General features: G+C 32.5%; 1 protein-coding gene across 3 annotated transcripts; it reads right to left on the reverse strand.

Annotated features, from left to right (window-relative positions):
- Positions 1-2,075: 2,075 nt before the first annotated feature.
- Positions 2,076-28,314, reverse strand: LOC143063028 (fibrinogen C domain-containing protein 1-B-like). Of its 3 annotated transcripts, none has more exons than XM_076234942.1 (6): positions 28,160-28,247; positions 7,681-7,764; positions 7,061-7,197; positions 5,097-5,193; positions 4,257-4,421; positions 2,076-2,344 (listed from the first exon to the last, which is right to left on the reverse strand). In XM_076234942.1, exons 1-6 carry the CDS (start codon positions 28,230-28,232, stop codon positions 2,109-2,111), a joined length of 792 nt encoding a protein of 263 aa, XP_076091057.1. In that variant the 5' UTR covers positions 28,233-28,247; the 3' UTR covers positions 2,076-2,108. The 3 variants fall into 3 exon arrangements, with proteins under 3 accessions (XP_076091057.1, XP_076091056.1, XP_076091055.1); XM_076234941.1 differs by lacking the exon at positions 28,160-28,247 and adding an exon at positions 8,051-8,205; XM_076234940.1 differs by lacking the exons at positions 2,076-2,344; positions 4,257-4,421; positions 5,097-5,193; positions 7,061-7,197; positions 7,681-7,764 and adding exons at positions 22,806-23,084; positions 24,442-24,606; positions 25,131-25,227; positions 27,119-27,255; positions 27,755-27,838 and having other exon boundaries at positions 28,160-28,314.
- Positions 28,315-68,703: the final 40,389 nt, after the last annotated feature.

Raw genomic sequence — 68,703 nt, forward strand, 5'->3', positions numbered from 1 at the left:
CTTGTTCTGTCTTCTAATATTCATGGAAAAGTTCCAATTCAAGACAATTTTCTCATAAAATGCGTTTTTGAGACTCAATTAACTCAGAGTATTTTATTTTATTTTTTTGTTTTATTTCACTTAAATAGCATGAAATTTCAACAAATGAGAGTATTGACAAGTTCAGCGGTGCATGTAATACTACCATTGGTTTCCCAATGACGAAGTCTTTGTTGAATTTACACTTTTTTAAAAATTGTGCAGAATTTATCTTTGGTTCAAATGAAGATAACTTGACATGAGTAAAGATTTAGCCTGTCCAGAACTATAAACAAAATTTTATCTAACATTTCATTGCATACAGGAAAATAACCATCAGTGGAAATTAATTTACCAATCAAATTTTCCCCTTTTTTACCTCTGTACAAGCTGAAGTAATCGTGTAACCTCAAGTTCTCAAAATATTCTACAGAGAAAAAAAATGAAAAAAATGGTGATTTGAAACACCTAAAATATGTGTTTATGACCCAGAAATTTTTCACTGTCAAATTCAACAAAATATTTTTTCTACCCTTTTTTAGTGTGACGTACTATGATTTGGTGGTATTACACCTTTAAGGTAGCACAATACAAAGATTTTATAACTCCAATTCCCAAGTTTTAAAATGCTGTAACTTTCATAATAATGCTTGAAAATTTATAAAAGTGGTAGTTTTGGATAGCTAACAGATTACTCTTTCAAATTAATGCAATGTTAGTATTATGCAACAATTATGTAACCAATTATAATATTAACTGTGTCTAAAATATTTTTCACCAAATTTTCACTTTCAAATGAAATTAGCTTCTTCATATGTATCCCTAGAGGGTCGATTTTATTATATGTTGTTCTTATGGCCATTATCTACAAAAGGGTGTCTCAAATTTCAGATAGAATGTATAGAACAAATTTTACACCTAATTAAACATTATCTTCTTTTATGTGGTTAGGATGTTTACACTAATTAGAGATTTATGAGAGAATGGAATACCATAGGGACGTGTTGAGACACCCTTTTGAAGCCCATGATATGTTGATTAAGATTTCGTTAAAATTTACTGTATAGTTAAAAAGATGATAGAGCTAAATTCATTCAAGTGAACTTACCCACATTTTGCCACTAATTACATAATAATTGATTACATAATGATTGCATAATAAAAATATTGCATTCATTTAAAAGATTTATCTTTTATCTATCTATATATACCTCTTTTGTTATTTTCTATGCATTCATAAGAAAGTTACAGCATTTCAAAGGTTAGTGATTGGAAGTAAAAAAATCTTTGTGTTGTGCTACCTTAAGTTGATCGAAAATTGTTCATTAAATCCTTTTTTTTACTATGTTAAAGTAAGCGATGTACATGAGCATGCTCTCTGTTTTTGAAGATGTTTCAGTGCAGTTCCAATAAAAGGTACAAATTTTACACGTCAACCAATGCGCATTTCGAAATTAACATCTCCAGGCATTAGAATGAATACATAGTGTAAATCCCCCCCTCGAAAATAAATATGTATGGTTAATTCAGGAGAATGTAGCACAAATAAATCATTTCATTTCAATCTGTAGTATATAATTATAGTGCTCAATGTGTGTTTGCTGGTAAATAGTTGGTTAAAATGTAGCACGACTGTATGAGAATGAACCATTATTAAGCTTTGTAGGGTTAACAATTATAGCTAGTTTGGAATAACAAGCTGAAAAGTTGCTCAAAAAGGGAAACAAAAATCAAATTTAGATGACGAAAAACACGGAAACAAATGAAAATCTGGAAAATATGTATTACCAAATCTTTGAACAATTCGTGCTACAACCGAAACCTGAGATCTGTAACTAACCAGCTACTAAAGTTCAAAGTGGCATATATATCTAGGCCTCGCAAACTTCAACAATCATATTCCTTTTAAATCTTAAGCCGATAATATAAGTTTAAATTCAAAAATATTGAAGAACTTCGGAAATCATGTCAGGGACCAGAACAAAACAGAAGAATCTCTGTGTAAAGTTAGCATTTTTGTCGCACGATTTAAGCCATCTTTCAAGAGAACAAAAGAATTTAAAGTATTCATTTTTATTTAATTAATTTTTTTAAGCTCGTCGAATCATCATACGTGTCGCCTTCAATGAGGTGTATCCTTTCCAATGCGTCCAGTTGACACCAATTTTATTGGTACCCTTGAGGTACTTCCCGTTTAAATTTGACGCATAACATCCACTATACCACCATCCTCCTTTAAACATATCAGAACAGTTATAGGGATAAACATCATTATCTCTATCCCTTGTCGAAAATCTGTATCCATTATGAGCGCCTAATGAATTCCCTGAAAAAGATAAAATCAAAGTTAACATATTAATACATAAATATAAAAATAAGTAGATATGGTATGATTGCCAATCAGACAAATGCGTTTTTATAAGCCTTAAATCTTGATCTTGAATTATTAATATTATTATAATTATTATTTTTGATTTCAATATGTAAACATTAGAACAGAAAATGTGTATACCGAAGATTTAAAAGAGGCACTAGCTACGAGATATAAATAAAATAGACTATGATTTCGTTTGGTTCAATCATTAACAAAAGTGGAATAATGAAATAATAAGTCGTTTTTAGAAGCCAATGTATTACAATTTTGTCAAAATAAGCAAAGAAACATCGCTGATGAATTACTGCTGATGAACTATTCTTTTGCAAGTGAATAATTCGTCCTCAACTTATCCGTATTCATCTGACATTCAATTTAACTCATTAGCTAGAGATTGATTACGCATGCATAAGTCGTGTTCAGCCAGTAACAAGACCTTGAAAGTGAAACAGGGGTGAACCATTTGATTGACTGATTCGATCCATTAAAAATCATCCTTACACAGGTAAACACTTTAACTAACTAATTTTTTCAAACAACAACATGAAATCAAAGTCTTAGAGAACTATCAAAATATAATTCCACGACGTCGCAATCTATTGAAATTCATGTTTATATCGGGTTTGTATTCGAGGTCATCCGAGAGTTAATTAAATGTCGTCAAGACTAAAATACACACGAACTACTGATATGTACTAACGAGTTCATGTCCTCAGATTTGTTGTAATTTGGATATACGTTTTAGTTTGTTATAAATAAAATATTAAAATTTGCTAGTGCCCTTTAACAAACGAAGAAGGGTCTTCAAGGCCATTCTCATTCTGTTACTTGGTCTTTTTTAATTAATACGCGTTAAACTTGACACAATTGAGAAATCAGTGTTTTTTCTTTGGTGGTGGTGGTGTATGGTTTTAATTATTCTGATTTTTTTCCCGTGTCATCTAACCATCAATTTATGATAGTTTTATTAAAGTTCGGAATCGACATAGTTGTAGGGGAAAAAATATCCCCACTTAACCACTTCTGAGTTAACTGGTTATTTCGTTATCTTACTAGTTTTGAAACTGCTTCTGTTGGGTTAACGTATCTCACTTTCTATGCTACGTACACGCACACTTCATTTACTGTGTAGTGCCACTGAGGCAATTTAAAATTTAGAATTCTGAAAACTTCTCCAGTAGGGTTGTAAGATAAACACGACTGAATCGACACATCTCAGAAGTGCAATTTGTTGTGGAAAAAAAACCGACACATCACAACTTTCATCATCACGACTCAAGATCATTCATGTAACTTTGTCTAAACTTTCGAGAAATAGTTTTTTTGCAGTCTTAAATCTGTAAATTTGCAGATTGGTTTTCCTATTTTCTTTCATTTCATTTGGCCTTAGTGTGGAGTTGAAAGGAGGAAACCTAACAAATAACTTAAAGTTTTGTGTTATTAATACAGATATAATTTGTATTTTATAAAATTTTCATTGTTATACATGTAGTTATTCAAATTGAGAATGGAAATGGGGAATGTGTCAAAGAGACAACAACCCGACCAAAGAGCAGATAACAGCCGACGGCCACCAATGGGTATTCAATGCAGCGAGAAAATCCCGCACTGAAGACGTGCTTCAGCTGGCCCCTAAACAAAAATGTATCATACTAGGTCAGTGATAATGTACGTAATACTAAATTCCCAAATATATCAGGGAAACTTAAATTAAAAAGCATACAAGACTAACAAAGACCAGAGACTCCTCACTTTGGACAAGGGCAAACATGCGGTGGGGTTAAACAGACAGGTTTTTTAAGATCTCAACCCTCCCCTATGCCTCTAGCCATTAATCTATTTGAATTAGCACGAATTACATTACCTGCATTTCCCGTGTAATCAGCTACCTCCAGCTTGTACCCTGACATCTCGTTCTTAACAACAAATGTATTGTAGATGGCATATCGATGGTTATTATCAAAGTCCCACATATCTATCCTCAATTTGTAATATCCTTGTTCTGTCAGTTTGTTCAAATATTCATTCCCTAAAATTTTTAATTGCACAATTTACCGTCACATTTGCCATTATAAAAAAAAATCATATGTGTCAGTTAAACGTTGTTTTTTATTTAAATGCACGTATTTCATCAACTATTAATAACAACATTGCGAAAAGTAAAATCACAAAAATAACTCCGAGGATTATTTAAAAGGAAAATCCCTAATCAAATTGCAAAATCAAAAGCTCAAGCACATCAAACGGATAGATAATAACTGTCATATTCATGACTTGGTACAGTACTTTTCTAATGTAGAAAATGGCGGATTAAATTTTTGAATAAACCACAAACACATCTTCAATACGCTATCATAAAAAAAAAGATACTGTTAGAAATGTAAGAAGCTTTGAATATAATAACACGTTGAAGCACTAATATTTTTACCTCTATCAGACTAAATGCATAATTTGCGCAATGTTTTGTTCATTTTTGATTTTCAATTTTTTTTTCAGTCGTTGTTTCTGATTTGGCTTGCTAACTTTTTTTAAATCTTAGCGCCACTGATGAGTCACATGTTGATAAAACGTCAATCGGTGTTCTAAAATATGAGACTACAATCTTTGATATGGTTTAACTAAGATTTGTTTTAACTGTATCACAATTTATATGTCATATTTTTTCTCTGTCAAATAGACTGTCATTAGTTTATTTAACTCTTACCCAACCAGAAATCTTCTTTTAAATTCCCAAAACCATTTTTATACGACTCCCAGTCTCTGTAAAAGCCAACAAAACCATTTGTTCTCCGTTGGAATAACTGTGAAAGAAAATGCTTTTTAAACATCATTTCAGAGATAAAAGTTGACCTCGTTTTATGTACTTTTATTCTCAGGAGATTAATCCGATACTTTTTATATCTCTTGTGTGTGTTACAATAAATTATTTTATTACTATTATATCTCAACATAGCATGAAATTATCATACTCGTAGTGTGTTTGTGTTGATGATTTTATTTGTTAAATATATAGTACTCCTTTAACGAATAAACGTATTTAATTATCGAAAAAAATAAGCGTTGTCGTTTATCATACCGGTATAATGAAATTAGATAATTTTTCTGAGATAACTTTATTTTCATTTTGTTTTGTATAGTATATTATTACATTGATCGAAATCTAAAGGGAGAACTTGATTCTAAAACCACAAAAAAAATCTTGTTTTTTATTGGATGTCTTAAGATTTGTTGTGTTTTCTTTTGAATCTGTAGGTGTTTTATGATATGATCTTATGCAGTCTTTCATTGATTGGGTTGCTGCCTTCTTGACTTTTATAATTTATTCAAATTCATAACATGAACTTATTTGTGTATTTTCAATTTTTTTTTGAATGACATTTCTAGAACGCACAACTTGCAGTATATAGATATAGGAAGATGCATGGTATGAGTGCAAATGAGACAACTCTCCATTCAAGTCACAATTTTTTTTTAAGTAAAACATTATAGGTCAAAGTACGGTTTTCAACACAGAGCCTTTGCTCACATTGCACAGCAAACTATAAAGGGCCCAAGAAATTACAAGCGTAAAAACATTCAAACGAGAAAACCAACGGTCTAATCTATGTAAAAAAAAAAAACGAGACACGAGAAACACTTTAGAACCACTTCAACAAACGACAACTACTGAACATCAGATTCCTAACTTAGGACAGTCAGGTGCAAACAATTGCAGCGGGTTTAAACGTTTTAAGGTGGTATGGGTGTCTTCCTCCATCTTGGATTGTAAAATACAGAGAACCAAAGGTCCAGATTTTCTATCAAGTTAGCAAAATTTGATGCAGGAATGCAGATAGTTAATGGGAATTTTCAATTAAAAGAACCAATTTATAAGAATATAACTTATAAATATTAATGTTTTTGCAAATGTTGATTATTTTTGGTTGTTTTAAAAAATAATTGAATTGGCATTTTAAGGGGAGGTAACTCTAAAACAGTGCATTTTCTGACGGATTCTACATGAAATTTTCCTATTTTGTATTTTAGCCGGAAAAAACGTACGGTGACCCTATCTTTTCTTTTGATATTCTCAAAGCATTGTCTGAAAGCTATCTTTTCCTTAATTATTTAACAATTCTATCATTTTGTTTAGTTTCTAATCACAAAATGGTGTTTTTTCCTGTATAATCCATACAAAATGTGTCATTTTGTCACATCCTGTAGCTTGAGAAAATGCGCGGTGACCTATCATTTTTATTATATTTTTCAACATATATCAACAGATACTACGTTTTGGCAAAGTATGAACAAATTCTATCATTTTTATTTTAGACTCCCATACCACCTTAATGGTACAATACCTTCACCCTTATTTTAAACAATAGTATAACATCACAACATAGAAAGACACACCATAAAATATCAACTCAAACAAATGACATATTAAGGTAGCACAATACAAAGATTTTATAACTTCAACTCCCAAGTTTTAAAATGCTGTAACTTTCTTAATAATGCTTGAAAATTTATAAAAGTAGTAGTTTTGGATAGCTAACAGATTACTCTTTTATTATTTTCTATGCATTCATAAGAAAGTTACAGCATTTCAAAGGTTAGTGATTGGAAGTAAAAAAATCTTTGTATTGTGCTACCTTAATACAAGTAAATATACACTAATATCATACGTACCGTCCAACCACCTCCGAAACTCTTCATATCACAAAAGACATTGAAACCGGAAGATCCATCCGGGTATATTTTATAGACTCCACTTTTCTTTTCTGATTTTCTCAATTCACCACAGTCAGAAGGCCGGGCGCCTATACCTATATAGTATATTAAAATAAAGAATAATGACGATATTACGCTCAAATATGTCCTATTTTATGTGTTTTATAATTTCGAAACGACGGTTTCAATCCTCTTTAGCAAAGTTGAACCTACATGCAGTTGGTTATACTTTCTTTTGGTTATATAATATAGTTATGCGTCCCTGATCAATCTAAAAATTTAATTTAGGTCCTGATGATGGTAAATTCAGAAAGCACTTTAGACGCAATGTAAAATGTGTTTAGTTCATTTTCAAATGTTCAGTAATTTTGTTTTTAACAGCTTGTCAAAACTGTTCATTTAAAGTAAACTATTTTTAAAAGTCGGAGGACATTTATTGATCCGTAAACTTCAGTTAATCTTCTTTTTAATAATGCCTTTATAGTTCAAGCTACAAAATAATTTATGTTTTATAAAATTTGACAGAACAAACCCCAAAAAACACGTGTGCAAGATTTGTTTTATTTGTAGTACTTAACCTTTGGTAGGAGACACTAAGCACTGATTCGTAGTTTCTGTGATAAGATTAGTCACTTTGTCGGCTAGGTCACTGACACATTTCTCTACAATAAATATTTAAAGAAATCATATTGTAATTTGATTTAAAACAGATATGTTAGAAATAAAATCGAATAGTTCGCACAGTATCGATGTAAAGTTGCAACAATCTGTTCTAGGTGCAGAATTGTTTTATCTAAATTGTCACGGAAGCAACTATTTTAAACGTGGTCTTTTAAAAGCGTGTAAGCATTTAATATATCTATGTGGAAAAAACTTAAACTGTATTTGATTTTTTTTTCTTGATCAGTATGCCCATCCCATCAAAGATTATATAGTGAATTTTCCTACCTTTATTTATTTCCTTGCCATAGCTTTGCACAAAAGCGAGAACAACGACCGTTAACAATAAGTCCATATGCATTGTATTCCGATATTGATTGCAAAATTTAACAAATTCATGTGAATATCACTACTATTATTTTGACTACATATGCTACCATGTAATTATATTATAGACTTTTACAAATGTTGGTGCGTGATATATGTAATACGAGAGGCATTGTTTTCCATGATCATTATATCGACTTAAATCTGTCTTTCCCAAAACAGGTTTGGCATTCTTAAAAATTCTTACATGTTCTACATGTCATTGACTCTACATAGGACTAGTTTAATTTTATATATGTACCAATGAAAAAAGAGGACTTTGGAAATGAAAATTCTAACTTAAGATCTGAAAACAAAATAACCTTCCACCAAACAAGTTGTTTTATATAAATTGGGCTTGTACTATATTTTCCTTCGGGTTAATATGATCCGTTAATCCTCTTTCGACTCTATCCTAAATTGAGGTAAATTGTATGGCCTTACAAACACTGTTTTGATCCCTAACATCACTGAAGAAACATTAATTGTCAAAATCCGGATATGGTGTACTAATTTTTGCAACTTTTGTTTGCGGTATACCATTCCGAAAGTGTATTGTTCTCTGTTTTATATCAAATTAATATTAAAATCTATCTTGTCACATCTTGTGATCCGTCTGTTTGGAAATCACACATTGCAGTCAGCAGGGTTTACAATCTTATTAAAAATAAGTTCTCATCACTTGCTCCTCGATTTTTCATATGTCGCCGTGTGAGCAAAAAAAAATCGAAGAGCAAGTAATGAGAACTTATTTTAATAAGATTGTAGGGTTTAAGAACATCAGTTGTTCGATCCGTTAGTCAAATGCGTTTTGTTAAAATATACTTTATCACATTTTTGTTCATTTTGAAAATGTTGTTTGTGCTGTAGTTAAACTAGAAAGACCCAGCGCTCTCTTTATGTATATGTGAGGAAACTGGCATATCTTGAATCCTACAATCACATAGACAATTCCTTTGCAACTATCTAGGAAATATAAGAACGAAATTCTTTCAATTTCTATTAGGCTCCACAGCAGCAAAAACGGTCAATACATCTTAAACCATAATGTCCTTATATGAAATCAAAATAATAATAAATACAAAAATTCCACACAATCATCTGGGCTGCTAAGCAAATTTCGACCACCCATTGGTTTGCATAGTTGTTTTGTTCTCAACTAGGAAAAGGGATTTGTTCCAGAATCTGTTGTAGGCGAGTGATATATTTTTAATGCAACTACCTAGCATACAGCTAAATTATATATTACTGGAAAGCTGAGAATGTGTACTTTCTAAATATCCCAGTCGTCAAAAGAAATTATGGTGCATTTTTTTTTAAATCGGGGTTAAAGGTCATGTGTGCAATTTCAATTCACGGATACCCCCAGTAGAAACATCGAATCAAAACAAATGCAAAAACGAAACAATACTATAAGAATACTGTATTACTGTTGGAAAAATATATTTCTGTTATAGTATTAATTTATTTTGGTCGATTTTAACGGTAACGTATGTTACGTAACGTTTTCTCTCGGAGTCTTTGAAAATCAACCATTAAGTCACACAAATGTATCAGTAGTCGCCCTTACATAATTTAAATCTTATAAGACCTCAATATCAACTTATTGCACGTATTTACAAACATATATCTGCAAATTTGATATAAATAATCCGAAACAAAATATTTGAAGCAAGGGGAAAATATATCATATATGACGTATTTTCAATTTCATAGAAAAGTCCAATGATGAACTATAATACATTAAAATGGAGGAAACGTATGTTCTCCTGTTAGTTTGAAAGCATGTCAACCGCGTCAACATCAGACAACCATAATTATGACAGATTTTTTTTTATTATTGTAGTGCAAAATGTTGAGTCTTGATCATACCGCCATTTCGTTTACATCATTAAATCAGATACAATGTATGATAAGAGTACTAACTAACATTACTCAAATTAGTAAAGTGCTACTAGTATATTTATATCAACAAATAAACAATTTTGATATAAAACATCAAAAGGAAAATATGATCACTCATTGCAGTTCAAACTGTGTTTGATTTTACTTTGGTCGGCCGCCGTGTATCTTGAGATATATCAAACAACACTTTACAAAGTACTTTGTATTTTTTGTTACGCTGGTGATGACGTTCAGCTACTTTGGCACTAATATACTTACTTTTTTTTATATAATTTGTTTCACCGCTTCAAACGAAGGACAAGGTTATCCTAATATTGAACCTTTTATTTGTCTTTCTTATGTTAATATTCCGTTATCATAATTATAATTAAATGATCGAAACGTCGGACCAATGGGATGTCAAACCATTTAGGTGTCGGAATATTGCGATATCGGAATTATCATAGCTTCATTTTCACTTGTTATCTTATCATTCTTATCGGTCAACATATTCTTACAAATGTCATGGAGTCATTTTAGACCTCATTTTATATTTTGGTGAAAATTTAGTTTTCAGCAAAAAGGCATAAGTTTAAAATATTTTATTTATCTAAAGTCCATTTCGAAGCTACAGTATTAATTAAAAGTATTTTTGTTTTATATTCGTTCATTATTCGTGAAGGAAATCATTTTTATATTCTCGATATATCTAAGATAAGAATTTCAAATTTAACAGATATTTATTTTGGCATTTTGTCACTTTAGATTTTCTCTTTGTTAGGCATTATTTTTATCAATTTAAGATGTTTAGCGACAAGCTAAGTAGACACAATTAGACAATCATGTTTTTTACTAATTCTATTGTCCGGTAAATACAAACAAGTTGTTGTGTAAACAACATATGTCTAGGTAACCTGATCAATAAGGGGTGCCATGTCCTGTCCAGCAAAGACCTTTCCACGCCCCTTTTTACCCCAAAATATCAGGGTAACTAAGATAGCTTGATTGTTTAACGAATCTGATGCGACGAACCTGAAACAGTAACGCAAAATCGAACAGGTGAATTTCGGTTCCAAAAGTGGCATTATCGAATGCGCTTTAGAAGATATAAGTTCTACAGCCAAATTCACTGTGTTTGTTTTAACTGTTTTCAGGTGAGTCAAGTATTTTCATTTATTATTTTATTTAATTGCATCATGAAACTTCGTCAAGTTTCATTTCCATCTTATTTAGTAAAGTTGGAGTTAATTATCTACAAGTTCTGCAAGGAAAGAAATTAAGACTAAATTGTTGTTTCTCGATCAGTGTAAATAGATGTATATAATTATGTTAGAAAAAAAGGTTGGTTTATTCTTCACAAACTTTCTATACTCCAGGGTATATTTTAAACGCGTTATAGAATTAAGTTTTACGCTCGCATGTTGGAAATGATAATTTTAACATATCGCTTGTTCATACTTAATACGAATTCAGGTCAGTTCCGCAAGGATAAGATATTGATTATTTTAATAAAAACGCGTTTATATGTGTAATTTTCACATGTGTAGTTTAATTTAATAAGAAATTATTCATCGTAAACTATTCTTGTCGTTTAGTCCTATATTATTACGAGTCATGAATTTTTGATACAAAGCAAGCATGTATATTTTAAAAGTGTGTTTCCCCAATTCATAATAAATTGTTTCATATTTATATTATTTGAATATTCACATTTAGTTTTGTAATGCTAAGTTTGTCTCGATTTCGAATATTTCTCAACAAATGCTCATTGTCGGAATTGATTATTTTTGGGTTGATAGGTTAATAGTTTTGGTTTTTTAAAGCGCCATTTATGCTCTACCATGTTTATATTTCGAAAGATACCAGATCTCAATATGTTCTTACATGCCCCTTGTCAAAATATAATATATTCAATATTTTATGTTGTTCAGCATGTGCTTTATGCTCTGTTAGGTTCAAATAGTCGGTCTCGCATTATGCTCATATATTTAAGATTAAGTCCGCATCTTGCTCATATATTTGAATGCTAAATAAGCTTTTATTTAAAAGAAATATTATAAGCATACGTGTTCGTCAGTTTAAATGCATATGTTCATGCATTTACATAAAGTTTGTATACTATAGATATTATTTGATCATTTATATTGGAAAATTATATGATACACATGTTTCTATTATTTGTATTATATACTATTATATTGTTGTTAATTATATAGATTATCGAATGCGCTTTAGAAGATATAAGTTCTACAACCAAATTCACTGTGTTTGTTTTAACTGTTTTCAGGTCCTTACCCATACTCATAAGTCCGTAAGGTGTGATGTTGGTTAAGTCCATTCATAACAAACAAACGACAGCCCATACAACCCAGCATCCGACAAACCCGATAACAGTCAGAAACCCAAGTCTGATACAAAGACCACTTACTTGGCATGGGCATATATCAGTACAACAGAGGTTTTGCTCAAAGCTGACACAATTAAGATCTGATACAAATTGATTTTAAAATTGAGAATGGACATGAGGAATGTGTCAAAGAGACAACAACCCGATCAAAAAGCAGACAACGGCCGAAGACCACCAATGGGTCATCAATGCAGTGAGAAACTTCCACACCCGGAGGCCTTCTTCAGCCGGCCCCTAAACAAAAATGTATACTAGTTTGAAGTGATAATGGACGTCATACTTAACTCCAAAATATACACAAGAAATTAAAATAAAAAATCATACAAGACTAACAAAGGCCAGAGCCTCCTGACTTGGGACAGGCGCAAAAATGAAGCGGAGTTAAACATGTTTTTTGATATCTCAACCCTCCCCCTATACCTATACCTTTGCGTGAACAGATCAAATATTGTAGAAAGTCGGATGACATCATACCAGTAAATATAATTGGCATCGGAACGATGTTGCCTTTTAACCAACCAAAGTCATATGGAGAACTTTTATTGTGTCTGTAGTTAGGACGACATTGTCTTGGATAAGGTTTGACCCCCAAAAGAAGAAATAATACCATGTAGAGCGTATACCCCATCTTCAATTTTTCTAATCTTATGATCAGCCAAACTTGTTAATAGTTATTAAAGGTGTGTCCATATATACGGTGCTTTTGTAATGATAAACCTAAATGAAAAGGAGTAAAATAAAATGTATTTTTATAGATAATGTATATTCTGCTAAAGCCATACATCTAAGAACTTTGTAAATAGGTATGTCGTACTCAGTATTAACTGCCGCGTATACGCCATCATCCAAAGACAATACAGAAATGTTTTTAAAGCGGGTGGCATAGTTTCAATTGAATGATCCAGTGAAATGTCTTTAGATAATGGATATTCATCTGATTGGATAACAACTTTACCTATCTGCTTCCGTAAAATACTAGTAACTGCATAAAGTTTTTGCAAACAATTTTGCAGTCACTGCTCTGATCTTTTTAGATTTGACAGACTGTATATAATAGTCATTTTAAACGGTTAATTTTCTGTCTTTTAAGGCATCTTACAACTTTATAGAACTACTGTATACAAAATTGAACGTACATTGGGCTTGTTGAGACTGCGTACATGTAACTATAAATTGACCAAAATATATTTTTAGTGTTTGCTGATCAGAAGCTGATATGTTGTGTAATTTTCTCGGTGGCAATACTCGGGCAGAAATTAAATCCGGTTTAATTATTAAATAAAGTTGTTAACAAGAATACTTTCTTGTGTATAGTCAAGTCATCTTTAAACGTCGAAACGTTGGGAAAGCTGTTTCATGTTCAGAATTAAATAGCTCTTTACCTTCTGATTTCAAATTTTGTAGTTAATATTTAGTGATGCAAGCTCGATAGTATAAAGCTTTACTAGTAAAATTTTCATGAGTTATTTTGTAAATCAGATAATTGTAGGAGATATGTGTAGAAACACTCAATACAGCTTGAGTTTGCTCCTTAGAGGGTACCGTATGAAGTTGTGCAACTTGCTTATAGGAATTATATTTTTGCAAAATATACAAAATGACAATTCAGAATGAGTTGTAGATCTACTGCCTCGTTGATATATGAGAAGAGACTGGTTCAGTAAAATTTGTAATTGTAGTATATTTAATGTTTTCATTTTTTTTCTCATCCTTCTGTAAACTTCGTCTTTCCTTTTTTCCAATGCGGCAATACAACTGTATCTACATTTAAGTATTGAACTATATAGTTTCTATGTAGTAAATACCTGACAGACTATGCATCTGTGCCAATCAACGGATAGTTTTTGCATTTTAGCATAGGAAGGATTTCATTTTAACTGGACTGTGAAAATTCGACACGACTCGGAAGATTTTCTACAATTTTCCGATACGACTCCTTATTTAGAAAGGGGTGAATTCGACAGAACTAAAAAATTATGTTTTAGTTTGATTTGATCTTAATTTCGGACGATTTTAAATCTATTTAGGCTACACTGAAGTTAAAGATAGAAAACCGTATAAATATGATTTATCGTACTCTACTAGCACTATTAAAGGGTTGGTCTTTTGTGTACCCAAGACAGGAGAAGGAAGTCAACTTCGGAGGGCTGTGATTGGATGTATGGGTACAATATATATTTTTTTAATTTATCCATGAATAACTGCAGTGTGTAAATTTACAATATAAATTTTAAAACCTATTGAAATATTTTCTAGAAAATTATTCGAAAAGGCTTCCAAAATTTCGGTGGGCATGGATAACATAAACAAGATCCGTTGAAAATTGGTCATGATACTATTTGGCTTCAATTTTTAAAATAGATTAATAAAGTACTAACATCACACATAACTGTTTTATCCAGGTTTTTAGTCAAAAACCGATAACGACGTAGATAAGGAATTCCGGGAACTATAGTAATCTTACCCAACATTATGAAATAACAGAAATTCGTGATTTTAAGAAATGTTGAGATGAAGTCTTGGTCTTGAATGAAAAAACAATAACTGACGAGTAATTTGGTGTGTTTTAAAACGATTAGAGTCAAAAACATTTCATAAAAATTGAATTGTAGATCCGAAAAGGTCAGGATTATGAAAATGTTCGTATAAAATGTCAAATATTTAGAAGGAACGCAAATGTATGCGGACGTACAGTTGTAAATATTGTTTATCAATATTCTAAGAATCTAATTCATTTAATTATTATGCCTAAAAGAAGAGATACGACTAATTTTATTTGCTTGAAAAACATGCCGTAATTCTGTAATTTCTGAAATAAACGTCAATTTTACAAAAACTGCACCGTACGATTTTGTGACGACCGGGCAAAAATCAAAGTTAAATCATTATTTTTTCATTTAAAAAAGAAATTAGCCGTATGTTAGGTGGGTGCATTAAACACCTCTAACTAGACGTCTTTTTTCACATATTACACTCGCCTATTGGAGATGAATTGAAAAAAAATATACGCAGATCTTGCTTTAAAATGTGTGGTACTAGTACATGTATAAAGATTTCATTTCAACAATGCTAAATGTACATAATGAAGGTCACTGTCTAAACAATTTGAAGATGCAAACTTGATCAAAACACGCCTAACGGAAATTGTTTGAACTTGCATAAACTATGTTTCAGATTCAGATTAAGATGAGAAATAATACAAGAAAATTAAGAATGGAAATGGGGCATATGTCAAACAGACAACAACTCAAAGTCACTAATGGGTCTTCATCACAGAAATGCAACTCAAAACCTTTATAAATGAACTAAAGTTAAAATAAAAGATAAACAAAGGCCAGAGGCTCCTGACTTGCAAAAGGCGCAAAAATGCGGCGGGGTTAAACATGTATAGTGATATCTCAACCCTCTTCCCCTAATACCATTAGCCAATGTGAAATAAACAAACACACGGGAGTCTGATGCCAAAAAAATAACAAAAGAAAAAAAAACAATATGGAAATGGTGCACAAATTAACAAAGGACTACTAGCAGTTACTTACATGCCAGCTCCAGACATTATATAAACTAATCAAGTATTATGTCTTCAAAACATAAAAATCAAGCATAATCTCTCCAGTTATTGGTTGAGTATCATAGTACCATCATGCAATATGTGAGAATTATACTACTCGTATCATGCCAACAACTGATTTGAGAATAAATGTGTTTCTTAACTATGCAAAGATCCTATGAGTGAATCAGACTTGGGGTAATTGTAATTGTAATCATTAATCAGCTGTAATTGATTACAATTTTTCAAGTAATCAGTGTAATCATTAATCAGCCAAAAATCTGATTACATGTAATTTAATTTAATCAATTACTTTTCAAAATACCCTGTAATCATGATTACTTTTTGATTACATTCTGATTACAATAACAAAAATCTAAAATCGTGTTTTTGGTTATTAAATGAACCTCTGTGTTATTCATATTTGATAAATTTTTAACATACTAAAATGGTTTGGTTACTCTACTTCAGTAAAAAATAAACTGTTACAGAATTGAAAAGTCATCATTAGCCTAAGCAGAGACATATAATACAATTATATACCTTTTATCTTATAAGTAAAAGATATTGTACATACATGTATATTCATCGTTTTATAATGATCTTCATATTAATATTTGATAATAACTGTTATATATTCAAGTAATACTTTTCTTTAACCCTGAATTATAATCTTTTGTTAATTTTTGTGATTTTTGTCAACTTTTAATTGACAGGTAGGAGACTAATTAACTTAAGGTTTGTTTTTATTGCAATTACCAATTGAGTATAGCTGTAGGGAAATATATATATGATAAAAGATAAATCAGGCATGAAAATTTATCTAATTAAAAGTTGGACAAATATGTTGTTTAAAATTTAAAAAAAATTATTTGGACTGGACATGTAAAATGCAATGATTTTTAGTACTTACATATTGTTTACAATTTGATTAAACATTTCTATTAAAATTTAACATAGTTTTAAAGTTTTGGTAACTGTATTTCATCCATATTTAAACTTCCATAAACTGCGACTTGGAATACATATGAAAGAGGTCAGAAGACAAATAAAAAACTCTTGATTATGATATATCTTTATTAAATTTAATTCAAAATAATTCAGAGATCATTGGTGATAAAGTGTAATGTATATATATATGTAGTGAAATTTGGTGTTTATTTAAATAGATGAAGTTTAATTTGAAGTTATTATTTTATAATTGAACCAAATAAAATACTTTCTCAAAAATGCTATAGTTTTGAACTTTTATTCATTCACATCATTCAAAATGTTTTGTTTTTAAATTCATTGTAATCAGATGTAGTCATGATTACTTTGCCAATGTAATCATTAATTTAATCAGATACTTTCAGAAATGATGTAATCATTAATTTAATTTAATCGTACAAATGACAAAGTAATTGTAATTTAATCAATTACATTGAAAGTAATCGGACCCATCTCTGGAGTGAATCAATATCAATACCTAAATAGGCTATATTTAATGACCCGACAACAGTATCGTAACTTCTGAATTAGTTTGTTTAAAGGTTTGGTTACTTTTGAGGTGCAGGTGAATGCCGAAATTGTTTTGCTATGTATAAAATATTACCATAAAAGATTGGATGTGAAATACCTAGGATGTCACAAAAATACTGAACTCAGAAAAAAATTCAAAACGAAAAGTCCCTAATCAAACGGCAAAATCAAATGATAAAACACATCAAACGGATCGAAAACAACTGACATATTCCTGACTTGGTACAAAATATTACCATAAAGGATGGGATGTGAAATAGCTAAGATACCTTGTACCGATGATACAATTTAGTAAATATTTTGACTAGTTTGTGGTATCGACAACGCTGGTGTAATAATTTTTCAGTTATATACAGATTAAATAATATGTATTTGTAGAGTACTACATTGTATACACAGGTCCTTTGAACACCAACTTTACTTCGGTAAATCCGGTTAAGCGCTTAATAAATAGAAAAATAACCCCATAAATTGGTAGACAAAATTGTTCTACTGACAAAACTTAATTAAACATTTAACCCTGATTTCAGGAAAGACTAAATAAAATAGCTACTCATACGCACGTCTTAGCTATAGCCACTGATTTATTTGGTATCAAGGATTGGAAAGACGGTCAACATTATTCTAGTTTTTGTTAAGGTTTTATGGGAATTGATAATAAACAAAAAAAGTATAGAATGAACATCAAAATTTAATAAATGACAGAAAATATATTACAACATTTACATATCTAAATATTATTTAAACAAGTTAGAGGATAATTTTGTTCACCCACTTGACCTAAATAAGCTTAATACTGGTTTTAAGGAAACATATAATTTGAACTTTTTCTATTGAGCGTTTTCTAAACTTAGGACCTGTAGTGCTCTTGGTCCGTATGGACTACAAACTACACGCTCACCATGCAAATATTTAAATGATCTTTTGTCGAAAAGCAATGGCGGCCATCTTGCAATGGCGGCCATCTTGGTAGGTTCGCGGGGATATTTGATAAAACAATCGCTTCATATGTCACATTTCATGTACGTGCTCATGTTTTTTTAACATCAACATTAAACATTATTTATAATAACATTTCACGATACTTTTGTTATGTATGTTTATGTATGTTTGATATTTTGGCTCTCAATAATGACAACTTCGGTATGTATACTAAAGAAATTTATCCTGTTGAACTTACTTTAAATAAGATAAAACTCTCGATCTTGATATCTATATCATTAACGGAGAGCTTTACACTAAAATTTATAATAAAAGAGATGATTTTTCATTTCCTATCGTCAATTATCTATTTTTAGATGGTGACGTTCCATTGTCACCATCTTACGTTGTTTATATATCTCAACCTGTACGATTCGCTCGTGTATGTAACAATGTTTTAGATTTTAACGAGAGAAATTTATGTATTACTGAAAAAATATTACACCAGGGTTTTCGGTATCACAAACTAGTCAAAACATTTACTAAATTTTATCATCGGTATACATTTTATGTAAAGACATCATGTATAGCTAAACATGCAGACTTACTATACGTTCAGGTATTTAAAATCCAATTTTTTGTGGAAATATTCTTTTTAAAGCACGAAAATTTCAGTATTCACCTCAGAAGCTAACAAAACCTTTGAAAAGACTTCTTAACAAGGGATATAGGTACGATACTGTTGTTAGGTCATTAAAGATTGCATATTTTGGCGTTAATATTGATTTATTTATGGGGTCTTTGCATTGAAACTAAACACATTATTTTTTTTGAAACAGTTGTTGGCATGACACGGGTTATGTTCTGATGTTATGATGGTATGATTCTAAACCCCTAACGGGAAGGATTGTGCCCGATATTCATATGATGAAGACATAATCTTTCAATCAGTTTAATTGAAGTCTGGAGCTGGCATGTCAGTGAACTGCTAGTAGTCTGTTGTTATTTATGTATTATTTTTTTTGGTTACATCTTGTGACATCAGACTGGGACTTCTCCTGAACTGAATTTTAATGTGCGTATTGTTATGCGTTTACTTTTCTACATTGGCTAGAGGTATAAGGGGAGGGTTGAGATCTTATAAACATGTTTAACCCCGCCGTATTTTTGCGCCTGTCCCAAGTCAGGAGCCTCTGGCCTTTGTTAGTCTTGTATTATTTTTAATTTTAGTTTCTTGTGTATAATTTGGAGTTTAGTATGGCGTTCATTATCACTAAACTAGTATATATATTTGTTTAGGGGTCAGCTGAAGGACGGCTCCGGGTGCGGGAATTTCTCGCTGCATTGAAGACCTGTTGGTGACCTTCTGTTGTTGTCTATTCTATGGTCGGATTATTGTCTCTTTGGAACATTCTCCATTTCCATTCTCAATTCTATTGATTCACGGATCTGGTCATTACGATGTGTTTTTTGGACTTTAGCAGGAGTCCGATTGTGGACTTTAGCGGACAGTTTAAAGGACGTTTTAAAGAAGCGGACTTTAACGGTACCACAAAGCCGCATTGACTTTAAATTTAAGACACAAGGTACTATGTCGTTATCTTCATTTAACCGCCTCACAGCTTCCCATCACCGTTATCACTTTTACTCCAAAACACAACCTTCAATCTTCACTTCAAAAGAACAGTTGATAGTATGTCATGTATTTTTGTACAATACTATAAAGAAACAATCTGTTTCCATAAAGGAGTAGGCCCAGTATGACCCCTTTTTGGCCCCAAAGAATAGCAGTTTTAGAAATTGTTAAAATGTAAACTTTTAGTTATTTATTAGAAAGTAGAATGCTTCTGCTACATACATTTGTAACTATTGGATGTTTTGACAATACAATGCACAAACATCGAGTACAAGCATGCTAAGTTACTAAAATTTTCACAATTTTAGCATTTTAGTTTAAAAAAAAATTACGGTTTCCGTCTTAATTGAAAGTGGCCGCATTTGTGTTCATTCTTAATATTTAAATGTAAGTTGTTCTTGATGATACTACATACCATATATAAAGGTTGAGGATGAACACGGATGCGGCCACTCTCTTTTTTGACAAAACAAATCTGAAAAGTGATATTTGATAGATTTTTCATATTTAAGCTTGAATCGGGGAAATTTTAATGACTAAATCAGTTAAAATCTTTCACATAAACTAATTGAATCAACTGCAATAGACACTTTAAAAGTGTTTGGAAAATGTGACAAATATTTCGTCAGATGAACCTGAAATTTGAGGCCGGACCTACTCCTTTGTAATAAAAAAGAAAAGACTGAAAAACTATTTTCTTTGAAAAACCCATTGGTACAAAAACTAGGGATGCCCAAAAGAGGGTATCGCACAATCGTATGTCGTGCTCACTCAAGCAACACAAAACTGTTCCCTTTTTGAGCACTTGATAACATCTCCTCCCTCGGCCCCTTTTGGTGGGTTTGTGCTGTTCAGACTTCTGTTTTCTATGTCGTTTTGTGTAATGTTTTTCGTCTTTTGGTCTTGTTATGGTGTTGTCATTTTATTTTCGACTGAAAAGTTTTACGTTTAAACCCGATGCATTTGTATGCACATGTTCTAATTCAGGAGCCTTTTGTTTAGTGATTGTCGTTTGTTGGTGTAGTTAACAGGTGATACCCGTTTCTCATTTTATTTATAATAGACCTTTGGGGCCTTTTATATATCAATCTTTATAACGGATATAGTTTTAACCTATCGACGACCTTCTATTTTTTGAGTGAATATCTTAGATCATCCTTCGTATTACCAAATTCTGTATAGATCTGATGAGTTAAGCCCTTTTCATCTTATTTTTATATTTTTCTCTTATGTAGTACTGTTACACCATTGTCCATGGAATGGGGATGCTGGCGCCTTCCAAATCATTTAAATTCACCATATTTTGTATTTGTCTGTCCCAAATACGGAGCCTGTAATTGATAGTCGTTTGTTACTGTATATGATATTTGTTTTATGGTTCATTATTTTGTAATTAAATCAGGCCGTTAGAAACTTTCGTTTGAATTGTTTCAAAAATGTCATATCGGGGAGTTTCATCACCGCCAATGCGGTATTGGTTTAACATTTTGTTGAAGGCGTACGTTGACCTAAACTTTTTAATATCTGTCACATTTGGTCTCATGTGGAGAGTTGTTTCTGTCTCATTGGCAATCATACCACATTTTTTTTGTATGCAAGTGAATTTTTGAATATTTGTCAATACCACGATCCGTGGCATTCGGCAACAAACTTACAGGGCTTAGTTTAACATGCATGTATGCATAGGTCAGTAATGTCGATAACATTATAATTATAAGAAATTCGACTCGTATAAAATTCCTGAGGGGAAAAAGTGAAATCACAAAAATACTGAACTCCGAGGAAGATTCAAAACGGAAAGTCCCTAATCAAATGGCAAAATCAAAAGATCAAACACATCAAACGAATGGATAACAACTGTCATATTTCTGACTTGGTTTAGGTGTAATACCACCAAATCATGGTACGTCACATTCGGTTGTATACGAAAGTACGTCGAAAAAAATATTCCCTTGATTTTGACAGTTGTAGGTAATTAATCATTCTTTTTTTTTTTGCAGTAAAAACATTTCTGTGTCATTAACATATGAAAATAATGGTGTTTGAAATACCCAAGACATATTCTTGGGTATTTCAAAACACCATTATTTTTCATTTGGGAATTCTATAGAAAATTTTGTAATCTTGAGGTTACATGGTGACTGAACCTTGTACACATATAAAATAAGGGGAGAATTTGATTGGTTTACTTCCAATAATGGTTATTTTTTTATATGCAATGAAATGTTATGTGAATGTTTTTCTATAGTACTGGACAGGATCAAACTTTACTCATGCCAAGCATTTCTTTATTTGAAACAAAGATGAATTCTGCATATTTTTTGGAAAAATGCAAATTTAACAAAGACTAAAAGGGGGAAATCAATGGTGGTATTACACCTACAAGCCCTTTCCCATGTAGGATTGAACCTTGTTTTATAGCTAGCTAAACCTCTCACTTGTCTGACAGTCGCATCATCAAAAGAGGACGAAAACAAGCAGCAAGATAAATGAAAACCATTCAAAAAATAAAAGCCGTAGAAGTCGAAAAATATCTATATCAAAAGTGTTGGACAGTACGTGCTCCAAACAAATAGGGTTTGTAGTTAGATACTCAATGAAAATATACTGCAGCGTCCATATTAAAAGGTCGAAAGAACATGAAGAACTTTGAAAAACATGTTTGTATAGTGAAAGAACAAGATAACCCTTGTGTGAAGCTATCATTCTTGAAGAGAATAAAGTAAGCAATTATTATAGTAAAAAACTTAAATTAAGGTTCATTTGTATTAGTTTTTATTGATTATTTTTTTCTATGCCCTCCGAATCATCATACGTGTTGCCTTCAATGAATAGCTATATCCCTTCCAATGACTCCAATTGACACCAACACCATAAGCACTTTTTCCCTTTAGGTACTTTCCGTTAAGATTTGCGCTATGACACCTACTATACCACCATCCTCCCTTATACAGCTCAGCACAGTTACCACCATAAGCATCATTATCTCTATCCCTTGTAGTAAATTTATATCCATTTTGACCGCCGAATGAATCACCTACATAAAATAAAATGTTTATGCTTTAATCTTGTATGTAACACTACAGGGTGATAACTCTATAAAAGTCAGCTGAATGTTTTAATTATGTTCTATTGATAAGGAAATGTTAATCTTCTAAACTATTTAAATTAGTAGTTGTCATACTGCAATATATCCCATGAAATTTCTCCGATAAAGTTGGTCAAAGTAAATATTTTGTTAGATTTTATGAAAATTAAACGAGCCAACTTAATTTTAGTCAAGGTGTTTGGTACCATCTTAGCTAGCTAGTTAGTGTCTGAAAAATATTTTTCAAACAAATATATTATGTATTAATACAAACCTGTACCGTATTCCTGCCGAACATTTCTTACTGACAATATGACGTTAAGGTCGTTACAGTTAAAAATTGTAGTGTACACTATAAGTACAATTATTATCACTATTATCCTCTTTTGAACATATACAAGATTACAATATGTGAGTAATAGAAAAGAATTGCTGTTTAAATGTTAATAACGAAGAAAAGAAAAAGAAAAAAAAACTAAGAAGGACATTGAATGCCATAATGTAGTTAGTTTAATACATTAAAATGTTAGATAAGAGCAAATTGGGACATTCGAGAAAGTAGTGGTTAAATGTAGGGAATGATTATTTAAATTTGGGTAAGGTAGGGGTATCGTCTATTTTTCATTCCAAAAATGTTGTTCGTATCACGCAATTAGCATCATTTTTTTTTGTCGAACGATTCCCCCTCCCCCCAATTTTAAAAAGTGAATACTCCCAAACAAAAGTATTGTTTTTCCTTCTCCTTGCTGAATATATTTCTTTCCTACTAAGTTGAAAATATTCTTTTTAAAAATAACACAAACCCCTCTTCCCCCTCAGACTTAAATGCTCATTCCCTAAGTTTACTGCTTGAAAGCCGTAAAAGTGGCCTTTACATATCTCAGTTGGTATAATAGGTACATGCATTATAGTATACATAATTTATTTATAAAACTGCTAAAGCAATCCCCCTTCAGCAGGTTTGTGCGAAAGGACGATTGTAATTTACACTACACAGATTTCCGGGTCACCATCATGTTTCATCAAATTCATAAAATGGCTTCCAACAGACATGCGCAATTTAAAGCAACATTATGCCAACAAGGAATATTAAGTAATTTATTTGAAACTTGTGTGTACCATACATTTTGACATACATTATACAATTGTCGGTTGAGAAAACTGCAATTTTAGGAATTATTTTCACCATTTAGTATTGTATATAAATTATAAATTATTTTATATTGTTAATTATACTTGTAGTATCTATAACGTTGTAATACAAATATCTATATTATTCTACTACACTCATCATGAAGTTAATTACCTGCGTTTCCTGTGTAACCAGTTATCTCCAGCTTGTATCCTGACTTTTCATTCTTAACAACAAATGTATTGTAGATGGCATATCGGTGTTTATTATCAAAGTCCCACATATCTATCCTCAATTTGTAATATCCTTGTTCTGTCAATTTGTTCAAATATTCATTCCCTAAAATTTAAATTGCACAATTGACCGTCACATTTGCCATTATTAAAAAATCATATGTGTCAGTTAGATTAATTTAAAAAAAAAAAAGGCATGTTTTTCTAAAATTATTAATGACAATAGTGCAACAGTGTGAATATACCACGTACACTTCCTTAATACGCATATCTAAAAAAAAAAATTTTAAATACAGTTATAGAAGTGTTAGAAATTTAAAATATTCTAACCATTCGAGGCACTAAGGTGTTTACCTCTAAATGTATAAATTGCAACAGTCGGCGAAAGTTAAGCTTATTTTTGGTTTTCAATTTTGTTTCATTGTTGTTACTGATTTGGCTTGCTAACATTTTTTTTTTTAATTTTAGCTCCACTTATTGGGTCTCATGTTCACAAAACGTGCATTTGGTGTTCTAAAATACGAGCCTGGAACCTTTGAAGCGGTTTAAGATTTGTTTTGATTGTCCGAAAATTTATATGTTATATTTTATTCTGTCAAATAGACTGTCATTAATTTATATTAAGCTTACCCAACCAGAAATCTTCTTTTAAATTCCCAAAGCCATTTTTATACGACTGCCAGTCTCTGTAAAAGCCAACAAAACCATTTGTTCTTCGCTGGAATAACTGTGGAAGAAAATGCCTTTTAGATATCATTTCAACAATGAACGACATTGTCTTCGTTAAATGAATAGAGAGAATGTCTATTACTCAGGGGATACTTGTTACATCTACTGTGTGTTCAACAATAAATTATGCTACTACTTTCATGTCTAAAAAAAGCTAATCAAACTCGTAGTGTGTTTGTGTGATGAAATTATGTTCTACACACAAAACACTCTTTTTACAAACCAAGGGCTTAAAATATAGTTACAGGGAAGATAACGACGTTGCTAACGTATACGCAACATGACTTTTTTTGCGATATCAACCTTTTTTGAGAACATGCATTTCTAGGCTAATTTTTATCATTAGATTAAAAACGATTGCATTGACCCCCCTTTACAAAATAACATTTGACTAGGTGGAAACTTTTTTGTATACAAGTCATCGAAAAATATCACCATCGGATCAAAGCTGTATCGTACACTGTTCGCGGAAAATGGTTGTTGTTTATCATAAGGGCAACAGTAGTATACCGCTGTTCAATAGTCAAAATCAATTAAGCGAAAACAAATCTGGGTTACAAACTAAAACCGAGGGAAACAACGGAACAATAGAAACACTGAACTGTAACAGAAACAAACGCCAACATTGATAGAAACAAACTGTAGATAACAATTGCCATATATCATACTGATATAATTAATTTAATGATTTTCTGAAATAATTTTCATTTTCTTTTGTATCCTTTCTAAACCATTCATCAAAACTTGAGAGAGGGACGGAAGATACCAGAGGGACAGTCAAACTCATCTATCGAAAATAAACAGACAACGCCATGGCTAAAAATTAAAAGATAAACAAACAAACAATAGGAGAAGAAGAAGGGCTGTGTTCTCAAAACACCAGATATCTTTCTCTTATCCTCGCCAATGAATATCATAGGCTTAGTTCATAAATTTATGGTCTGTTTCCTTTGAATATGTGGATGTTTGTGACATGATCCTGAGCAGTTCTTATTAATTGGGTTGCTGTCTTCTTTCTATCTTTCTTCGCGATTCTATGGCAATGTTGTCTCATATCAAAATGAATCATGTTATCACCGTACATTTGTACTTATACCGGGTTTTTTTTATTATACATCTCTTGTTTAAATAAGATAAAATTATTTAAGAAATAATTCATGGGGGCTTGAATATATCGTGATTTTACCACGGGTTGGCCCTTTATGACAAATATTTTACCCCTGAGCGATAGCGAGGGGTAAAATATCGGCATAAAGGGACAACCCGTGGTAAAATCTAGATATATTCAAGCCCCCATGAATTATTTCGATTCTGAAAGGACACATACGGCAATTCTTTTGGATCGAAGCGCTCTAGGTGTAGGCAAATATTTGCCGTTCCCATAAATAAACGCACTAATAAACTAGCGTAAAAGAACGGAGCAAACTGCATTAGTGACATGCTTAAACTATTTAAAATAATGTATTTAGACAGTTTTGGATGAATTTGAATGATAATTTATTTATATGTCTTATATGATGTACAATAAAGGGCTTTTGCCACATTTTAGCATCATTTGTGTATGTTTCCTTGTGATGATTTTCGGATTCACAAGCGTGTATTTTCCCGTAAAATGCTTACATTCTAACGTCATTGTTCTATGACGTCGGGTATCTCATTCATAAAAAAGCATATGACGTGGGAGTACAATCGGAACAGCACTGGCAATATATTCATATTTTACCACGGGTGTGTACTCAAAGCGTTTGAAGGACGTCATGTTAGAATATAGTTTATAATTTTTTTGAATTAATTACATAAACATAAACATAATCAATATATTTTCAATTTTAAAACGGCATTTCTTATACGGCACAAGTTTCTATATATATATATATATATTTACGAACCGTCCAACCACCCCCGAAACTCTTCATATCACAAAAGACATTGAAACCGGAAGTTCCATCTGGGTATATTTTATATACTCCACTTTTATTTTCTGACTTTCTCAATTCACCACAGTCGGAAGGTCGAGCGCCAAAACCTATTTAGTATATAAAAATTAAAAAAATAAAGATGATAGTACTCTCAAATATGTCATATTTTATCTATTTCATTATCAAGAAACAAAGGTTTCAATCCGCTCTAGCAAAGTTGAACTTGAATGCAGTTGGTTATTCTTCTTACTTCCTTATTGGTCATATAATATAGTTACGCTTCGCTGACAAAACAAATCTTTAAGTTCGCCGGTTCCTGATGATTGTAAAAAAAAACCAAACCAAAACGCTATTTAGAGGCACGAAATGTATTATGCTTTTAGTTCATTTTCAAATGACAAATAATTTTGTTTTTAACAGCTTGCCAAAACTGTTGATTTAAAGTAAAACATTTTTGAAGACGGAGAACATTTTTTATCCGTAAAGTTCAATTTATCTTTTTTTTTAATTACCTATAGTTCAAGCAAGAATATTTATTTATAATGTTTGACAGAACCAACCCAAATAAACACGTGTGCAAGATTCGTTTAAATTGTAGTACATTACCTGTGGAAGAAGACACTAAGCATTGATTCGTAGTTTCTGTGATAAGATTAGCAACTTTATCGGCTACGTCCCTGACACATTTCTCTATAATAAACATATGATGACATCTTATTTCAATTTCAACAAAATAGATATGTTAGAAATAAACTCGAAAACTTTAAACAATATCGATGTAAAGCTGCAAAACAATGTTTTCGTTGCAGAAAATTTTCAATAAAATTGTCATAGAAAAAAATAATTTAAACGTGTTTTTTAGAATGTGTAATGTTTTTTTACATCATATACCAATATGGAATAATAACTTGGTACTTTTTTAAATCGTGTTTTCTTTGTAAATATGTTCATTGATTTCAAATCAATTATATATTTGATCATAAAATCAAACATTATAGTGCAATTTCCTACCTTTGTTTATTTCCTTGCCATAGCTTTGTACAAAAGAGAGAAGAAAGGCAATTAACAATAAGTCCATATGCATTGTATTCCGATATTGATTGCAAAACTTAACAAATACATGTGACTATCACTACTACTATTTTAACTACATATACTGACATGTAATTATATTATAGACTTTTACAAATGTTGCTGCGTGATGTATGTAATACGAGAGGCATCGCTTTCCTGATCAATAAATCGACTAAAATCAGTCTTTCCCAAAACAGGTTTGGCATTCTAAACATTCTTATATGTTTTACATGTCATTGACTCTTCATAGAACTAGGTTAATAAAATTAACGGTACTAATTTTCTTGCACCAGATGCGCATTTCGACAATACATGTCTCTTCATTCGATACATGTACCAATGAAAAAAGAGGAGTTTGGAAATGAAAATTCTGACTAAAAATCCGAAAACAAAATAACCTTCTACAAAATTGGTTGTAATGTATATTCGTATTTTCGCACTTCCAATGTAAGTAAAAATAAGTACGAAAGGAAAATAAGACATGTAGCACCGTTAAATAAAGGTAATAGTAGTATACCGCTGTTCAAAACTCATAAATCTATGGACAAAAAACAAAATCGGGGTAACAAACTAAAACCGAGGAAAACGCATTAAATATTAGAGGAGAACAACGACACAACATCAAAGTAGACAATTCATCTAAGGTCCACAACACAATTTTCTGCTAATGTAAAAGTCCAATAACTTTCCATGTAAGTCCACAAAATAAGCTTTGTTAAGGTCCACACAATTATCTATTTAATAAATAAAAAAATGCGCCTTTTATTAATCCGGTAATGTAATAATAAGCATGGTCTTTTGTTATTGAAATTCAATTCTTATCAGTTTGAATTATGTTTGATAAATGATAAGATTAAAGTCGATTTTAACCGCATAAATTAGATCTGTGTGTTGTAATTTTCTGTGAATTAAACAGGCAACCTTTATGAAAGCTTGTGCTCTTTTTGAATTCTTTAGCGACTATTTGTACATCGACTAGGAAGACATGGCGTCCTCTGTATGTATATGTTAGGGACACTGGCTTATCCCGAAACCTATATTTAACCTTTAAAATTTCTTTGAAAATATCTATAAAACATAAGAACGAAATCTTTTCAGTTTCGTGTAGGCTCCACAGCAGCCAAAATGGTCCATAAATTTCGAACATAGATTTTAACCCATACAGTTTGTTGTAAATGTGTATATTGGTTATTTCCAAGTAAAGGAATATTGTTATTATTGTATTAAGAGAGTTTATATAAGTTGGCAGAATTTATTTCTAGTGTTTAGTATATTGAATGAGTAATTAACGTACGTTTTACTTTATGTTATCAGCTGTATCGATAACGTCGATTATAGCGCAACTTTGTCATGTATTGTTCAGAACGTAACCGTTGGGTCAATATTTTAAGCATGAACCCAAAAGTGTTCATTTGTGAGCTCTTAACTGGAAGAATTAATATGTTTATTTATAAGAGTGTATGATTATAAGTATTTAGAGTCGAGGACTTCTATATTTATGTCAGCGTTTGACGTTATGTTTTTCTTCCTGCTTAGAATATTTAATTCCGGTAATTTGAAATAAATACCAGTGCAATGTCACGTTCGTCAGTCTTTGCTGTGTTTGCATTTGGCTGCAGCAAGGTTCAGCCCGTGGGTTCCTAGAGGTAAGAAGGAGCGCATTTAGCTATATGCCTCGAATATTTAATTCCGGTAATTTGAAATAAATACCAGTGCAATGTCACGTTTGTCAGTCTTTGTCGTGTTTACATTTGGCTGCAGCAAGGCTCAGCCCGTGGGTTCCTAGAGGTAAGAAGCAGCACATTTAGCTATTTGCCTCGAAAAAAAGTAAAAACACAAAAATACTGAACTCCGAGGAAAACTCAAAAAGGAAAATCAAAAATCAAAAGGCAAAATCAAAAGTCCAAACACATCAAACGAATGGATAACAACTGTCATATTCCTGACTTGGTACAGGCATTTTCTAATGTAGAAAATGGTGGATTGAACCTGGTTTTATAGCTAGCTAAACCTCTCACTTGTATGACAGTCGCATCAAATTCCATTACATTGTCAACGATGCATGAACAAAACAAACATACTCAAAGAGTAAAAATGTCAAAAATAGGGGTACAACAGTCAATATTGTTTTATCATCTTAATATCACTACATAAACAACAAATGTAACAAATTAGCACAAAAAGCATACATCAAATTTAACATTCTCATTTTGCTTTTCTTATACGGCTGAATTTATCTATGTAAAGTCTACCCATAAATGAAAGAAGGTTTTCATTACTGGTGTAAAATTGCGCGTTTGAAATTCGCACAGGTAGACATAAAAATAATTTTGTCGTATGACGGCATACATAAATGCAGACTCACGTAAAGTAGATATAACAAAAAACAGACTTACAGTAAAAATAATAAATCAAATAATGGTGTCGAAGTTAATATTATATGATAATAAGCATTTTGAGTCGAGAACTTCTATATTTATTTCAGCGTTTGACGTTATGTTTTTCTTCCTGCTTAGAATATTTAATTCCGGTAATTTGAAATAAATACCAGTGCAATGTCACGTTCGTCAGTCTTTGCTGTGTTTACATTTGGCTGCAGCAAGGCTCAGCCCGTGGGTTCCTAGAGGTAAGAAGCAGTGCATTTAGCTATATGCCTCGAAGTTTATATTATATGTAAGGGTCGTAGTTTAGAGGTAAGAAGCAGCGCAGATAGCTGTATGCCTTGCATTTATTTACCGTGTTTGTCATTGTAGAATATATGGTAATCCCGTTTGGTCCGTACGAAAATACAAGTAGAACTATTATTTTAGTAGCTCCGCCCCGTATGTAAATTATATATTATTGTTGGAATATTGTACTTGTATGGAAATATATCGGCTGGACTAGAAGTTTAATAAAAGTATCATTTTAACTGATTGATTATTTATTCACGCGACCAATGATGAGAGAGAACAGACAACAGATTTGACGGCCGTATTTATTTATTATCCCGTGTATTTACTTGTCTTATGAGATATTCGCATTTGCTGGCATTATAACTATATAAAAACATAGCAAGAAGCAGTAATTACGACACAGTTCTTCTTTGAAATCGAAATAATGATAAATGCAAAAATGTCACAAAATTTAAAATCATTTGTGGAGCTAAGCAGATTTCGACTAAGTATTGGTTTTCATGTTTGTCTGATTTTCAACAATGAAAAAGGATTTTTTTTTTTTCGGAATGTGTTAGATACGAATTGAAAAAAATATACGCAGATGTTGGTCTGTAATGCATTTTACCGCTGATGAATTCTAGTATTTAAGCTTTTATTTCCTTAATGATAAATGTACATGTTGTAGATCAATGTCTAAGCAATTTTAAAAAAAGGTGCAAACTTTGTCAAGACACTCTAACAGAAATTGGCTGAACTTGCATAAACTATGTTTCAGATTTAGATGAGAAATAATACAAGAGATTAGAGAATAGAAATTGGGAATGTGTCAGAGAGACAACAACCCGACTAAAGAACAGAAACAGCTCAAGGCCACTAATGGGTCTTCAACACAGCGAGAAAATCCTGCACTCGGTGGCTGACTTTAGCTGGCTACTAAACAAAATGTTTACAAATTAAGAGAAAAAGATTAACGTCACATCAAATTCAAACCCTATATAAATGAACTAATTAGTTAAAAAAAATTAAGAGACAGACAAAAGCCAGATACTCATGACTTGGGACAGGCGCAAAAATACAGCGGGGTTAATCAGGTTTAGTGATAGCCCCCTAATACCATTAGCAAATGTGGAATAAACAAACACCCCCCAATGTGAACAGTTAAATTCAGTTTTAAAAAAGTCTAAATCCGTTGTCAGAGTAAGTAACAAATGAAACAAAGGAAAATGAAAATGATACACAAATTAACAAAGAACCACTAACAGTTACATACATGCCAGCATCATACCTTATTTAAACTAATTAAATATAGAAATCAAGCACAATCCCTTCAGTTATTGGTTTAGTATCATACCATCATATTATATGTGAGAATTACATTCCCCGTATCATATGAGCTAACCACTGATTTGAGAATAAATGTGGGTTTTTTTTCTATGCAAAGACCCTATGAGTGATCAATAACCCGGATTTGTTTTTTGTTTTTTTTTTCTCTCTATCGATTTATGAATTTTGAACAGCGGTATACTACTGTTGCCTTTTTTTTTATCAATACCAAAATATGATAAACATTACGAATCAACAACAGAAAATGCCGAAATTGTTTTGCTATGTATAAAATATTACCATAAAAGATTGGATGTGAAATATCGCAGATATGCATGTTGATGTATAAATTATTTACGAATAGTATCCTTGTACCGATGATAAATTTAGCAAATATTTTGACTAGTTTGTGATATCGAAAACGCTGGTTTAATAACTTTTCATTAATACATAGTTTAAATAATATGTATTTGTGGAGAACTATACACAGGACTTTTGTACACCAATTTTACTTCGGTTAATCGGTAAGTAAGCCAAAAAATGATCCGAGTAACCTGGTAGACGATACGGTTCTACAAACAACACTTAATTAAACATTTTAACACGATTTCATTTCGTCAGGAAAGTCCAAACAAAACGGCTACTCTCACGCGTGTCTTAGCTCTACCAATTGATTTGTTTGGGATCAATGATGGGGAAAGATGGTCCACATTATTCTAGTTTTTTTTTAGGTTTAATGGGAATTAATAATAAACAAAATAGTATGTAATGAATATTAAATTTTGAAAAATGACAGGAAATGTATAAGAACATTTACATAATTATCTAAATATTATTTAAACCAGAGAATAATGTGAACTAAAGCTTGTATTACTCACTTGTCCTAAATAATCTCATTGTTGGTTTTAAGGAAACATATATTCAAACATTTTCTATTGAAGGGTTTTATAAACTTTGAACCTGTAGTGCTGTTGGACCGTATGGACTACAATCTTAATGCCAGCCCTATTGAAGCTTCGTGAAACTATTTGAATAATATTTGCAGAAAAGTCGTTTGTTGCAGCAATGACGTTCATCTTGGAAGGCTCGCAGGGATATTTGATAGAAAATCGATTCATATGTCGAATATCATGGTCGTGCTCATGTATTTTAAGGTGAATTAAGAATTATTAATAACATGTCACGAAACGTTTGCTATGTACAATTATGTATGTTTGATTCGCGGTTCTGGTCATTAGAATAAAAAGATAAAATTAATGGAACGAAATTTCCTACAGATACTCTAATCTGATTATTTATCAAACGTAGAATTAAAACTAATAAAAAAAAAATTACCCAGAACAAAACACCATGCTTGTTTTTTTTATTGTACTACCGTAATAAAAAAAAAGACAAATCGATGTTTTATTAATAAAAAAACGGTGTGGACTTTAACGGTGTTTTTGTGGACTTTAATGGTGTTTTTAAGAATTTTAACTGTGTTTTTGAGTATTTTAACGGTGTTTTTATGGACTTTAGCGGAGCTTGTTATTGTAGACTTTAGCGGAACTTGTTTTTGTGGATTTTAACAGTGTTTTAGTGGACTTGAGGGAATGTCCGTTTGTGGACTTTAGCGAATGTCCGTTTGTGGACTTGAGCGTCAATATGTACATAAGCAGAAATGTGTTGTGGACTTTAGAATAATTGCGGACTTTAACGATGCCACAAAGTCGCATTAACTTGAAATTTAAGACACAAAGTACTATGTCTTTACATTCATTTAACCACTACACAGCTTCCCATTATCGGTATCACCCTTAGTCCAAAACGCACGCTTTAATCCTCACTACATTACACCGTAATATAGTATGTCATGTAGCTTTTTAAGTAATTTAAAGAAACAATCTATGTCCGTAAATTTGTCATAAAAGAGAAAAAACTTTGAAACCTATATTCGTCGAAAAACCCATTGGTGCAAAAACTAGAAATTACCAACAGAGGGTATCGCACAATCACATCTCGTGCGCACTGAAATCAATACCACAGTGTTCCCTTTTAGAGTCCTTGATATCACCCTCCCTCGCCCCTCTTTTGGTGGCTTCGTGTTGTTCATTTTTTGTTTTCTATGTTAATAACATTGTTTTGTGTAATGTTTTTCGTCTTTTGGTCTGGTTATAGTGTTGTCATTTTATTTTCGACTTAAAAGTTTTACGTTTAAAAACGAAGTATTTGTATGCACATGTTCTAATTCAGGAACCTGTTGATCAGTGATTGTCGTTTGTTGGTGTTTTTTCAGGTGATACTCGTTTCTTATTTTATATATATTAGACCGCTGGGGCCCTTTATATATCAATCTTTATAACGGATATAGTTTTAACATATTGAGGACTCTCTTTTTTGCGTGAAATTTGTTTAATAATTCTAGAAAATCATCCTTCGTATTACCAAATTCTGTATAAACGAACAGCTTTGTATCGATCTTATAAGTTAAGCCCTTTTCATGTAATTTTTATTTTTTCTTCTTATGTAGTACTGTTACATCATTTTCACAGGCTAGGGGAGGGCTGGAGCGCCTTCAAAATCGTTTAAATTCACCACATTTTGTATGTGTCTGTCCAAATAAAGAGCCTGTAATTGGTAGTCGTTTGTTGCTGTATATCATATTTTTTTTTCGGTTTATTGTTTTGTAAATAAATCAAGGCGTTAGAGACTTTCGTTTGAATTGTTTTAAAAAAAATCATATCGGGGAGTTTTATCCCCGACAATGCGGTAATGGTTTAACATTTTATTGCAGGCGTACGTTAACCTTAAGTTGTTAATATCTGTCTTATTTGGTCTCATGCGGAGAGTTGTTTCTGTCTCATTGGCAATCATACCACATTTTTTTTTGTATGCAAGTGAATTTTTGATTATTTGTCAAAATTACGATTCGGCAACAAACTTATAAGGTTAAGTTTAACATTCATGTATACATTGGTTCAGTAATGTCGATAACATTATAATTACAAGAAACTCGACTCGTATAAAATCATGAGGGGAAAAGTAAAATCACAAAAATACTGAACTCCGAGGAAAATTCAAAAGGGAAAGTCCCTTATCAAATGCATATGGCAAAATCAAAAGCTCAAACACTTCAAACGAATGGATAACAACTGTCATATTCCTGACTTGGTACAGGCCTTTTCCCACGTAAGAAATGGTGAATTGAACCTGGTTTTATAGGTAGCTAAACCAGTCACGTGTATGACAGTCGCATCATCGAAAGAGGACGAAAACAAACAGCAAGATAAATGAAAACCATTCAAAAAATAAAAAGCCGTAGAAGTCGAAAAATATCCATAACAAAAATGTTGCACAGTACGTGCTCCAAACAAATAGGGTTCGTAGTAAGATGCTCAATAGAGATATACTGCAGCATTCATATTTAAAGGTCGAAAGAACATGAAGAACTTTGAAAAACATGTTTGTATTGTGAAAGAACACGATAACCCCTGTGGGTAGCTTTTATTCTTTAAGAGAATAAATTAAGCCATTATTTTAGTGAAAAACTGAAATCAAGGTACATTTGTATTAGTTTTTTATTGATTGATTTTTGCTATGCCCTCCGAATCAACATACGTGTTGCCTTCAATGAATATTTATATCCTTTCCAATGACTCCAATTGACACCAATAGAATGAACACTGTGTTTTCCCTTTATGTACTTTCCGTTAATAATCGACGGAATTATGACACTTACTATACCACCATACCCCTTTTACATCTCAGCACAGTTATGGCGGTAAGCATCATTATCTCTATCACTTGTAGTCAATTTATATCCATTATGAACGCCGAATGAATCACCTGCATAAAATAAAATGTTGATGTCATAGGTTGTATATTACACTACAGGGAGATAACTCTGTAAAAGTCAGCTGAATGTTTTAGTTAAGTTCTATTGATAAGAAGTATTAAGCTTCTAAATTATTTAAATTAGTATTTATCAAACTGCAATACATCAATTAAAACTTTTCATATAAAGTTGGTCAAAGTAATAATTTTAAATTTTATGAAATTTAAACGAGGCAACTTACTTTTCGTCAACGTGTTTGGTACCACCTAGCTAGTTGGTGTCTGAAAAAAAGATTTTCAGACAAATATATGTTTTTATGCAAAACCTGTACCGTATTCCTGCTGAATAATTTTAACTGACAATATAACGTTAAGGTCGTTACAGTTAAAAATTGTAGTGTACACTATAATTACAAACCTATACCGTATTCCTGTTGAATATTTTTAACTGATAATATAACGTTAACGAAGTAACAGGACAAATTGTCGCGATCACTATATGTATTACTATCATTATCAATACTATTCCCTTAAAAAGCATTTACAAGATTTCAATATGTGAGCAAAAGAAAATAATTCCTGTTTAAATGTTAAAAACGAAGAAAATTAAAAGAACGAAATAAGAAGGTTATTGAGGGCCATAATGTAGTTCGTTTAATACATTTTGAAATGTTAGTTAAGAGCAAGTTTGGACAATCGAGAAAGTAGTGTTTTAATGTAGAGAATGATCATTTAAATTTGGGTTGGGTAGGGGCATCGTATATTCCTCATTCCAAATATGTTGTTCGTATCACGCAATTAAATTAGCATCAAATTATTTTTTTTCGGGCGTTCCACTCCCCCCCCCCCCCCCCCCCCCATCAAAAATATAATTTTTCCTTCTCAGTGCTGAATATATTTCTTTCCTTCAAAGTTTAAAATATTCGTTTTTAAACATAACAGAAACCCCCCCCCCCTTCCCCTAAGACTTAAATGATTATTCCCTAGGTTTACTTCTTTAAGCTGTAACTGTACATATATCAGTTGATATACTACGTACATATACATACATACAGTATACAAACTTCAACTACATGGCTGCTAAGGCAAACCCCCTTCAGCAGGTTTGTGCGAAAGGACGATTGTTATTTACACTACACCGATTTCCTGGTCACCATTAAGATTTCATCAAATTTATAAAATGGCTTTCAACAGACAAGTGTAATTAAAAACAAAATTATGCCAACAAGGAATCTTTACTTGAAGATATTTATTTATATTGTGTGTACCATCTATTTTGACAATACATAAGACAATTGTCAGTTGCGAAAACTGCAATTTTAAGAATCTGTGTTTTCACCATTGAGTATGGTATATAAATTATATTTTTTTTTTGTATTGTTAATTAGATTTTCAGTATCTATATAGTTGTTATAATTATTATTTTAATATTCTATTTAAATCATCATGAAATACATATGTACATTACATGTACCTGCATTGCCTATGTAATCAGCTACTTCCAGTTTGTATCCTGACATCTCGTGCTTCACAACAAATGTATTGTAGATGACATATCGATGGTTATTATCAAAGTCCCACATATCTATGTGCAATATGTAATTTCCTAGTTCTGTTAGTTTGTTCAAATAATCATTCCCTATGTATAGTAAAAGTTGCGCAATTAATTGTCACATTACAATAACAAATAGTGTTTCAGTTTCGGACCTTGAAGGAGATTCCGGGGTTGAAACCTCCTTTTTTGTTGATACATTTTTATATATTAAAATTAAAATATTAATGACAACATTCACCTACATTTGTACTTCATCAAATTAGCAACAGACCAGGAATATGAAATAGAAAACAAAATATCCCTTATACTCATATCTAAGCTAACAAAATAGTGCTGTTAAAACAGTAAGAAGCATAGAATAATAGAGCATTTATTAGCAATAAACGTTTAAACCCAAAAGCAATCATGGCATTAGTAATAGTTGATGCACTTAATTGGATTTTTATGGTTTCCAATGCCACCTTTGAGTCTCATGTAGATAGAATGCACGTCTGGCGTACTATATTATATGCCGGAATTTCTGAAAAAGTTTAAGTTTTTGTTTTCAATTGTATCTAAAAGAATAACTATACGTTATTTTTTCTCTGTCATTAATAGACTGACATTAATATATATTGACCTCATCTAACCAGAAATCGCCTTATAAATCCCCAAAGCAATGTTAATACGATTCCCAGTCTCTGTAAAAGCCAACAAAACCACTTGTTCTTCGCTGGAATAACTGTGGATGAAAATGCTTTAAGGATTTACTTAGGTGATCTAAGGTAAAATTCAATAAATCAAGAATTTAAAATTGATACTTTAAGCTGAAAGAGTATAAGTTAAGGATCAAAATAAGCTAAAAATTTTGATAGGTCATTGAGCTTCTTTTCGAGAAATTAGATTTATAAAAAATGGCGGAAAAAGGCTGACTCAGGCTTTCATTTTGGTCTCAGCTCAAAAGAAACTGCTTAAATTTTGTCAAATGACATTTATGAGCTATTAGGTCTTATGTTAAAAGATGAATAGGTGTTAAGGGGCAAAATATTGTACCTTGTATCGTATAAAAAACACCGAGGAGTCACTTTTGTCATTAATTCCTAAAACTACATCCTTATGCTATAATTTCAGAAAAAAAGGAAACTTTGAATTTCGTTTTATGTATCTCTATTACTCAGGGATTACTTTCTATATATGGCACGTGTGTTCAATTATGCTACATGTACTATTATAATTCCTTAAACTACCATATTATACTTGTAGTGTGTCTCTGTTAAATAATAAGCACTTCTAAGTTTACGAATTAACGTATTTTATGCACAAAAGCGTTGTTGTTTACAATAACAAGCTTTTTAAAAGATTATTATAAAATTGAGAATGGAAATGGGGAATGTGACAAAGAAACAACAACCGACCATAGAAAAAAACAACAGCAGAAGGTCACCAACAGGTCTTCAATGTAGCGAGAAATTCCCGCACCCGGAGGCGTCCTTCAACTGGCCCCTAAACAAATATATACTAGTTCAGTGATAATGAACGCCATACTAATTTCCAAATTGTACACAAAAAACTAAAATTAAAATAATACAAGACTAACAAAGGCCAGAGGCTCCTGACTTGGGACAGGCGCAAAAATGCGGCGGGGTTAAACATGTTTGTGAGATCTCAACCCTCCCCCTATACCTCTAGCTAATGTACATTATTATACATTGATAGTATATGAATAAAGAAACTAAAAAAGTAGAAACACATGGAGGGTCCGTGTGCTCGCTTTCGAGATATAAGCCATGATTGAAACTTTTGCGGGAAATAATTCTCTCTAGATATTTTCATTTTCCTTTGTAAACTTTATTATTCCATTGGTCGAAATTTGAAAAGGAGGAAGACTGGGTTCTTAAAACAAACATATTTTAAGATCAAATTTATTCGTTCATTGTGTCATAATTTGCGTTTTTTTGATCGAGTTAAACCTTTCATTTTTTCTATTTGTGATGTTATACTATTGTTTCAGAAAAAAGAGAAGGTTTGGTATCATTAAAACTTTTGATACCGCTGCAAATGTTTGCACCTGTCCTAAGTCAGGAACCTTATGCACAGTAGTTGTCGTTTGTTTATGTAGTACATACGTGTTTCTCGTTTCTCATTTTTATATAGATTAGACCGTTGGTTTTCCGATTTGAATGGTTTAACATTACTACATTTTAGGGCCCTTTATAGCTATAGCTTGCTGTCGGTGTGAGCCAAGGCTCCGTGTTGAAGGCCATACCTTGACCTATAATGGTTTACTTTTATAAATTGTAATTTGGATTGAGAGTTGTCTCATTGGCACTCATACCACATCTTCCTATATCTAAAAACATCTTGTCCTTATTCCTTGTTATTTAATGTCTTAATCTCTGTTTATATATTCATGTGGAGTTTTACTTTGACTATGTGGGTGTTTGTCACATGCTCATCAATAATCCTTCATTGATTATAAGGCTAACTAATTGACGTTTCTCACTTTTTTTCATATTAAAACAGTCGTGTTGCATAGTTGTTTCATATCAGAAAGGACTACGATATCTTTCATTTGTAATTGTACTGGGATCTTTTTTTTTAACAAATATCAAACTATAGTTTATAGTTTATCTGAATTCATTAAATTAACTATTAGTAATCAATATATTTTCTAATACAGCACAACTTTCAGTAAATATCATATATACGAACCGTCCAACCACCTCCGAACCTCTTCATATCAAAAAAGACATGGAAACCGGAAGTGCCATCCGGGTATATTTTATAGACTCCACTTTGTTTTCTGACTTTCTCAATTCACCACAGTCGGAAGGTCGGGCGCCAAAATCTATACAGTATATTGAGGATGTTTGCTCTTCCATTTTTTGATTTTTTGCCAGATTTTCGGAATCCTCTTGTTTTATCCATGTATTGTCATAAAAAAAAATTCCCACTAAATCTTTTCATAATTTTATTACATTAAGTTTAAAAAGCAATATTTCAAAATTTTATAAAATTCTTGATATTTTTTTATAGTTTTTGAAACAAAGAAGGTGCCAATGTTAAATATATGAAAAATCTAGAGAGAATTATTTCCTGCAAAAATTTCAATGGCTTATATCTCGAAAGCAAGCACACGGACCCTCGACATGTTTCTACTTTTTTAGTTTCTTTATTCATATACTATCAATTTATAATAGTCTTTTAAAAAGATTGTTATTTATTGACAGAGTAACGAAAATCCTTAAAATTTAAAAAATGATGATAGTACTCTCAGGTATGTCCTATTCTAACTATTTTATAATTAGAAAAACGGAGGTTTCAATTGCCTCTAGCAAAGTTGACATAAGATAGGAATTTGGTCATTCTGCTTACTTCTTTTTTGGTCGTATAATATAGTTATGCCTCCCTGACCAATCCAATATTGAGGTCCTGTTGATGGTAAATTCAGAAAGCATTTTAGACGTACAAAATGTGAAATATGTTTAAATTAGTTCATTTTCAAATGATAAGTAATTTTATTTCTTACAGCATTCCAAAAACTGATAATTTAAAGTAAACTATATTTAAAAAATAGAGAACATTTTATGATCCGGGACCTTCAATTAATCTTTTATTTTCTCGTTTGAATTGTTTTACATTGTCATTTCGGGACCTTTTAAAGCTGAGTATGCGGTATGGGCTTTGCACGTTGTTGAAGGCCGTACGGTGACCTATAGTTGTTAATTTCTGTGTAATTTTGGTCTCTTGTGGAGATCGAGTTGTCTCAACATGGTAAGGCAGCAACCATTTGATTTTCTGGGGAGGGGGGGGGGGGGCTATGTTTTTTTTTCTGGTCAAATTTTTTTTTGCGCCTGCGGCGAAAAACACTCTATTTTTTTCACGACAAGTCGAAAACAATTTTTTTCTTTCAATTTTAGCATTACATATAGTGGCAGCTGAGGGTGAAACAAACAATTTTTTTTCTCAGAATCAAAAACAAATTATTTTTTTCCCCAAAAACTGGAAACAAACTACCCCCCCCCCCCCCCCCAGAAAATCAAATGGTTGCCACATCTTTATTTTGTAATCAATGAATTTTGAAACCATACATTCGGTACTTTTCGGCATATCCCTACGACAAAGTTCCGAACCGGACCTAGCTCATTTCAAAGGTATTAACCCAGGCTATTCCCCACTCAAATATTTATCTGGGATCCGGGCCCGTCTGGCCACCACAGAAGTCTAAAGTTGCCCTTATAGCGAATTTTACATATTAACCACACATTCGGTAATCCTCGGCATATCTCTACGGCAAAGTTCCGAACCGGACCTAGCTCATTTCAAAGGTATTGACCCAGGCTATTCGCCACTTAAATATTTTTCTGGGATCCGGGCCCGTCTGGCCACCACAGAGGTTTAAAATCGCCCATTTACGTATTTTCCATACCAACCATACATTCGGTACTTTTCGGCATATCCCTACGGCAAAGTTCCGAACTGAATCTAGCTCATTTCAAAGGTATTAACCCAGGCTATTCCCCACTCAAATATTTTTCTGGGATCCGGGCCCGTCTGGCCACCATAGAGGTTTAAAATCGCCCATTTACGTATTTTCCATACCAACCATACATTCGGTACTTTTCGGCATATCCCTACGGCAAAGTTCCGAACTGGACCTAGCTCATTTCAAAGGTATTAACCCAGGCTATTCTCCACTCAAATATTTTTCTGGGATCCGGGCCCGTCTGGCCACCACAGAAGTTTAAAGTTGCCCTTATAGCGAATTTTACATATTAACCACACATTCGGTAATCCTCGGCATATCTCTACGGCAAAGTTCCGAACCGGACCTAGCTCATTTCAAAGGTATTGACCCAGGCTATTCGCCACTTAAATATTTTTCTGGGATCCGGGCCCGTCTGGCCACCACAGAGGTTTAAAATCGCCCATTTACGTATTTTCCATACCAACCATACATTCGGTACTTTTCGGCATATCCCTACGGCAAAGTTCCGAACCGGACATAGCTCATTTCAAAGGTATTAACCCAGGCTATTCCCCACTCAAATATTTTTCTGGGATCCGGGCCCGTCTGGCCACCACAGAGGTTTAAAATCGCCCATTTACGTATTTTCCATACCAACCATACATTCGGTACTTTTCGGCATATCCCTACGGCAAAGTTCCGAACCGGACCTAGCTCATTTCAAAGGTATTAACCCAGGCTATTACCCACTCAAATATTTTTCTGGGATCCGAGCCCGTCTGCCCACCACAGACGTTTAAAGTTGCCCTTATAGCGAATTTTACATATTAACCACACATTCGGTAATCCTCGGCATATCTCTACGGCAAAGTTCCGAACCGGACCTAGCTCATTTCAAAGGTATTGACCCAGGCTATTCGCCACTTAAATATTTTTCTGGGATCCGGGCCCGTCTGGCCACCACAGAGGTTTAAAATCGCCCATTTACGTATTTTCCATACCAACCATACATTCGGTACTTTTCGGCATATCCCTACGACAAAGTTCCGAACCGGACCTACCTCATTTCAAAGGTATTAACCCAGGCTATTCCCCACTCAAATATTTATCTGGGATCCGGGCCCGTCTGGCCACCACAGAAGTCTAAAGTTGCCCTTATAGCGAATTTTACATATTAACCACACATTCGGTAATCCTCGGCATATCTCTACGGCAAAGTTCCGAACCGAACCTAGCTCATTTCAAAGGTATTGACCCAGGCTATTCGCCACTTAAATATTTTTCTGGGATCCGGGCCCGTCTGGCCACCACAGAGGTTTAAAATCGCCCATTTACGTATTTTCCATACCAACCATACATTCGGTACTTTTCGGCATATCCCTACGGCAAAGTTCCGAACTGAACCTAGCTCATTTCAAAGGTATTAACCCAGGCTATTCCCCACTCAAATATTTTTCTGGGATCCGGGCCCGTCTGGCCACCATAGAGGTTTAAAATCGCCCATTTACGTATTTTCCATACCAACCATACATTCGGTACTTTTCGGCATATCCCTACGGCAAAGTTCCGAACTGGACCTAGCTCATTTCAAAGGTATTAACCCAGGCTATTCTCCACTCAAATATTTTTCTGGGATCCGGGCCCGTCTGGCCACCACAGAAGTTTAAAGTTGCCCTTATAGCGAATTTTACATATTAACCACACATTCGGTAATCCTCGGCATATCTCTACGGCAAAGTTCCGAACCGAACCGGACCTAGCTCATTTCAAAGGTATTGACCCAGGCTATTCGCCACTTAAATATTTTTCTGGGATCCGGGCCCGTCTGGCCACCACAGAGGTTTAAAATCGCCCATTTACGTATTTTCCATACCAACCATACATTCGGTACTTTTCGGCATATCCCTACGGCAAAGTTCCGAACCGGACCTAGCTCATTTAAAAGGTATTAACCCAGGCTATTCCCCACTCAAATATTTTTCTGGGATCCGGGCCCGTCTGGCCACCACAGAGGTTTAAAATCGCCCATTTACGTATTTTCTATACCAACCATACATTCGGTACTTTTCGGCATATCCCTACGGCAAAGTTCCGAACCGGACCTAGCTCATTTCAAAGGTATTGACCCAGGCTATTCGCCACTTAAATATTTTTCTGGGATCCGGGCCCGTCTGGCCACCACAGAGGTTTAAAATCGCCCATTTACGTATTTTCCATACCAACCATACATTCGGTACTTTTCGGCATATCCCTACGACAAAGTTCCGAACCGGACCTACCTCATTTCAAAGGTATTAACCCAGGCTATTCCCCACTCAAATATTTATCTGGGATCCGGGCCCGTCTGGCCACCACAGAAGTCTAAAGTTGCCCTTATAGCGAATTTTACATATTAACCACACATTCGGTAATCCTCGGCATATCTCTACGGCAAAGTTCCGAACCGAACCTAGCTCATTTCAAAGGTATTGACCCAGGCTATTCGCCACTTAAATATTTTTCTGGGATCCGGGCCCGTCTGGCCACCACAGAGGTTTAAAATCGCCCATTTACGTATTTTCCATACCAACCATACATTCGGTACTTTTCGGCATATCCCTACGGCAAAGTTCCGAACTGAACCTAGCTCATTTCAAAGGTATTAACCCAGGCTATTCCCCACTCAAATATTTTTCTGGGATCCGGGCCCGTCTGGCCACCATAGAGGTTTAAAATCGCCCATTTACGTATTTTCCATACCAACCATACATTCGGTACTTTTCGGCATATCCCTACGGCAAAGTTCCGAACTGGACCTAGCTCATTTCAAAGGTATTAACCCAGGCTATTCTCCACTCAAATATTTTTCTGGGATCCGGGCCCGTCTGGCCACCACAGAAGTTTAAAGTTGCCCTTATAGCGAATTTTACATATTAACCACACATTCGGTAATCCTCGGCATATCTCTACGGCAAAGTTCCGAACCGAACCGGACCTAGCTCATTTCAAAGGTATTGACCCAGGCTATTCGCCACTTAAATATTTTTCTGGGATCCGGGCCCGTCTGGCCACCACAGAGGTTTAAAATCGCCCATTTACGTATTTTCCATACCAACCATACATTCGGTACTTTTCGGCATATCCCTACGGCAAAGTTCCGAACCGGACCTAGCTCATTTAAAAGGTATTAACCCAGGCTATTCCCCACTCAAATATTTTTCTGGGATCCGGGCCCGTCTGGCCACCACAGAGGTTTAAAATCGCCCATTTACGTATTTTCTATACCAACCATACATTCGGTACTTTTCGGCATATCCCTACGGCAAAGTTCCGAACCGGACCTAGCTCATTTCAAAGGTATTAGGTAGCACTCCACAGTTAGATGTGTAGTTTCGCATTTTGGCCCCTGTGGATTTTTCAAATATGAGAGCTAGTGTGCAATAAAATTCATTTTTGGATAGCTGAGTATTAAAATAGCCTTTGTATTGGGTTTATATGAACATCAAGAGTATGTAATGTATGTAATATAGGCTGTTTACTGTATGACAGTCCGTATTTGCATGTCCCTACCATACATTGGTCCGGCAATTATTGTAATGTTTTTTTCCAACTTTTTATCGCACGAACTTTGTGATTGGATTTTACAAAAAAATGAGGCGAAAGACACCCATTTTTTATTTGATCATTAGGAAGATTTATGAAAACAGTTTCTAAAAAGGTATTACTCAAATGCATTGAAATTCTAGTTTGATTCAAATTTTGGGGGGATATGTGACATGTCCACCCCCCTTTTTGCAATATTTTATGGTAAATAAATGCAGAATGTTGCCATGGATACACATAAAAGGAATTTATTTTCACTCTTTTAACTTTTGAAAATCAAATCTATGGAATATACTGATTACATACATATGTACATGTACAACACAAACAGTTAGGTTAATGTATTAGAAATCCAGAAATAGGAGATGATAAAACATTTTGTGGCTCATTTTTAATTTTATTTTCTAACTGTGGAGTGCTACCTTATGGCACATCAGAAAGCACAGAAATGCACTTTTTAAGATAAAATTGACCACATATCTTTAGTCTTTTATGTTCTTGTTTTAGTTCTGAAGGTAAAAAATCTGCTAGGAATGCAATTTATGTTTATTTTATTGTTTACTGTCCTTAGCAACCAAATATACACATTTTGACACTTAGACATGTTGCGGTCTTAAATTTGTACTGCATTAGCTTCGCCATTGTAACCAAAGATTGCGCTTTATATGATATTCTCAGAATGTATCGCTTTATATTTTTGAATGTGAATAAGTCACATAAACATTTTTAGCAGGATTTTATATTATAATTTGGCATTAATTAAATTTAATGATGCCAGTACTGCTAGAAATTTATACCCTGCTTGAGAGCTTCTAAACCATGGTTAGGTATGCTATTTACAGCAAAATTGACCTATAAGTGCTTTCAAATACCTAAAAATTGTACAATTTGTCCTCTTTTAAGGTAATTTTATGATTTTAAATTAAGATAATGGGAAAAGTTTTAGAAATTTACCCAAAAATGAGACAGACTTGAAGTTTTTCACTATGATCCAGCATTTATTTTTAAATCACTTTTTGTTGCGTTTCAACATCAACTGCTAACCTTCATAAAATCTTTATTACTAAACCAATTCTAAAAACTAAGGTACCATTTTCATCGTAACAGCTAGTAGAACACAGAAAATATAATAAAAATTGAGGCAGGAGGGGAAAAATTTCACCTTAAGGTAGCACTCCACAGTTAGATGTGTAGTTTCACATTTTGGCCCCTGTGGATTTTTCAAATATGAGAGCTAGTGTGCAATAAAATTCATTTTTGGATAGCTGAGTATTAAAATAGCCTTTGTATTGGGTTTATATGAACATCAAGAGTATGTAATGTATGTAATATAGGCTGTTTACTGTATGACAGTCCGTATTTGCATGTCCCTACCATACATTGGTCCGGCAATTATTGTAATGTTTTTTTCCAACTTTTTATCGCACGAACTTTGTGATTGGATTTTACAAAAAAATGAGGCGAAAGACACCCATTTTTTATTTGATCATTAGGAAGATTTATGAAAACAGTTTCTAAAAAGGTATTACTCAAATGCATTGAAATTCTAGTTTGATTCAAATTTTGGGGGGATATGTGACATGTCCACCCCCCTTTTTGCAATATTTTATGGTAAATAAATGCAGAATGTTGCCATGGATACACATAAAAGGAATTTATTTTCACTCTTTTAACTTTTGAAAATCAAATCTATGGAATATACTGATTACATACATATGTACATGTACAACACAAACAGTTAGGTTAATGTATTAGAAATCCAGAAATAGGAGATGATAAAACATTTTGTGGCTCATTTTTAATTTTATTTTCTAACTGTGGAGTGCTACCTTATGGCACATCAGAAAGCACAGAAATGCACTTTTTAAGATAAAATTGACCACATATCTTTAGTCTTTTATGTTCTTGTTTTAGTTCTGAAGGTAAAAAATCTGCTAGGAATGCAATTTATGTTTATTTTATTGTTTACTGTCCTTAGCAACCAAATATACACATTTTGACACTTAGACATGTTGCGGTCTTAAATTTGTACTGCATTAGCTTCGCCATTGTAACCAAAGATTGCGCTTTATATGATATTCTCAGAATGTATCGCTTTATATTTTTGAATGTGAATAAGTCACATAAACATTTTTAGCAGGATTTTATATTATAATTTGGCATTAATTAAATTTAATGATGCCAGTACTGCTAGAAATTTATACCCTGCTTGAGAGCTTCTAAACCATGGTTAGGTATGCTATTTACAGCAAAATTGACCTATAAGTGCTTTCAAATACCTAAAAATTGTACAATTTGTCCTCTTTTAAGGTAATTTTATGATTTTAAATTAAGATAATGGGAAAAGTTTTAGAAATTTACCCAAAAATGAGACAGACTTGAAGTTTTTCACTATGATCCAGCATTTATTTTTAAATCACTTTTTGTTGCGTTTCAACATCAACTGCTAACCTTCATAAAATCTTTATTACTAAACCAATTCTAAAAACTAAGGTACCATTTTCATCGTAACAGCTAGTAGAACACAGAAAATATAATAAAAATTGAGGCAGGAGGGGAAAAATTTCACCTTAAGGTAGCACTCCACAGTTAGATGTGTAGTTTCGCATTTTGGCCCCTGTGGATTTTTCAAATATGAGAGCTAGTGTGCAATAAAATTCATTTTTGGATAGCTGAGTATTAAAATAGCCTTTGTATTGGGTTTATATGAACATCAAGAGTATGTAATGTATGTAATATAGGCTGTTTACTGTATGACAGTCCGTATTTGCATGTCCCTACCATACATTGGTCCGGCAATTATTGTAATGTTTTTTTCCAACTTTTTATCGCACGAACTTTGTGATTGGATTTTACAAAAAAATGAGGCGAAAGACACCCATTTTTTATTTGATCATTAGGAAGATTTATGAAAACAGTTTCTAAAAAGGTATTACTCAAATGCATTGAAATTCTAGTTTGATTCAAATTTTGGGGGGATATGTGACATGTCCACCCCCCTTTTTGCAATATTTTATGGTAAATAAATGCAGAATGTTGCCATGGATACACATAAAAGGAATTTATTTTCACTCTTTTAACTTTTGAAAATCAAATCTATGGAATATACTGATTACATACATATGTACATGTACAACACAAACAGTTAGGTTAATGTATTAGAAATCCAGAAATAGGAGATGATAAAACATTTTGTGGCTCATTTTTAATTTTATTTTCTAACTGTGGAGTGCTACCTTATGGCACATCAGAAAGCACAGAAATGCACTTTTTAAGATAAAATTGACCACATATCTTTAGTCTTTTATGTTCTTGTTTTAGTTCTGAAGGTAAAAAATCTGCTAGGAATGCAATTTATGTTTATTTTATTGTTTACTGTCCTTAGCAACCAAATATACACATTTTGACACTTAGACATGTTGCGGTCTTAAATTTGTACTGCATTAGCTTCGCCATTGTAACCAAAGATTGCGCTTTATATGATATTCTCAGAATGTATCGCTTTATATTTTTGAATGTGAATAAGTCACATAAACATTTTTAGCAGGATTTTATATTATAATTTGGCATTAATTAAATTTAATGATGCCAGTACTGCTAGAAATTTATACCCTGCTTGAGAGCTTCTAAACCATGGTTAGGTATGCTATTTACAGCAAAATTGACCTATAAGTGCTTTCAAATACCTAAAAATTGTACAATTTGTCCTCTTTTAAGGTAATTTTATGATTTTAAATTAAGATAATGGGAAAAGTTTTAGAAATTTACCCAAAAATGAGACAGACTTGAAGTTTTTCACTATGATCCAGCATTTATTTTTAAATCACTTTTTGTTGCGTTTCAACATCAACTGCTAACCTTCATAAAATCTTTATTACTAAACCAATTCTAAAAACTAAGGTACCATTTTCATCGTAACAGCTAGTAGAACACAGAAAATATAATAAAAATTGAGGCAGGAGGGGAAAAATTTCACCTTAAGGTAGCACTCCACAGTTAGATGTGTAGTTTCGCATTTTGGCCCCTGTGGATTTTTCAAATATGAGAGCTAGTGTGCAATAAAATTCATTTTTGGATAGCTGAGTATTAAAATAGCCTTTGTATTGGGTTTATATGAACATCAAGAGTATGTAATGTATGTAATATAGGCTGTTTACTGTATGACAGTCCGTATTTGCATGTCCCTACCATACATTGGTCCGGCAATTATTGTAATGTTTTTTTCCAACTTTTTATCGCACGAACTTTGTGATTGGATTTTACGAAAAAATGAGGCGAAAGACACCTATTTTTTATTTGATCATTAGGAAGATTTATGAAAACAGTTTCTAAAAAGGTATTACTCAAATGCATTGAAATTCTAGTTTGATTCAAATTTTGGGGGGATATGTGACATGTCCACCCCCCTTTTTGCAATATTTTATGGTAAATAAATGCAGAATGTTGCCATGGATACACATAAAAGGAATTTATTTTCACTTTTTTAACTTTTGAAAATCAAATCTATGGAATATACTGATTACATACATATGTACATGTACAACACAAACAGTTAGGTTAATGTATTAGAAATCCAGAAATAGGAGATGATAAAACATTTTGTGGCTCATTTTTAATTTTATTTTCTAACTGTGGAGTGCTACCTTATGGCACATCAGAAAGCACAGAAATGCACTTTTTAAGATAAAATTGACCACATATCTTTAGTCTTTTATGTTCTTGTTTTAGTTCTGAAGGTAAAAAATCTGCTAGGAATGCAATTTATGTTTATTTTATTGTTTACTGTCCTTAGCAACCAAATATACACATTTTGACACTTAGACATGTTGCGGTCTTAAATTTGTACTGCATTAGCTTCGCCATTGTAACCAAAGATTGCGCTTTATATGATATTCTCAGAATGTATCGCTTTATATTTTTGAATGTGAATAAGTCACATAAACATTTTTAGCAGGATTTTATATTATAATTTGGCATTAATTAAATTTAATGATGCCAGTACTGCTAGAAATTTATACCCTGCTTGAGAGCTTCTAAACCATGGTTAGGTATGCTATTTACAGCAAAATTGACCTATAAGTGCTTTCAAATACCTAAAAATTGTACAATTTGTCCTCTTTTAAGGTAATTTTATGATTTTAAATTAAGATAATGGGAAAAGTTTTAGAAATTTACCCAAAAATGAGACAGACTTGAAGTTTTTCACTATGATCCAGCATTTATTTTTAAATCACTTTTTGTTGCGTTTCAACATCAACTGCTAACCTTCATAAAATCTTTATTACTAAACCAATTCTAAAAACTAAGGTACCATTTTCATCGTAACAGCTAGTAGAACACAGAAAATATAATAAAAATTGAGGCAGGAGGGGAAAAATTTCACCTTAAGGTAGCACTCCACAGTTAGATGTGTAGTTTCGCATTTTGGCCCCTGTGGATTTTTCAAATATGAGAGCTAGTGTGCAATAAAATTCATTTTTGGATAGCTGAGTATTAGAATAGCCTTTGTATTGGGTTTATATGAACATCAAGAGTATGTAATGTATGTAATATAGGCTGTTTACTGTATGACAGTCCGTATTTGCATGTCCCTACCATACATTGGTCCGGCAATTATTGTAATGTTTTTTTCCAACTTTTTATCGCACGAACTTTGTGATTGGATTTTACAAAAAAATGAGGCGAAAGACACCCATTTTTTATTTGATCATTAGGAAGATTTATGAAAACAGTTTCTAAAAAGGTATTACTCAAATGCATTGAAATTCTAGTTTGATTCAAATTTTGGGGGGATATGTGACATGTCCACCCCCCTTTTTGCAATATTTTATGGTAAATAAATGCAGAATGTTGCCATGGATACACATAAAAGGAATTTATTTTCACTCTTTTAACTTTTGAAAATCAAATCTATGGAATATACTGATTACATACATATGTACATGTACAACACAAACAGTTAGGTTAATGTATTAGAAATCCAGAAATAGGAGATGATAAAACATTTTGTGGCTCATTTTTAATTTTATTTTCTAACTGTGGAGTGCTACCTTATGGCACATCAGAAAGCACAGAAATGCACTTTTTAAGATAAAATTGACCACATATCTTTAGTCTTTTATGTTCTTGTTTTAGTTCTGAAGGTAAAAAATCTGCTAGGAATGCAATTTATGTTTATTTTATTGTTTACTGTCCTTAGCAACCAAATATACACATTTTGACACTTAGACATGTTGCGGTCTTAAATTTGTACTGCATTAGCTTCGCCATTGTAACCAAAGATTGCGCTTTATATGATATTCTCAGAATGTATCGCTTTATATTTTTGAATGTGAATAAGTCACATAAACATTTTTAGCAGGATTTTATATTATAATTTGGCATTAATTAAATTTAATGATGCCAGTACTGCTAGAAATTTATACCCTGCTTGAGAGCTTCTAAACCATGGTTAGGTATGCTATTTACAGCAAAATTGACCTATAAGTGCTTTCAAATACCTAAAAATTGTACAATTTGTCCTCTTTTAAGGTAATTTTATGATTTTAAATTAAGATAATGGGAAAAGTTTTAGAAATTTACCCAAATATGAGACAGACTTGAAGTTTTTCACTATGATCCAGCATTTATTTTTAAATCACTTTTTGTTGCGTTTCAACATCAACTGCTAACCTTCATAAAATCTTTATTACTAAACCAATTCTAAAAACTAAGGTACCATTTTCATCGTAACAGCTAGTAGAACACAGAAAATATAATAAAAATTGAGGCAGGAGGGGAAAAATTTTACCTTAAGGTAGCACTCCACAGTTAGATGTGTAGTTTCGCATTTTGGCCCCTGTGGATTTTTCAAATATGAGAGCTAGTGTGCAATAAAATTCATTTTTGGATAGCTGAGTATTAAAATAGCCTTTGTATTGGGTTTATATGAACATCAAGAGTATGTAATGTATGTAATATAGGCTGTTTACTGTATGACAGTCCGTATTTGCATGTCCCTACCATACATTGGTCCGGCAATTATTGTAATGTTTTTTTCCAACTTTTTATCGCACGAACTTTGTGATTGGATTTTACAAAAAAATGAGGCGAAAGACACCCATTTTTTATTAAATCATTAGGAAGATTTATGAAAACAGTTTCTAAAAAGGTATTACTCAAATGCATTGAAATTCTAGTTTGATTCAAATTTTGGGGGGATATGTGACATGTCCACCCCCCTTTTTGCAATATTTTATGGTAAATAAATGCAGAATGTTGCCATGGATACACATAAAAGGAATTTATTTTCACTCTTTTAACTTTTGAAAATCAAATCTATGGAATATACTGATTACATACATATGTACATGTACAACACAAACAGTTAGGTTAATGTATTAGAAATCCAGAAATAGGAGATGATAAAACATTTTGTGGCTCATTTTTAATTTTATTTTCTAACTGTGGAGTGCTACCTTATGGCACATCAGAAAGCACAGAAATGCACTTTTTAAGATAAAATTGACCACATATCTTTAGTCTTTTATGTTCTTGTTTTAGTTCTGAAGGTAAAAAATCTGCTAGGAATGCAATTTATGTTTATTTTATTGTTTACTGTCCTTAGCAACCAAATATACACATTTTGACACTTAGACATGTTGTGGTCTTAAATTTGTACTGCATTAGCTTCGCCATTGTAACCAAAGATTGCGCTTTATATGATATTCTCAGAATGTATCGCTTTATATTTTTGAATGTGAATAAGTCACATAAACATTTTTAGCAGGATTTTATATTATAATTTGGCATTAATTAAATTTAATGATGCCAGTACTGCTAGAAATTTATACCCTGCTTGAGAGCTTCTAAACCATGGTTAGGTATGCTATTTACAGCAAAATTGACCTATAAGTGCTTTCAAATACCTAAAAATTGTACAATTTGTCCTCTTTTAAGGTAATTTTATGATTTTAAATTAAGATAATGGGAAAAGTTTTAGAAATTTACCCAAAAATGAGACAGACTTGAAGTTTTTCACTATGATCCAGCATTTATTTTTAAATCACTTTTTGTTGCGTTTCAACATCAACTGCTAACCTTCATAAAATCTTTATTACTAAACCAATTCTAAAAACTAAGGTACCATTTTCATCGTAACAGCTAGTAGAACACAGAAAATATAATAAAAATTGAGGCAGGAGGGGAAAAATTTCACCTTAAGGTAGCACTCCACAGTTAGATGTGTAGTTTCGCATTTTGGCCCCTGTGGATTTTTCAAATATGAGAGCTAGTGTGCAATAAAATTCATTTTTGGATAGCTGAGTATTAAAATAGCCTTTGTATTGGGTTTATATGAACATCAAGAGTATGTAATGTATGTAATATAGGCTGTTTACTGTATGACAGTCCGTATTTGCATGTCCCTACCATACATTGGTCCGGCAATTATTGTAATGTTTTTTTCCAACTTTTTATCGCACGAACTTTGTGATTGGATTTTACAAAAAAATGAGGCGAAAGACACCCATTTTTTATTAAATCATTAGGAAGATTTATGAAAACAGTTTCTAAAAAGGTATTACTCAAATGCATTGAAATTCTAGTTTGATTCAAATTTTGGGGGGATATGTGACATGTCCACCCCCCTTTTTGCAATATTTTATGGTAAATAAATGCAGAATGTTGCCATGGATACACATAAAAGGAATTTATTTTCACTCTTTTAACTTTTGAAAATCAAATCTATGGAATATACTGATTACATACATATGTACATGTACAACACAAACAGTTAGGTTAATGTATTAGAAATCCAGAAATAGGAGATGATAAAACATTTTGTGGCTCATTTTTAATTTTATTTTCTAACTGTGGAGTGCTACCTTATGGCACATCAGAAAGCACAGAAATGCACTTTTTAAGATAAAATTGACCACATATCTTTAGTCTTTTATGTTCTTGTTTTAGTTCTGAAGGTAAAAAATCTGCTAGGAATGCAATTTATGTTTATTTTATTGTTTACTGTCCTTAGCAACCAAATATACACATTTTGACACTTAGACATGTTGTGGTCTTAAATTTGTACTGCATTAGCTTCGCCATTGTAACCAAAGATTGCGCTTTATATGATATTCTCAGAATGTATCGCTTTATATTTTTGAATGTGAATAAGTCACATAAACATTTTTAGCAGGATTTTATATTATAATTTGGCATTAATTAAATTTAATGATGCCAGTACTGCTAGAAATTTATACCCTGCTTGAGAGCTTCTAAACCATGGTTAGGTATGCTATTTACAGCAAAATTGACCTATAAGTGCTTTCAAATACCTAAAAATTGTACAATTTGTCCTCTTTTAAGGTAATTTTATGATTTTAAATTAAGATAATGGGAAAAGTTTTAGAAATTTACCCAAAAATGAGACAGACTTGAAGTTTTTCACTATGATCCAGCATTTATTTTTAAATCACTTTTTGTTGCGTTTCAACATCAACTGCTAACCTTCATAAAATCTTTATTACTAAACCAATTCTAAAAACTAAGGTACCATTTTCATCGTAACAGCTAGTAGAACACAGAAAATATAATAAAAATTGAGGCAGGAGGGGAAAAATTTCACCTTAAGGTAGCACTCCACAGTTAGATGTGTAGTTTCGCATTTTGGCCCCTGTGGATTTTTCAAATATGAGAGCTAGTGTGCAATAAAATTCATTTTTGGATAGCTGAGTATTAAAATAGCCTTTGTATTGGGTTTATATGAACATCAAGAGTATGTAATGTATGTAATATAGGCTGTTTACTGTATGACAGTCCGTATTTGCATGTCCCTACCATACATTGGTCCGGCAATTATTGTAATGTTTTTTTCCAACTTTTTATCGCACGAACTTTGTGATTGGATTTTACAAAAAAATGAGGCGAAAGACACCCATTTTTTATTTGATCATTAGGAAGATTTATGAAAACAGTTTCTAAAAAGGTATTACTCAAATGCATTGAAATTCTAGTTTGATTCAAATTTTGGGGGGATATGTGACATGTCCACCCCCCTTTTTGCAATATTTTATGGTAAATAAATGCAGAATGTTGCCATGGATACACATAAAAGGAATTTATTTTCACTCTTTTAACTTTTGAAAATCAAATCTATGGAATATACTGATTACATACATATGTACATGTACAACACAAACAGTTAGGTTAATGTATTAGAAATCCAGAAATAGGAGATGATAAAACATTTTGTGGCTCATTTTTAATTTTATTTTCTAACTGTGGAGTGCTACCTTATGGCACATCAGAAAGCACAGAAATGCACTTTTTAAGATAAAATTGACCACATATCTTTAGTCTTTTATGTTCTTGTTTTAGTTCTGAAGGTAAAAAATCTGCTAGGAATGCAATTTATGTTTATTTTATTGTTTACTGTCCTTAGCAACCAAATATACACATTTTGACACTTAGACATGTTGCGGTCTTAAATTTGTACTGCATTAGCTTCGCCATTGTAACCAAAGATTGCGCTTTATATGATATTCTCAGAATGTATCGCTTTATATTTTTGAATGTGAATAAGTCACATAAACATTTTTAGCAGGATTTTATATTATAATTTGGCATTAATTAAATTTAATGATGCCAGTACTGCTAGAAATTTATACCCTGCTTGAGAGCTTCTAAACCATGGTTAGGTATGCTATTTACAGCAAAATTGACCTATAAGTGCTTTCAAATACCTAAAAATTGTACAATTTGTCCTCTTTTAAGGTAATTTTATGATTTTAAATTAAGATAATGGGAAAAGTTTTAGAAATTTACCCAAAAATGAGACAGACTTGAAGTTTTTCACTATGATCCAGCATTTATTTTTAAATCACTTTTTGTTGCGTTTCAACATCAACTGCTAACCTTCATAAAATCTTTATTACTAAACCAATTCTAAAAACTAAGGTACCATTTTCATCGTAACAGCTAGTAGAACACAGAAAATATAATAAAAATTGAGGCAGGAGGGGAAAAATTTCACCTTAAGGTAGCACTCCACAGTTAGATGTGTAGTTTCGCATTTTGGCCCCTGTGGATTTTTCAAATATGAGAGCTAGTGTGCAATAAAATTCATTTTTGGATAGCTGAGTATTAGAATAGCCTTTGTATTGGGTTTATATGAACATCAAGAGTATGTAATGTATGTAATATAGGCTGTTTACTGTATGACAGTCCGTATTTGCATGTCCCTACCATACATTGGTCCGGCAATTATTGTAATGTTTTTTTCCAACTTTTTATCGCACGAACTTTGTGATTGGATTTTACAAAAAAATGAGGCGAAAGACACCCATTTTTTATTTGATCATTAGGAAGATTTATGAAAACAGTTTCTAAAAAGGTATTACTCAAATGCATTGAAATTCTAGTTTGATTCAAATTTTGGGGGGATATGTGACATGTCCACCCCCCTTTTTGCAATATTTTATGGTAAATAAATGCAGAATGTTGCCATGGATACACATAAAAGGAATTTATTTTCACTCTTTTAACTTTTGAAAATCAAATCTATGGAATATACTGATTACATACATATGTACATGTACAACACAAACAGTTAGGTTAATGTATTAGAAATCCAGAAATAGGAGATGATAAAACATTTTGTGGCTCATTTTTAATTTTATTTTCTAACTGTGGAGTGCTACCTTATGGCACATCAGAAAGCACAGAAATGCACTTTTTAAGATAAAATTGACCACATATCTTTAGTCTTTTATGTTCTTGTTTTAGTTCTGAAGGTAAAAAATCTGCTAGGAATGCAATTTATGTTTATTTTATTGTTTACTGTCCTTAGCAACCAAATATACACATTTTGACACTTAGACATGTTGCGGTCTTAAATTTGTACTGCATTAGCTTCGCCATTGTAACCAAAGATTGCGCTTTATATGATATTCTCAGAATGTATCGCTTTATATTTTTGAATGTGAATAAGTCACATAAACATTTTTAGCAGGATTTTATATTATAATTTGGCATTAATTAAATTTAATGATGCCAGTACTGCTAGAAATTTATACCCTGCTTGAGAGCTTCTAAACCATGGTTAGGTATGCTATTTACAGCAAAATTGACCTATAAGTGCTTTCAAATACCTAAAAATTGTACAATTTGTCCTCTTTTAAGGTAATTTTATGATTTTAAATTAAGATAATGGGAAAAGTTTTAGAAATTTACCCAAATATGAGACAGACTTGAAGTTTTTCACTATGATCCAGCATTTATTTTTAAATCACTTTTTGTTGCGTTTCAACATCAACTGCTAACCTTCATAAAATCTTTATTACTAAACCAATTCTAAAAACTAAGGTACCATTTTCATCGTAACAGCTAGTAGAACACAGAAAATATAATAAAAATTGAGGCAGGAGGGGAAAAATTTTACCTTAAGGTAGCACTCCACAGTTAGATGTGTAGTTTCGCATTTTGGCCCCTGTGGATTTTTCAAATATGAGAGCTAGTGTGCAATAAAATTCATTTTTGGATAGCTGAGTATTAAAATAGCCTTTGTATTGGGTTTATATGAACATCAAGAGTATGTAATGTATGTAATATAGGCTGTTTACTGTATGACAGTCCGTATTTGCATGTCCCTACCATACATTGGTCCGGCAATTATTGTAATGTTTTTTTCCAACTTTTTATCGCACGAACTTTGTGATTGGATTTTACAAAAAAATGAGGCGAAAGACACCCATTTTTTATTAAATCATTAGGAAGATTTATGAAAACAGTTTCTAAAAAGGTATTACTCAAATGCATTGAAATTCTAGTTTGATTCAAATTTTGGGGGGATATGTGACATGTCCACCCCCCTTTTTGCAATATTTTATGGTAAATAAATGCAGAATGTTGCCATGGATACACATAAAAGGAATTTATTTTCACTCTTTTAACTTTTGAAAATCAAATCTATGGAATATACTGATTACATACATATGTACATGTACAACACAAACAGTTAGGTTAATGTATTAGAAATCCAGAAATAGGAGATGATAAAACATTTTGTGGCTCATTTTTAATTTTATTTTCTAACTGTGGAGTGCTACCTTATGGCACATCAGAAAGCACAGAAATGCACTTTTTAAGATAAAATTGACCACATATCTTTAGTCTTTTATGTTCTTGTTTTAGTTCTGAAGGTAAAAAATCTGCTAGGAATGCAATTTATGTTTATTTTATTGTTTACTGTCCTTAGCAACCAAATATACACATTTTGACACTTAGACATGTTGTGGTCTTAAATTTGTACTGCATTAGCTTCGCCATTGTAACCAAAGATTGCGCTTTATATGATATTCTCAGAATGTATCGCTTTATATTTTTGAATGTGAATAAGTCACATAAACATTTTTAGCAGGATTTTATATTATAATTTGGCATTAATTAAATTTAATGATGCCAGTACTGCTAGAAATTTATACCCTGCTTGAGAGCTTCTAAACCATGGTTAGGTATGCTATTTACAGCAAAATTGACCTATAAGTGCTTTCAAATACCTAAAAATTGTACAATTTGTCCTCTTTTAAGGTAATTTTATGATTTTAAATTAAGATAATGGGAAAAGTTTTAGAAATTTACCCAAAAATGAGACAGACTTGAAGTTTTTCACTATGATCCAGCATTTATTTTTAAATCACTTTTTGTTGCGTTTCAACATCAACTGCTAACCTTCATAAAATCTTTATTACTAAACCAATTCTAAAAACTAAGGTACCATTTTCATCGTAACAGCTAGTAGAACACAGAAAATATAATAAAAATTGAGGCAGGAGGGGAAAAATTTCACCTTAAGGTAGCACTCCACAGTTAGATGTGTAGTTTCGCATTTTGGCCCCTGTGGATTTTTCAAATATGAGAGCTAGTGTGCAATAAAATTCATTTTTGGATAGCTGAGTATTAAAATAGCCTTTGTATTGGGTTTATATGAACATCAAGAGTATGTAATGTATGTAATATAGGCTGTTTACTGTATGACAGTCCGTATTTGCATGTCCCTACCATACATTGGTCCGGCAATTATTGTAATGTTTTTTTCCAACTTTTTATCGCACGAACTTTGTGATTGGATTTTACAAAAAAATGAGGCGAAAGACACCCATTTTTTATTTGATCATTAGGAAGATTTATGAAAACAGTTTCTAAAAAGGTATTACTCAAATGCATTGAAATTCTAGTTTGATTCAAATTTTGGGGGGATATGTGACATGTCCACCCCCCTTTTTGCAATATTTTATGGTAAATAAATGCAGAATGTTGCCATGGATACACATAAAAGGAATTTATTTTCACTCTTTTAACTTTTGAAAATCAAATCTATGGAATATACTGATTACATACATATGTACATGTACAACACAAACAGTTAGGTTAATGTATTAGAAATCCAGAAATAGGAGATGATAAAACATTTTGTGGCTCATTTTTAATTTTATTTTCTAACTGTGGAGTGCTACCTTATGGCACATCAGAAAGCACAGAAATGCACTTTTTAAGATAAAATTGACCACATATCTTTAGTCTTTTATGTTCTTGTTTTAGTTCTGAAGGTAAAAAATCTGCTAGGAATGCAATTTATGTTTATTTTATTGTTTACTGTCCTTAGCAACCAAATATACACATTTTGACACTTAGACATGTTGCGGTCTTAAATTTGTACTGCATTAGCTTCGCCATTGTAACCAAAGATTGCGCTTTATATGATATTCTCAGAATGTATCGCTTTATATTTTTGAATGTGAATAAGTCACATAAACATTTTTAGCAGGATTTTATATTATAATTTGGCATTAATTAAATTTAATGATGCCAGTACTGCTAGAAATTTATACCCTGCTTGAGAGCTTCTAAACCATGGTTAGGTATGCTATTTACAGCAAAATTGACCTATAAGTGCTTTCAAATACCTAAAAATTGTACAATTTGTCCTCTTTTAAGGTAATTTTATGATTTTAAATTAAGATAATGGGAAAAGTTTTAGAAATTTACCCAAAAATGAGACAGACTTGAAGTTTTTCACTATGATCCAGCATTTATTTTTAAATCACTTTTTGTTGCGTTTCAACATCAACTGCTAACCTTCATAAAATCTTTATTACTAAACCAATTCTAAAAACTAAGGTACCATTTTCATCGTAACAGCTAGTAGAACACAGAAAATATAATAAAAATTGAGGCAGGAGGGGAAAAATTTCACCTTAAGGTAGCACTCCACAGTTAGATGTGTAGTTTCGCATTTTAGCCCCTGTGGATTTTTCAAATATGAGAGCTAGTGTGCAATAAAATTCATTTTTGGATAGCTGAGTATTAAAATAGCCTTTGTATTGGGTTTATATGAACATCAAGAGTATGTTATGTATGTAATATAGGCTGTTTACTGTATGACAGTCCGTATTTGCATGTCCCTACCATACATTGGTCCGGCAATTATTGTAATGTTTTTTTCCAACTTTTTATCGCACGAACTTTGTGATTGGATTTTACGAAAAAATGAGGCGAAAGACACCCATTTTTTATTTGATCATTAGGAAGATTTATGAAAACAGTTTCTAAAAAGGTATTACTCAAATGCATTGAAATTCTAGTTTGATTCAAATTTTGGGGGGATATGTGACATGTCCACCCCCCTTTTTGCAATATTTTATGGTAAATAAATGCAGAATGTTGCCATGGATACACATAAAAGGAATTTATTTTCACTCTTTTAACTTTTGAAAATCAAATCTATGGAATATACTGATTACATACATATGTACATGTACAACACAAACAGTTAGGTTAATGTATTAGAAATCCAGAAATAGGAGATGATAAAACATTTTGTGGCTCATTTTTAATTTTATTTTCTAACTGTGGAGTGCTACCTTAACCCAGGCTATTCCCCACTCAAATATTTTTCTGGGATCCGGGCCCGTCTGGCCACCACAGAAGTTTAAAGTTGCCCTTATAGCGAATTTTACATATTAACCACACATTCGGTAATCCTCGGCATATCTCTACGGCAAAGTTCCGAACCGGACCTAGCTCATTTCAAAGGTATTGACCCAGGCTATTCGCCACTTAAATATTTTTCTGGGATCCGGGCCCGTCTGGCCACCACAGGGGTTTAAAATCGCCCATTTACGTATTTTCCATACCAACCATACATTCGGTACTTTTCGGCATATCCCTACGGCAAAGTTCCGAACCGGACCTAGCTCATTTAAAAGGTATTAACCCAGGCTATTCCCCACTCAAATATTTTTCTGGGATCCGGGCCCGTCTGGCCACCACAGAGGTTTAAAATCGCCCATTTACGTATTTTCCATACCAACCATACATTCGGTACTTTTCGGCATATCCCTACGGCAAAGTTCCAAACCGGACCTAGCTCATTTCAAAGGTATTAACCCAGGCTATTCCCCACTCAAATATTTTTCTGGGAACCGGGCCCGTCTGCCCACCACAGAAGTTTAAAGTTGCCCTTATAGCGAATTTTACATATTAACCACACATTCGGTAATCCTCGGCATATCTCTACGGCAAAGTTCCGAACCGGACCTAGCTCATTTCAAAGGTATTGACCCAGGCTATTCGCCACTCAAATATTTTTCTGGGATCCGGGCCCGTCTGGCCACCACAGAGGTTTAAAATCGCCCATTTACGTATTTTCCATACCAACCATACATTCGGTACTTTTCGGCATATATCCCTACGGCAAAGTTCCGAACCGGACCTAGCTCATTTCAAAGGTATTAACCCAGGCTATTCCCCACTCAAATATTTTTCTGGGATCCGGGCCCGTCTGGCCAACACAGAGGTTCAAAGTCGCCAGTGGGTGACCCGTCATACCATCATTTAAGCAGTCTCCGATAGGTTTTCACTATACAATTCTGTTTTTCTTTTTCTGGCTTTCCTTAAATATTTTCTATTTATATTTTTAAATGTTTCTGGAGTGATGGTTTTTGTTTTTGTTTTATATATGATATATTGAATTACATCTTTTTGAATCTTTCTTGCGTTTTAATGATAAAAATCTTTATTACATAAAGACAAATATGCACGTTATATAAGGGTTTATATTCGACAACGAAAATTTACGACAGCTTGAAAGGGTTATAAAACGAATTCCGACGTATCTTTTCCCTCATGCTTTTTAATGATTTTCAACTAAATTTGAATATTGAATCGACTGCTAACAGCCTGTTGGATATTGAATATCAATTATCGAATATCAAATATCGAACAGACCTCTAGCTTCACATACATATTTAAAACGGAATGAAATGCTTTTAAAATGATCAGTTCAAGCCGTGAAATTGTCGATTTCCGCTAATACATTGCATTTAACGATGATTGAACGATTTTCGGAACGTTTGGGTCTCATGCAGTTTTTTGGTTTTTAGACATATCATCAAAATTGGCTGCTGTAAAAAAGTGGCTGCTATCTTGATTGGCCGATAAAAGTGGCTGCCAGCTTGAGTCTGGTATCTAAAAGTTATATATAAAACTCATCTGAAAAGCTTATTTCATCTACTCAACATTCATTCTTGACGATTAAATTAATCACAATACATATTTATTTAAGTAAAATAGCTCAATTATACTTTGAGTAAGCATCAGCAAATAAAAAGAAATAATATTATATACCTGTATGGAGTTATTTTCTTTCAGAACCATAGGTCATTCTTTTTCAGAACCAATCCGGACGATACCATGTTTCAAAGAAGTAAGCTCCAAGGCATAACATAATGACCTGTGTTAGGTCATTATTTTCCTTGATAAAAAGCAATCTATAATTGACTTCAAAATCATATTCGTCTGATAGTTTTTTGTTGCCGATTTGGGAATTATTTTTTTTAAGTTCTATTAATGATAGGTGTAATAAAAATGTCATTGCCCACATTTCAATTTTAGAAACAAGAAACGTGAAGTTTTGTAAATTTATCGCTCCAATACAGAGACATTCTCACATATGCGAGATGAATTTTAATGTAAACTTTCATAAAATAAAGCCAAATTTAATATATTCTTGTGTAAGATTTTGCAAATCTTATTGTATTATACTGAATAGGTTGATTGATTGTTGGTTGCTTAACGTCCAGTGGGAAATATTTCATGCATGTTCAGGACGATACACACTGAATAGAAAATCATGATTTGACCTACGTGTATCTTTATTCGTCTTCATGTCAGTTCTTAACTTTTTTTAAATTGATGTATACCTTTTACTTTATCAAATGATCAACTAATAAAAGAATAACATTCACGTAACTCACAAAAGGGCGGGTGAGGAGGGTAAATAATTATATCCTGATTAACTGTTAAAAATGTATTGCTATTTAAAAGACAATCTTTCTGAATTTTTCATTCGATTCAACTAAAATTGTTGAAAAAATAAAAGACTTTTCCGTGATAGAAATGTCATTACAAATTAAAAAAAAACATAGCCCCCTCCCCCTTTTCCATAAACTAAGTTGGTATAATAAATAATTTACAACGTGTCTTGAATTTGTCATACACCGTTATCGAATGGTAACAATTCATTTGTGTCTTTCTTCATGCAGTTAAAGTTATATATTTATTGTAAATGGATAATAAATACAAAGGTTTATATGTGAGCACGAACTATAAAGAGATTTTGATTAAAGTTGATATTGGTAAACCCTTTTGTTTAATAAATTGACTATGCAGGGTCTAGAGACGTATTCATTTTAAGTCTTCAACCTAAGAGGTACATAACTTGGCAAAACATTTGATACGTCAAACCACCGGCTAGAAATGTTGGCACCTGCTTAATTCAAGTGTATAATACTATTTATGTAAGAGAAATCGAAACTGTGACCATTCTTTGATCAATGACACGTTAGTAATAAACAAAAATATTTATATGATTACAAACAACTTGAGATGAATTGATTTTTAGTTGGAAAAAAATAATGATTTCAAATTTTTAGGTCAAACCCTTGACAGTTGAAGATATTTAATTTATACGTCAAAAATAAACATCCAAATGTCAATACTTAAATGAACCTAGTTTCTCTAATATATGCCATATGGCCATGAAACTTAGCAAACTGTCTCATAATTGCCTAAGCGTAGGTAAAGAGTTTTATAAAGATTGGTCAAGTCTGTTTGTCCTATTAGGTCCAAGGACACAGTTATCGTCCTTTGGTTTTCGTTGTCGAATATAGTCCCTAGTGTAAACAGTGTATAACTCGCATGTTTTATTTGATACACGTTCCCAATTTATTTAAATGCATGACATTAAGTAGGGGGATGTATTTACTTGTTAAAAAAATTTGGGTGCTGAATCTTTATGTTAAGTAGTGATTTGGTCCAGTTCAAAAAGGTCAAATTTTATCACGTCTAAAGCTGTCAAACTGAATTTTACACCCCCTTAACACAGAATTGTCAATATTTTGAGTTAGAGCTGGTAGAAGTTTCTATAATTTTGATATTATTTGTCTCACTGGTAGTACACTACACTGTAAAAATCTTTTTGTGAAAGAGCAGATGCGATTTTTTTAATTTGAATTTATTGTCTAAAAGAAATGCACTACAAAATAACTGTGTTCTCGGGCCTACTCATTTTTTATTTTATTTATAAGTGGTCTCCTTTTCTTGTCTGTTTGCCTGATCTGCTAGTAGAGGTGGCTCAGCCAGTCTTTTATCAACTGCTGCTTCAAATGTATATCTAAGCCACTTTTGTATGAAGGCTACTTCCATAAGTTCATGCACATTACCTTTAAAAATTAAAGAACCTTAGTGAGCACGCTCACATACCCCACGTCCCCACATTGTCATTGGAGAAATTAAATAAGTATAAGAAAAAATATTGAATAATAATTTCCTGTCAATATACATAGTATGTCCTTATTATCTACAAAATTTCATGAAATTCTGTTGTGTGTTTTCAGAGGAGTTGAGATGACAAACTGTTGCAGAAGTACATTGAAGCAAATAAGTTCAAAGGGGCATAACTCCTAGAAAAAAATTGAACCGTAATTTCCTGTTGATATGCACATCTACATAGTATGTCCTTATTATCTACAAAGTTTCATAAAATTCTGTTGTGTGGTTTGAGAGGAGTTGCGATGACAAACTGTTGCAGTAATACATTAAAGTAAATAAGTTCAAAGGGGCGTAACTCCTAGAAAAAAAATTGAATCGCAATTTCCCGTCGATATGCACAACTACATAGTATGTCCTTATTATCTGAAAAGGTTTCGTGAAATTCTGTTGTGTAGTTTGAGAGGAGTTGCAATGACAAACTGTTGCAGTAATACATTAAAGTAAATAAGTTCAAAGGGGCGTAACTCCTAGAAAAAAAATTGTATCGCAATTTCCCGTCGATATGCACAACTACATAGTATGTCCTTATTATCTGAAAAGGTTTCGTGAAATTCTGTTGTGTGGTTTGAGAGGAGTTGCGATGACAAACTGTTGCAGTAGTACATTAAAGTAAATAAGTTCAAAGGGGCGTAACTCCTAGAAAAAAAATTGAATCGCAATTTCCCGTCGATATGCACAACTACATAGTATGTCCTTATTATCTGAAAAGGTTTCGTGAAATTCTGTTGTGTGGTTTGAGAGGAGTTGCGATGACAAACTGTTGCAGTAATACATTAAAGTAAATAAGTTCAAAGGGGCGTAACTCCTAGAAAAAAAATTTAAATCGCAATTTCCCGTCGATATGCACAACTACATAGTATGTCCTTATTATCTGAAAAGGTTTCGTGAAATTCTGTTGTGTGGTTTGAGAGGAGTTGCGGTGACAAACTGTTGCAGTAGTACATTAAAGTAAATAAGTTCAAAGGGGCGTAACTCCTAGAAAAAAAAATTGATTCGCTATTTCCCGTCGATATGCACAACTACATAGTATGTCCTTATTATCTGAAAAGGTTTCGTGAAATTCTGTTGTGTGGTTTGAGAGGAGTTGCGATGACAAACTGTTGCAGTAATACATTAAAGTAAATAAGTTCAAAGGGGCGTTACTCCTAGAAAAAAAATTGAATCGCAATTTCCCGTCGATATGCACAACTACATAGTATGACTTTTTGTCCTTATTATCTGAAAAGGTTTCGTGAAATTCTGTTGTGTGGTTTGAGAGGAGTTGCGATGACAAGAAACAGGACTGACAGACGGACGGACGGACGGACGGACGGGTCAAAAACATTATACCCTCCGCAACTTCGTTGCGTGGGGTATAATAAATAAAAAGAAAATTAGTCTTGTTCAATTGAAAAAACGATTTGATTTGCATAGGAACAACATAGCTTGAATCTTTCAGCATGGTTAATAATTATGGACAACTTTCATTGGATGCCAGACTCCTAATGGATTTTTTTAAATGATAACACCATAATTAATATGTACTTTGTGCATCATTTAGTCTCTGGTGGAGAGATGTCTCATTGGAAATCATATCTCATCTTCTTATTTCTATATGTGTTAATTAATCAGTTTCAAATTAATGTGACTGACTAGAAAACATAATGCCCATCTACTACTGTCATAGAAATGTGAACAAAAACAAGAGAAGCTATAAAGAAAGCAGGAATGAATATAAAAATAGAAGATCTGGTATGTTTTGAAATAGACATTTGCGGAAACTAGGTCTATACCTAGGATTACACTTTAGTCTTACGATTACAGGTGACAAAAACAATGGCTCATCTCAAAATACAAAAACAAACCAACAATACAGATACAAAATAGCAAATGCTGTTTTCTATTAAAAAAGATGTAAGCAACACGTTAAAATTTCTTGTGTTCGAGCGCTTTTTATACGCCCGTCAAAATTTTGACGGGACGTATTATGGTATACAAATGTCCGGTGTCCGTCCGTCCGTCCGTCCGTCTGTCTGTCTGTCCGGCGTAAACATGTCGCACCGTAACTTGAGAATGACTTATCTAAATTTCATGAAACTTAATACAGTTGTTCTTTATGATGGTCAAATGATCTGTATACTTTTTGGTGAAAATAAGATTTAAACTTTTTGAGTTACGGCACTTTGTAACTAAAACAGGGGTGTGTTTTTTTTTTACATGTCGCACCGTATCTCAAAAACGATTCTTGATTATTGCTTAAAACTTTACACACTTCTTAGTTATATTAATCTTAATATCTGTATACTTTTTGGTGATGATTCAAAATTTCATTTTTGAGTTATTGAGTATTTTGTAAAAAAGGGGGAGGGATTTTTACATGTCGCGCCGTATCTCAAAAACGATTTATGATTATAGCTTAAAACTTTACACACTTCTTTTTTATATTAATCTTAAGATCTGTATACTTTTTGGTGATGACTCAAAATTTCATTTTTGAGTTATTGAGTATTTTGTAAAAAAGGGGAGGGGGTTTTTACATGTCGTGCCGTATCTCAAAAACGATTTATGATTATTGCTTAAAACTTTACACACTTCTTTTTTATATTAATCTTAAGATCTGTATACTTTTTGGTGATGACTCAAAATTTTATTTTTGAGTTATTGAGTATTTTGTAAAAAAGGGGAGGTTTATTTTTACATGTCGCGCCGTATCTCAAAAACAATTTATGATTATTGCTTGAAACTGTACACACTTCTTTGTTATATTAATCTAAAGATCTGTATACTTTTTGGTTTGATTCAAAATTTTATTTTAGTGATATTTGTAAAAAAAAAAAAAAACAGGGTGGGGGGGGGTCCCGCCGTGTCTCAAAAGCAATAAATGGTAATTGCTTAAAACTTTCTCAGAAACTATTTATGATTATTGCATAAAACTTCCATACAAGACGTCGGGCGTATCATGCGCTCATGGCGCAGCTGTTTATTTGAATTTACCGTCAGGACCACACAAAACCGAATATTTGAAGACAAGGATTTATAAGGACCGAAGGTATAGATAAACATATGATACATTATATTACTAGCAGGAGCAATAGACTTTCCCTGCTAAACAGGGTACTTTTAATGCAATGGTTAGTATACGAAAACCAGCAAAAATATTGTTCAGAGGACACTTTACAAACTGTTTCATTTGAAATAGTAATGTTGGTGTCGTTTTTGTTATGCACGATTACAACTTTGTATCCGCAACTGTTGC

The sequence above is a fragment of the Mytilus galloprovincialis genome, chromosome 2, assembly GCF_965363235.1.
Source record: "Mytilus galloprovincialis chromosome 2, xbMytGall1.hap1.1, whole genome shotgun sequence".
Lineage (NCBI taxonomy): Eukaryota > Metazoa > Mollusca > Bivalvia > Mytilida > Mytilidae > Mytilus > Mytilus galloprovincialis.

What these genes read in the sequence shown, in the direction of transcription:
- LOC143063028 (XM_076234940.1), bottom strand. Translation starts at nt 28,232, where the DNA reads ATGCATATGGACTTATTGTTAATTGCCTTTCTTCTCTCTTTTGTACAA. An exon ending in CTTAGTGTCTTCTTCCACAG is followed by an intron (nt 27,256 to 27,754) that starts GTAATGTACTAC and finishes TATACTAAATAG; the next exon opens with GTTTTGGCGCTCGACCTTCC. An exon ending in GTTTCGGGGGTGGTTGGACG is followed by an intron (nt 25,228 to 27,118) that starts GTTCGTAAATAT and finishes TTTCTTCCACAG; the next exon opens with TTATTCCAGCGAAGAACAAA.